Genomic DNA, 68,277 nt, shown 5'->3' on the forward strand with positions numbered 1-68,277 from the left:
TTTTCCCTGCATTTCCCACTGGTGCCTCTCCTCCACCCGGAGGAATGAGGCCGAAAACCAGCCTATCTTCCTTTAGACACGCCTTCCTGCCTCCACATGGTCAGTCTTCCCACTCTACCCCTGTACCTCACTCAGGCATTTGGTCCTTGGTAGAGTGAATGAATAAACAGAAGATCTCCCCAGCCACCAGCGCTCTGGCCCAGTGGCCCCTGATAGCACCAGCCTCCTTGCTGCTTTCCTGACCTCTGGGACTCCTCCTGTAGTACCCTCAACCCAGCGATCGTCAGATCACTTCCCTGCTCCAAGTTCAACACCTCCCCGGTGCTAGTAGATCAGCTCTGCCTACTCGTGCCAGGCAGTCAGCGTCCATCATAATCGGCCCCTACCTGTTGTCTTTCATTATTATAGAGACACATTGTACATGCCGGGCACACAGAACATGGGGCCACTGGGAATTCTCAGAATAAGTCAGGTCCTTTGTACCTCGGATGGGACTACACAATGCGTTCCCCACCGGGACTGGAACACTTCTCTTCCCGTCCTCTGTGCCCCAACACACACATACACTCTCCCTCTCTCTCCTGCCCCTCCCTTCCGTCTCTCCAAATGTTTGTTTGCTCCGAAAATGCCTCCTCACCCTCCAGGTTTCAGTCCAAAGGAAGCCAAAGTGCCTCCAGCACAGAGACTCTCCTGGTCCGGTGCTCCCTGCTAGTCTGTATATCTGGCCACTAAAGGGATGACCACGCTGTGTTCTTACCAGTTCCGGGTCAGTGTCCTCATCACACTGAGCTTCTCGTGGGCAGAGACAAGAGTGTTTTTGTCTCTGTCTTGGAGACCAGCCCAGGGCCTCAGCCCACAGTAGGTCCTCAGTAAACATAGGTCCGATGAAGGCATGCACAAACAAAGGAATGACTCCCTTGCCACGGCTTGTCCTGGTTCAGACAGAGATGGCACAGACCTGGGGGCCCAGGGCCACCACCAAATTGCAGGGTTATCCATCTCCAACTGTTACTCCATTGAGGATAACACCGTGAGGCTCCGAGAGGATGACGATGGCTCAAAGCCATACACATTAGGGACAGAGACAGAACTCAAGCCTGGGATTCCTGGCTCTTGACCTGGGACCCAAGAGATGTTTGAAGCCGCTCTAAGGAACTATCTGGGAGGCCCTACTGGCAGTTCCATCCCATCGCTCCTGACTTTTCTCCCTCCCAGATAAGAAAACAGCTGCCAACTCAGGAGCCTCCATTGCCACATCTGTGTAATGGGGAAGATCTGTGAAGATTCTCAGGGCTGCAAGCAGCTTGGAAGAGACCAGGAGGCACGGAGATGGGAGGGCTCTGCGGTCAAGGCGAACAGGGTCCGAATCTCGGCGCTGCCCCCGTGTGACCTAGAACAAACAGTCTCTCTCCTCACCGAGCTTCATGTTCTCATCTGTAAAGTAGACAGTGTGCACTGTACCTGGTGCTGAGGATTCCACGCGATCAGGCATGTCACATACGGAACACAGAGCTGAGCACAGAGGAGCCCAATACACGCTGGTTATCATCCCGCCCAGGGCTTGAAGGTCCCACCGTGCCCGGCTAACATGTTCATCTGATCACCAAAAGCCGCATAGAGGAAATCATGCAGTGGCTGGGAAAGGTAGTGTTTGGACACACCCCCCCCCCACCCCATCTCTGTGCATCCCGATCTCCCTGAGCTCTCTCTGCAGCCCTGAGAGTCGCTATCGACTTTTCCCCATTATGCAGATGTGGCCACTGAGGCTTGGGGTGGTTTGCGGCAAGCATCCTCTCATCTAGGAAGGAGGAAAATCAGCAACAGGCTGGCTCCTCTAAGCCCTAGCAACGCAACGCCAGCCAGTCAGCTTACCTCCGTGAGCCTCCGTGCCATCATCTGCAAAATGGGTGTCCTGTCCCTAACGTGCCCAGCCTAGTGCCAGACCCAGAGCCAACGAGAGTACAAGAGTCCGCCTGTCACTAAGAGAAGAGCGAGCCCTCGAGCCAGCCAGTGGCCCCTGGAGAGGCCAGGCCTCTTGCCTCTGCTGTGAAGGGGGCAGGAGGGAGCGGGTCACAGCTGCCTCCCCTCTCCGCCCTTGAGGAAACCCTGAACCAGAGGCCTGAGTGTTTACAGGCCTCTCAGGGCAGCGGGTAGCTTACGTAATGCCAGATGTTTGTGAAACGGGCTCAGGCCCAGGTCTGAGACACACTTTGCAATCCCAGAGCCCCCCGCAGGCCATCCCTCTCTCCCTTCCTCCCCCAGCCTGGTTCCCCTTGGCCCAGGTGCTGACTGGGAGCTTTTAGCCGTGTGTTCAATCCCGCCTCACCCCGAAAACCGAAAACGGCCCCGGTCCTGTCCAGGAAGCGGGAAATCCCAGTCACTTGCAGAGACCACGGGGCCCTTAGGACTCTGCTTCCATCTCTCCTTGCCCGTGTGGGAGCCCCCAATCCCCCCACCCCCTACTCTCCCTCTTTTGACACCAACGTCCTTCCTCCCCTCCCACTCTCTCCCACCCTCATCCCTCCCACCCCACTGGAGCCAGCCTACCCTTTGCCACCTGAGGACCCCCAGAGACAGCAGGAACGGATTGAACAGCGTGGGACGGTCCCCGGGCATCCGCCATGAGGTCACCAGTCGGCCCTTGAGTGGGCTCCCAGCCTTGCCCTCCGCTGGCCTCTTGTCTGCCTGTCAAACAGGGTCCAGTGTTGGCCCCCAGGTCCTTTTGGTGGGATGGGGGACGGGTCCCTGACTACAGTCTCCCCTGCCTATTCTGCCATGCCCACCTCAAAGGCCCAGGGCTCCCATCTTTCTCGTCTCACAGAGCTGCCAAGAAAAGAGCTTGTTAACTCATTCACACTACGGGGTGTTCGCCTGATAGGGTTTTTGGGGCTCAGCGCCTTTGGACACATGCCCTTCACCACCCTAAAGTCAGACCACCGGTGTCCAGTAGGAGGGGCGTGCAGACCCCTGCCGTGTGTTCAGCCTGCATAGGGTTTCAGATTATTTTGCGTTAGGTTCCAATGTTAAAGAATCAGGAGATTAACATATAATTGCATAGTTCCAGCTTCTCTTGAAATACCTAAAGACGTGGGAACTCCGGGTCCGTCTTCCCCACGGCAACAACTGGTCTGGCACCAAAAGGTCACACAAGTACCCCCTCCCATCTGCCTTCCTCTCCCCCATCCCATGAAAGGAATGAGTCACAGACTTTTGCAACCACCCCTGGCAGGCCCCCCAAATGCAGCCCCTTTGCAGACATCCTTGGGGAGACAGGCCCCAGCAAAGCAGAGGCATTTGCCCAAAGCTCCCTAGCAGCTTACTGGCAGAGAGGAAGGACAGAGTCCAGGTATCCCCACTTGTCAGAATCAAGAGATCATCTGGCAATGAAACCTAAAGCATCAGAGCACGGGCCCAGGATGGCTTTGGGGGAGGGAATGCTCCCCCACTTTGCCACCACATTCCCCCGGCACAGCCCTGGCCACTGGACCAGGAGCTCCATGCATCCAGTTGGCTCCTGGCCCACACCCAGGCATACAGAAGGTGCTGGCTAAGTGTACGTGGATGAATGAATAAATGGATGGATGAATGAATGAATGAACGAGCGAGCGAACAAGACAGGCATCAGCTCTGTCCAGTCTTGGTTGCCTGGGGCTATACTGAGAGGTTTCCACGTTGGTGGAGATTAGCGGAGGACCCCTAGATGGCTATTTCTTCCTTGTTCACCAAACTCTGGCCCCAGGAAGTATGAAGAAATAACCCAGAAAGAGGAAGAGCAAAGTTGCCAGAGCCCCTGTGAGAGCTAGAAGCGCCTTTAGTGACCAGTCCTCTGTCCCCTCCCGTGTCACAGACAGGGAGACGGGCCACCAAGCCATGAAAATCTTGCTGCCACGGGGGGAGGCCACGTGAGGAATCGGGACAGAACCAGGAATCAGCGTCCAGGCAGCAAAGGGACTGCAGGATGGGGGTCCCGAGCTCCAGGTTCTAGCTGGAGGTCAGCCTCTGCCTCGCTGTGTGACCTGGGATGACTCGTTCCCTCATCTGCACGGGGAGGGACAGAATCCGCCCCCGCCCAGCTCTGATGAGCGCCAGGGCCAGACCAGGGGGGTTCCAGGCTGCCAGAGGGATGCCTCCCTCTCCCTCTCCCACCACCACCAATCGGCTTCTCCGGCGGCGGCAGCGAGGCAACAGCGCAACGAGGGCAGGATAAGGAAAGCACAGCCCCAAGCAGCCCGTCTCCTGCGCCCTGCCTCCCGCTGCTCCAGGCTGTCCGCTCTGACCTCACCTCTCTGGAGGCCGAGGGTGATGAGAACAGTCTGTTTGGCAGGTTGTGGGAGGGGCGGGGCGCAGTGATGGGCTCCAGCCGCCTGCCAGGCCTCCCGGCAGGCTCGCTGAATCCCGCCCCCTGCACACATCTCTCCCAACCGCCCCGGGGCCCTGGAGACCATCCAGGCTCAGTGGACAGCAGCACCTCCTCAGCCCTCTTCAGTGGTTCTCTGGCTCTAGCTCTTGGAATCTCTACCCCTTCTCCCTGCCTGGCCAGCCCTCCAGAACCAGAAGGGCCTTGCCTTCAGACATCATCGGGGTCAAACTGCCATTTGCCCAGAAAAGAGGAGTGACTTTTCAGGGCATCCTTGCAAGTCAAAAGCAGAACCTCAGGCCCAAAGGTGGCTCTGCGACCCAGCACCTCTGGAGCCCCTCCTCTCAAGGCCCTACCAGGCACACAGATGACCCCGTGGAGGAGCCAACCCTGGTCTGGACAATCCCAGAGCTCATCACAGGGCCTCAGCCCACCTCCAGCCTGATTTCCCTTCCCTTTACCTCCCTATGTGCCCACACCCATGACCCAACTACCGAGTCTGCATGCTTCTGGTCGGTCAGTGAGTCTTGGCCTTTGCTTGGTTCTGACTCCTCGGGCTCCTCTGATTGGAACTGGAGATAAGAAAGAACACAGCTTAACCCAGGTTATTCCCCAGACTGTATCCATCTTCTTATCCATCCATTCGTCATCCATCCATCCAACACCCATCTAGCATCCAGCATCCATAGACCCATGTATAATCCATCCAACCAGCCAAAGTCTACTCCTATATTATCTACTCACTAACCTATTCAACATCCATCATCCTACTCATACATCCATCCTGCATCCATGTAGCCTTTTTCAACCCATCCAACATCCAACCGTCCATCATCTTCCAACATTCATTCATCGCCCATCATCCATATGCCACATTTCCCCTTCCACACACCATCCATCCGTCTATTTTCTACTCATATTCATCCCTCCATTAGTTCATCAACCCAGCTGTCATCTAGGCAACATCATCTATCCAACTCCCATTACCTGTTCCACCATCACCCACCTAACTTTCCACCCAACAGCCCTTTCTCATGTAGTATATTTACCTATTTATCCGTCCATCGCCCACTTACACAACGACCGTCCACCATTCATCCACCATCTACCCATAACCCACCCACCCTCCATTTGTTTCTTGCATGCACTCAAGATTCATGGATTCACTGATCAATCATCCATTGAGTTGAGCTCCTCCTTTGTGTCATGTCCTGGGCCAGGGGCCAGAAGGGCAGAGATAAAGTAGACGCAGCTCCCGTCCCCATGCAGCCCGTCTTTCTTATGGGGAAATGACAACTGAGTGTGGCCAGATGGAGGGGAGCAGAACCACTGAGCCTAGAAGGAGAACATTACCAACGTAGAGGCGGGGCGAGTACTCAGGAAAGGTATCTCAGAGCAACACACCCGGTCTAAGACTTGAACAATGAACGAGTGTTTGGTGACTGAAGAGGGAAGGGAAGAGCATTTTAAGCAATGGGAAAAGCCCGTGCAAAGGCAGGGAGATGCCCCCGCGGAGCTCTGCCACCAGCTCCACAAAGAGCGAGTGAATGTGGGGTGGAAGGAAGGCCAGGGGGAAGTCAGGCCAAGGATTTGCATAGAGGGGGACCAAACGCACCCCAGCAACCTGTTAAATACCTCTGCGGTGTCATTCATGAAATGCCCTTAAACACCTGTTGCTCCCACCCCTCCCTGGAGGCCATGGCTAACTTCCCGGCCTCACCACTGAGCAAATGCAGGTGAAGGATCTTTCCAGTAGAGCGGGCCAGGCAGCCGTGTCCCAGCATCCACTGCGACTGAGCACCCCTCCTCCCCGAGCTGCCTCGGGTCCATCTGCCTCCCTGATTAGCCTGACAGCTTCTTGGGGTGGGGGGCTCCAAATTCCCCGAACCCCCTCTGGCCAAGACAGCAGGACCAAGCTGGTTCATCCCTGCAACTCTTTTGTCCATGCACTGAGTCGATTGGAGAGCCAGCAGATAAAAGCTCCCAGGCGGGCCCTGTGCTCAGAGGATTTACAACATGGCAGTTAAAAACCGGGGCTTTGGACACTTTGGACAACTGATACATGCATGACCCCCAGTAAATGCTGGACGAGGCCAAGCCTTCTCTCAGGCCGAGGCATGGGAGGCATAAGGTGTGAAGCACCAGGCTCGGAACCGGGTACAGCGTGAACCCTCCCTGTCGTCCAGGAAGGAGGTGGCGTGGGGCGGGACATCAAGGAAGTGAGGGAGTTTGGGTGATCGGGCAGGAGCCTCCATATCATCCCTGCGAAGGCTAGATGGGAAGCAGCTGGTCCCATTTTATGGGGCAAGAGAAGCTCGGTGCCCCAAAGCATGTGCTGCATTTCCAGGGAGCTGAGGCCCCGCTCTGGCCTCCGGGACCCTACCCGGCCACCATCTTCAGGTAGAGGCTCCGGGCAATGGCAGAGGGTCCCTGACCCCGTGACCCTGCTGCTGGGGCGAAGGAGGCAGGGAAGGGACCTAGTGAGCTCCTACTCTGTGCCAGGCCCTGGGCCTACCTTGCACACATGCCCTGATTTAAACAGCCGGGCTTAGCTTCCGGCTCAACCCAATCAGCATTTGCACAACCTCTTCTCTGTGCCCAAGAGGAGCTGTAGGGGCCAGAGAGGGCTAAGTGAAGCTGTCTGGACTTTGAGGAACTTCGAATAGGGCAGTGGGGGAGGGGACTTGACCCACTGGTTGCGGTCCCAGCCAGGGTCAGGTGGGAGCCACCAGAGGCTACAGGAAGCAGGGCCTGGGCGGCATGGAAAGGGGCGTGCCCTGGGCAGATCACCTTGCTTGCCTTGGGTGGCCTGCCCCGAGCTGTCCCTTGGGTCCCACCTGCCCCAGCCCTCACTAGCTGTGTGCTCTCTGGGCCTCAGGTTCCTGATCTGTGAATACACGGTGCCTTTCTCATCAGGTTGCTATGGAGATTAAATGAGGAAAACATCCAGAAAACATTCAGACCCGGGCTTAGCTGGTAGTAAATGCCGGTCATCAAAGAGTGTGGGTCGTTATCACTGCTGCCCAGTTTGGGGGCTGGGAAAGTGCTGGTCGGGAGGGAAGGTTAGGGCTGAGCCTTGGAGGGTGTGCAGGAGCCGGAGGGAGGCCTTTTGAAGGATACTTGTCTGGGTGGGGCAGATTGTCAGGCTGCCCCTTGCACGGGAGATGAACTTACCTCCCACTCTGGCAAGCCGGGACCCTCTGCAGGGCTCCTGCTCCCCAGCTGGCCCATCTCCTCCAGACCAGCCATAGGTGAGGTCTCTGGTCCCCTCGTCACTCTGGTCTTTGGCCACTGGGTGGAGGTGCAGGCAGGGCTGGGCGTCTGGGCGGAGCTCCCGGGCCACTGCCCAGCACTCTGGCTCTGTCCATTGACCAGGGCGGACTCCTCCCAGCCATCAGGCTGGCCCTGTCGCTCTAGCTCCGGGGTGCCATTTGTGCCTGGGGAACACACCTCTGGCCCTGAAGCCGGGGCCGGGGGACCCCCTGAAGCTGGGGCCGGGGGACCCCAGTGTCCAGCTGGGTCCTTGCGGGGCAGCTGGGCCTGTAGGAGCTCCAGGAGGCCTTCCCAGTCCAACCTGGGAAGGTGGGAGGTGAGCATCGACTCCTCTATACGGCCCCAGGCCCCCTCTCTGGGCGCCCCGAGAAGGCCCACAAGGTCCTTCCAGTCGAGCTCGGATCGCCTCTCAGGACTGTGCAGGTGTGGGCACGTTCCCTCAGCCCCCCAGCCCATGGTAGTGGGGATCTCAGGCCTCTGGGATTTCAAGAACTCTGCTGGGCCTACCCTGGAGTTCTCTGGGGGGCTCGTAGTCTGGTGGGCACTGGGCAGCTCCTGCAGGCTGGCCCAGCCTCTGAGAGCTGGCCTGTCAGGGGCCTCCCGCAACCCATTCCCGGGGGGCTCCTCCCAGGCCTCTGCCTGCCCCCTGTGGCCGGTGGGGCCACTCTGCTGCTCCCAGCGCTCCTCGGACTCCCTGAGAGGGCCCCTCCAAGTTCCCTCTGGGGCTCTGGCAAGCCCCTGGCTGGGCTCCCCAAGTCCTTGCCAGCCCCCCAGGCCTGGGCCCTCCTGCCGGCTGCTGCACCCTCTCTCCAGACGTCTGTGAGGGCCCTGGGTTCCTGGAGGCCCCTCCTGACTCCGCCACCCCCCCAGAGGCTGTCTTGGGCCTGCCCGGCCACTTTCCAGAGGTCTCTCTGTCCGCCGCTCCCTCTCAGGCGTCCTGGCTGATGTCCTTGGGGGCAGCGAGGTCCCCTGGAGCCGCCGGTCCCCTTCAGGCCGCCTCTCGGGGCTCCTGGGACGAGAGGGCTCTGCTTGGCTCCGCCGGGCCGGTTCTGCCTGCTTCGCAAGGGGCTTGGTTACCTGAGGATGAGGTGAGGGGCTCGGTGAGGCTCCAGGACCCTGACAGGGCGGCCTCTCTCTAGGACAGGCTGGTCCTCACCAGGCCTGGGGAGAGGCAGTCTGTGTCTTCGCAGCAGCCTGGAGGACAGCAAGTCACAAAGCACCCAGGGTCCCTGATTTCCCTCCCTGGGTGGGGGGGGGGGTTCAGCTCTTTCCTTTTACCCAGTCTCCTCACTTTCAGAAAGAGATCTTTGAAATGCTGCTTACTTTCCTGCTCCCCCACACCCCCCCAGGCCAAGATACTGATTCCAACCTGTGCTATCAGGTTCCGGAATTTTCACCACCAATACCCCACTCCACTGGGTCGGCCTTGCTCTCTAAGAGTTTCTTTAAAAATACGACTCGCCACCTCGCAAGAGAAAGCCCTTAAAGCCGGAATGACGCATCCAGAGTTTTCCCTGAAAACGTCTCAACATAGCAGGTGCCTAAGGAAGGAAGGTGACGACACAGAAGGGCCATCTTCAAAGGACTAACGTGGGGTCCTTCTCAGTTTTGCCAAGAGCTGCTGGCTCTTTGGGAGAAGGGGAAGCCAGATGCCCATGATGGGAACTCTGACCCTTTCATAAAGGACCTCCCCTCCCAAGACCCCTGCCTGCCTGGTCCCTGGGGGAGAGGAGAAGCAGTGGCCCATGTCTCGGGGGTGCAGGGGCCCAGGGGCAGACTGGCAGTGCTCACCTCCCTGCTGAGGGCAGGGCTGGACTGTCTTCGGAGAAGTTGGTTCTGACCTTGGCTGGGCCTCTGCGACCGCCCCTCGTCCCGGGCCTGGAAGGCCCCCGGTGCCTCGGACTTCCTATGAGCAAATGCAGCCGCCCCTCTGAGGGACCTTGGGGCTGTCCCACTCCCAGCATCCCTGCTCCTCTACTCCCGCCCCCAATGGGAGGAGATGTGGGAGACTGGGGAGCCTTGCCATGACCACATTGAAGAGCCCCAAGTAAGGGATGATCCTCTCAGGTTCTCAGTTTCCCCTTCTGAAAAATGAGGATGGTTGACCGCTCTAATCTATCTATCTCGGAAGGCGATGAAGTGGGGAAAAGTTTAAGTACAGGTGTGGGGGGGGTGCTTAGCCTTGGCCTTGACTGCCTCCTGTCTCACTTAATACTTCCTGTTTCTGACCATCACCCCACGAGCAGCCCACCACTCAACCCTAGACAAAGTTTAGACTGGACCTCGTGGGGATTAAGATTTATTGAGCATCTACTGTGTGCCAGGCACTGTGCACACATGATCGTAACAGCAAACACTAACTGAGCACTTCCTATGTTCCAGGTACCAAGCCCTTGACCTTCCCAGTTTGTCTCATGCACCCCATGAGGTAGGAGGGGAGATGTAGAGAGTTATGTGCCCCCATATCCCCTTCTTACTGCCCTTTTCCTGTCCACATGGTGAGTTTGGGATTTCCCAGGCCTGCCTTTCCTCCCGCTCCCTAACTAAGAGTGCTCTAGCACTTAGCCTTGAACACCCCAGGCCACCGTAGCTGCCGATAAAAGAGCTCTGAGCAAGATCAGAAGGAAGAAACATCCTCTACATTCCTGGAAAGGCCAACGTAAACCGTCCACGCACATGTCACTTCTAAGACGCCTGGACTCCGGGCATTGTTGCCACAACCAATATCTAAGCTGTAAAAAGTCCCTCGTTCCAGTTCATTGTCTTGCTTAATGGGTAGCCGTGAATCAGACCCATAGGGGCACTGGGGTGGCTCAGTGGGTTAAGCATCTGCCTTTGGCTCAGGTCATGATCTTGGGGTCCTGGGATGGAGCCCCACGTCAGGCTCTGCGCTCAGCGGGGATTCCGCTTCTCCCTCTCCCTCTGCATCTCCCCCTGCTCATGCTCACTCACTCTCGATCTCATTTAAATAAATAAATAAAATATTTTTAAAAACATCATACCCATAGAGTAAGTCAAGTTTTTGTTTTGAGTTCTGAGCAGTAGACTCACAAGAAACCAAATTTCTCTCCCCCCGAGTTAGGGCTTCTGTGTTTGAGTGCTGCCTGATCCGCTTCCATTTTTAATCTATCTGAGATGAGGGGAGTTCCTTGCTCTGCGAGATCTGAGGCCTCAGAGGGAGTTTTCCCCAGAACCAGGTGTTGGAGGCTCCACAAAGTGAAAGCCGCAAACGTGACTCGGTTGGGGAGGAGAATAGAGAAAACCACTCGGTGCAGGGCAGACAGGAGAATGGAAGCACTCACCATATAAACTCCAGCTTGCCCGACCCTCATCCCTTCTGAGAAGTTTCCCCCATGTGGAATCGAGAGATAGGAAGAAAGGATTCAAGAACATTCTGAGAAGCCAAAGGACAGCCCGTCCCCTTGGGCTGCCTGTTCCTCAGTGTTGGTGTGGCAAAGGAAACGTGTTTCCTCTGGAGGTTTGGATGGGCTCTATTCTACTTAGAGGGGGTATTAAAGAACAAAAGGCAGGGTGCCTGGGTGGCTCAGTGGGTTAAAGCCTCTGCCTTCGGCTCAGGTCATGATCTCAGGGTCCTGGGATCGAGGCCTGCATCGGGCTCTCTGCTCAGCGGGGAGCCTGCTTCCCCCTCTTTCTCTATCTGCCTCTCTGCCTACTTGTGATTTCTGTCTGTCAAATAAATAAATAAAATCTTAAGAAAAAAAAAGAACAAAAGGCATCAAGTCTAGCAAATTCCATGAAGGCTCTGTTTTAAATTCAAGAGATTACAAAATATTTATATGATGCTAAGATAAGGGATTCCAAAGGCAACTAGGGGAGAAAAATGAAGCCATCAAGCCAAAACGCCTAATGCTTTAATGTGATAGCCTGTTAAGAGAAATTTTCCAGGCTCAGTTAGGCAATGCTTAGACAGAGTAGATGCTCAATAAACACATGTTGAATGAACATATGGGAGAACATAAAAGCATGGTCCTCTAGCCACCCACTCAAAACTTTCAATCAGTCCCTTACAGATATTTAAATAGGTTTTAAAATTTCATCTTCAGACAGCAAATGTTTTTCTATTTGGAAAAGTGCCATACAAGAGAAAAAAACTTTAAGTCCTCGGTAGAGTTATAAAACCTTGGTTAAAAAGTAGATAATTTACTTCACCAAAATGTAGACATGAAATGTATGCAATTTTTCTTGTCTATCAATTATACTGCCATAAAGCTTTAAAAAGGCAAACAACTTTAAAAAGAGTAAAATAAAATGAATATAAGTATTTATGGAAAAATAACTAAGCAGTTAACAAGATTATAAACATATTCCTGACTTCTATTATAAACGCTTTCTCTCTCTCAAAGTTATCCCCATAAGGAAAAAAAAAAAAAGAAGGAGAAGAAGAAAATATAACTGTGGTTTAAAGACCTTTAGTGTCCCTGCTGAATTATCAGATAAAATCGAAGGTAAACAAATTGATATTGGACCAAAAATAGTAATCATAAAAAGACCAAAGAAATGGGGGTTTTTAGGGCAGTTCAATATTCTGTGTAACAGCGTAACGGTGGATACATGTCATTATACATTTGTCCAAACACACAGAATGTGTCCTGTCAGAAGGGAGTCCTGCTGTAAAGTATGGACTGTGGGTAATAATGACGTGTCAATGTAGGTTCAGGGTTTATAACAAACGCTCCACTCTGGCAGGGACTGTTGTAGTCGGGGTTGTGGGGGGGGTTGGATGCTGCATGTATAGGTGGGACAGGGTCTGAATGGGAAATCTCTGTACTTTCGACTCAATTTTGCTATGAACCTAAAGCTGCCCTAAAAAAATTAAAATGTGTGTGTGTGCACGACAGCCAAACTATGGAAAGAACCCAGATGTCCATCAACAGATGAATGGATAAAGAAGATGTGGTAGATATATACAACGGAATACTACGTAGCCATCAAAAAACACGAAATCTTGCCATTTGCAACGACGTGCATGGAACGAGAGGGTATTGTGCTAAGCGAAGGAAGTCAATCAGAGAAAGACAATTATCATATGATCTCTCTGATATGAGGAATTTGAGAGGCAGGGTGGAGGGTCATGGCAGGTAGGGAGGGAAAAAAAGAAACAAGATGGAACAAGGGAGGGAGACAAACCATAAGAGACTCTTAATCTCAGGAAACAAACTGAGGGTTGCTGGAGGCGGGGCAGTAGGGAGAGGGTGGCTGGGTGATGGATATTGGGGAGGGTGTGTGCTATGGTGAGTGCTGTGAAATGTGTAAGCCTGATGATTCACAGACCTGTACCCCCGAAGCAAATAACACAGTATATATTAATAAAAAAATTTTTTTTAAATGTGTGTGTATGTGTGTGGTTTTTTTTAAGGCCAAAGAGAGAATTACATTAATGATGGAGACCCCACAGGTTGTCACCTGGGTAGTAGTAAATGGATAAAACTTACTGGAGAAGGAAATTTGAAGAATCAGAGGTAAGGTTGCTCTAGTAGATTCAAATCTAAGAGAAAACATTGCCCCAAGGCAAACAAAGAAAAATTCTGGAATGCAAAATATGACCCGCTCCTGGGGTGGTGGAAAGTTCTCAAATGAGGTTTTGCGTGGCTACAAAACTGTCTCAGTCAACACACTATAATGCACTGAATTATACACTCTAAGTTTTGAGACTTCCAGACCTACTTTTTTGGGTTCTCTTAACCTTAACTCATGGAATTCCAGCCCCGGTTCTTGAAAACTCTTGAGGCTGCAACTGCCAGAGAAAGGAATCTCAGCCAGATCGGGAGAAAATGTTTTCCCTCCCCACGGCTGTGCCAAAGCCAACGCTCTGGGTCATCAACCACCTCTGTGTCCCTCCTGACCAAGGACACTGCGGTATACATGGAAAGGACTTCCGACACTGTTGCCATGTCCCATGAAACTGACATGTAACTTCTACAAAATTTGTAATTCTGGGAGTTCTCTTATTTAAAATATGTGGCTTTGGCCATTCATTTTAAACTGACATCTCTGTTTTCTGAAGTTCAAGGTGACCCATGAGTTTTCTTGGTTAAAGCAGAAAAAAAAAAGAAAAGAAAAGAATTTTTAAAAAAATTTTTTAAAGCGGAAAAAAAAATCATAAGTACTTTCTTTTCCCTCATGTAAGAAGGAAAAAAAAAATAAACCTATGATTCTGGATCAAAGAAAGGGTTTGAGAATTTAACCTTATTGAAATTACTGTACTAATATTCTCCCCATTTTACAGATGAGGAAACTGAGGCTCAGGGAGGTTAAATCACTTCGCGAGGTCACATAGTTTGGGGAATGGGTTTGACCCAGGATTTGAACTCAGCCCGCCTGACCCTTGTCTTTGCTCTTAACCACTAGGCTACACACAGTATCACTCAGTTGTCCAAAAAAAACCTCCTAAAATGTGGAAACAGAGATGAAGTGACTTGCCCAAGGTCACACAGCCAGTCAGTGGCAGGGTGGGGGTCCGAACCCTTTCCATCTGCCAACCTAAGCCTGTGAAGCTTCCACCTGTCCTGCCACTCAGCCTCTTCCCCAGCCCACCTGGCTGGCCCCGCCCTGAGCTCACCTGCGCTCTTGCCCGAAGAGGCGCTCCACCTCCGCGCGGCCAGGGCTGCGGGTGCGGCCGCCGTTGCTGCACTGGGGCCCTGGCTCCCTCTGCGCCAGCCTCCTGGGCGGGGGCAGGTCTGCCAGCATGGTGTACTCCTCCCTCTCCAGGTTGTGCCTGGTCTCCCCAGGGGCTGCTGAGCCCCGGGAGCCCCCTGAGCTGCCTGGTGGAGGTGACGGTGCCAGGAATGCTAGGTCACTGGGGGGGTGGCGGGGTGGGGAGGAGGCTCGGGGTGCATCCCGGTGCCCGATGCACACTTGGGGAGGCAGCACTGGGGAGCCATGCAGAGAGTCAGTGGAGGGGGCCAGGCTCTCCATACTAGTCCCTGGGAGATCCTGAAAGAAGAGGGAGGGCTCAGGGGCCTGGCGTGGTGGGGACGAGAAAGAGGGCGCATCCCGGTGCCCAATGCACACGGGGGTGGGCATGTGGGGGGGCTCGTGCAGAGAGTCTGTGGAGGGGACGAGGCTCTCAGTGCTGGCCCTGGGAAGATCCTGGAATGACAGGAAGGGCTCTGGGGGCTGGCGCGGTGGAGAGGAGGCCCGGGGTGCGTCACGGTACCCAATACACACAGGTGGGGGGAACTGAGGAGGGTCGTGCTGGGTGGACTGAGTCTCGGTATCGGATGTGTCTGGGAGGAAGGGGAAGGGGTCAAACTGGGTGTGGCGGGGGGGTGAGGAAGCCCGGGGGGCATCCCGGTGTCCAATGCACACGGCTGGAGGTATGTAGGGGGGGTTGTGGTGGGGCAACTCACTCTCAGATGCATGGGGGTCTGGGAAGAAGGGGAAGGGGTCATGTTGCAAGTAGCGAGGAGGTGAGGAAGCTCGAGGGGCATCCCGATGCCCGATACAGACAGAGCATGGAGGCTGGGAGGGCTCCGAAGAGGTCTGGGGTGCCCCGCGGGTAGCAGGGTACAGAGCTGAAGAAGTCCGCGAGGCACTGTGGGGGCCCGGGTTATGGAAGGAGGACGCAGCCTGAGATGGCGAGCTGCGCTGGGCAGATCCGGAGGAGGACAGAGGTGGGTCGCGCTGGGCTGGCCTAGTGGGAGATGAGGTCTGAGGAGGCCTGTCCCCTTGGGTTGGCCGAAGGGCAATGGAGGCCCAGGGAACCTCGCTTTGCTTGGAGCGAGATGGGGAAGAGGTTCGGGGGCCTTCACTCTGGGTTGGTCGGAGGGGAAAGGAGGCCCAGGGAATGTCTTTGTTAGTACGATGGGGAGAAGAATTCCTGGGATTGTTCCGTTGAGTGGAGCGATGGGGAGATGACGGTCCAGGGTGGTCCCGTTTTGTGCAGCATCGAGGGGAGGATGTTCCAGGGTTGTCCCGTTGAGAGGAAGACTGTGGATTGTCTCGTTGACTATAAGAGGTTCTAGGGTTGTTCTGTTGAATACAAGAAGCTTTGGGGTTGTCCCGCTGGGTGGTTCGGTTGGGAGAGGAGCCTCTGGGATTGTCCCGCTGGGGACAGGATGCCTGGGAGTTGTCCCGCTGGGTGCTTCTGTTGGGAGAGGAGCCTCTGGGATTGTCCCGCTGGGGATAGGATGCCCGGGAGTTGTCCCTCGGGACGGTTCTGTTGGGAGAGGAGCCTCTGGGATTGTCCCGTTGGAGACAGGATGCCCGGGAGTTGTCCCGCAGGGTGGTTCTGTTGGGAGAGGAGCCTCTGGGATTGTCCCGTTGGGGACAGGATGCCCGGGAGTTGTCCCGCAGGGTGGTTCTGTTGGGAGAGGAGCCTCTGGGATTGTCCCGTTGGGGACAGGATGTCCGGGAGTTGTCCCGTGGGGTGGTTCTGTTGGGAGAGGAGCCTCTGGGATTGTCCCGTTGGGGACAGGATGTCTGGGAGTTGTCCCTCGGGGTGGTTCTGTTGGGAGAGGAGCCTCTGGGATTGTCCCGTTGGGGACAGGATGCCCGGGAGTTGTCCCTCGGGGTGGTTCTGTTGGGAGAGGAGCCTCTGGGATTGTCCCGTTGGGGACAGGATGCCCGGGAGTTGTCCCGTGGGGTGGTTCTGTTGGGAGAGGAGCCTCTGGGATTGTCCCGCTGGGGACAGGATGCCCGGGAGTTGTCCCTCGGGGTGGTTCTGTTGGGAGAGGAGCCTCTGGGATTGTCCCTCTGAGGAGTACACGTGGGAAAAGAAGTCTGAGTGTTGTCGTGTTGGACAGAAGAGGTTCTAGAGTTGTCTTGTCTGGTGGTTCTGGTGGGAGAGGAAACTCGAGGATTGCTTCGTTGGACGGAGGAGGTTCTGGGGTCATCTCGTTGGGTGATTCTTGAGGGAGAGGAGGTTCTGGGGGTGTTGTGCTGTGTGAAGGTGGTCCTGGGGATGTCCTGTTGGGTGGATGAGGTCCTGGGCTTGTCCCGTTGGGCGATTTGTGTGGGAGAGGAGGCTCGGGGGGTATCGACCTGTGTGGAAGCAGTCTGGGCAGCGTCCTTCTGGGCAGAACGATGAAGAGAGGAAGCCTGGGGGGTGGCACTGCGGGGTCCGCCCGGCAGTGTTGCACGGGAAGCCTGGGTTAGCGCCGACCGGTGCCGCTCCAGGAAGTGCCCACTTTCTCCCCGGAGCTTCGCCCAGTGCTGTCCGGCACTTCTGCTCCCACTGCAGGGGTCTGGAGAGAGGAGAGGCTGGTTCAAGGTACGGGGAGGGGTCTCACACATGACCTTTCTTTGTCCCCTGGGACAGATGAGGAAGGCAGAGCCCAGAGCCCCTTCTTAGAGGATCCAGGCCAAGTGACTCCACCCCTTGGAGCGAGTTCGATCGGAGAAAGCTCCAAGGCCTCTCTCAAGCTGAGACTCAGAATTGGAGATGGAAATCCCGCCTGACTGGTCACTGGGAGGTAGGCTCCCAGAGCTGGAAGGGCACATAGACTGGGGGTCCCCGGAGCGGTTTGGACAATCGCCCACATGACCCAAGAGCGGGAGAGGTGGGTCTGGCGGCAGCTACCTAGCAACTTCCCTTTCCCTATCCTACTTCCTGCAAAGGGGTTCTGAGACACTCCCCCCCATATCTCTTCTAATGAGGTTCCATCATGTGTGATAGCTCTAGAAAACTCCCATTCCTTAAACCCAGACAGGCTCCTGGCTCAGATGCTCTTGGGGCTGCCATGAGCCTGGGATAGGCTTTTGTGAACCTGTAATGTGGGCCTCACCTGGGAGTTTGCTAGAAATGCAGACTCTCAGGGCCCACCCTGGGGAGCACTGCGGAGAATCTACATTTTAATAAGATTCCCTGGTGATTTGCAAGCACATTACAGTGTAAGCAGCCCTGGTCAGAGAGATTACTGCAACTGCCCTAAACAGGGACCCCTTCACAACTCCCATCCCCAGGGACGGACCACCATGACCTCAGTCCCCCTCCAGCCCCTTTGGCCTTTGGTCACCCAGCATGGGGTGGCCCCCAGCTGTGTGCATGTCCCTGGGCCAGAGCTTCAGGCGAGGAGTAAAGAGTACGGTGGCCTCCTCCAGAAGGAGCCACGACTGCTTTCATTAAAGGTCTTGCTTAAGGGGCGCCCGGGGGGGCTCAGTGGGTTAAACGTCTGCCTTCGGCTCAGATCATGATCTCGGGGTCCTGGGATCAAGCCCCGTGTTGGGATCCCTGCTTAGCGAGGAGTTTGCCTCTCCCCTTCCCTCTACCCTCCCCGCCCCCCGCCCCCTCAGCTTGGGCTAGCTCTCTCGCACGCTCTCTCTCCCTCGGATAAGTAAATAAAATCTTAAAAAATAAAATAAAATAAAGGCCATGCTTAAGATGGCCTCCCCTCCTGCTTGGAAAGCTCTGCTTCCTCTCAACTTTCTGAGCTGCTGTCCCTGAAGTCTGAATTTCCAGCACCTCGCAAGGAACCAGAACCAAGCACAGAGCAGCACTTCAAGTTTTCATTGTTGCCTGATGAACTGACGCCCCATGTTGTTCCAAATCCTGTTCCCCTAGCCCCCCAACCCCATCAACCACCCACATCCCTTGCCTAGATGGTTGCTCTGGGGGCCCTGGGTCGTCGTCCCGTTAAGGGAGATCCTTTCCAAAAGCAAACCCGGCTAGATCACCCCTGCTTACAGGGAAGGACCAGAAAGCTATCAGATTGGAGGAGACTGGGAGACACGGTGTGTCCACTCAGTGGGGGTCCTGGATGGGAGCTCAGGACCACAGAGGGGCATTAGTGGGAAAGATGGGCGAACCCACATAAAGTCTATAGTCTAGACAGTGGTGCTATATCGACGCTAATTTCTTAATTTTGATAGCCGGACTTCGCTTTTGTAAGATGTCAACATTAGGCGAACCGGGCAAAGGGTATCATGGAAACTCTCTCGACTCTTCGCCACTCTGCTCTGCTATAAATCCAAAATTATCTCTAAATCAAAGATGGCAAAAACATCAGGACCTCCCAGCTGCATTTCGAAGAAAATCCAGGGATTTCCCATGGCTGGTGAGGCTCTGGCCACCCCTACGGGCATCCCTGCTCCATCTGGGGAGGGGTCCCCGCCTTCTAGTTTTCCACGGTGTCTCCCAGCCGAGCAAAGAGCTGAGCGCACTGGAAAGGCTCCTTCCTCCTGTAGCGCCTGCCTCGCCCCTTGAGGCAGGGCTGACTGAGCTGGGCTTCCACAACTCCCAGGGCCTCACTGCTGCGTCACCATCCCCCCACCAGGCTTCTTCCTTGCCCGCCCATCTCGAGCAACCCTTTTGGCCTGGCCACCGCACCCCAACCCCAGAATCTGACTTTTATCCCACAGCGCCCCTATGTACACACAGGGCAGGGTCTACAGATGTCCTGGGGCATCGTGTCCTGTCCCCCGGCCGGCGGGGCTCTGTGTAGCCTGTCCCTCCGAGACTGCCTTTGATCAAGCAGGGCTCAGAGTGATGGTCCCCCTCCACCCCACTGCCCTGCATGAGAAGCAAGAACGCAGGTATTTCGTACAAAATCCCAACTGCCTATTAGCCGCTCTCACTCCAGGGAGACATCTGGCTCCCTCTTTCCTCTGTGATCTTACTTCTTCCCACGCACCCTCTCCCCAGGGCCTGAGAGGGCCAGGCAGTGGGCGTGGGGCAGTGATAAAATCTGATTCATGCTTTTGTTTGTTTTTTTTTAGAGAGAGAGAGAGGGAGCACACATGCATGTGAGCGGGGAAGGCACAGAGGGAGAGAGAGAACCTCAGGCAGGCTCCATACTCAGCACGAAGCCTAATGCAGGGCTCGATCTCATGACCCTGAGAACATGACCTGAGCCGAAATCAAAACTCAGATGCATAACCGATTGAGCCCCCCAAGCGCCCCTCATGTTTTTAAAGGCTCCAGCTGCTGTGGGGAATGGACCGAGAGGGCCGGGCAGAACCCGGAGGCTTGGAGGGGACTCTGGTGATAATCCCAGCAGGGGCACTGGTGGCTTGGCCAGGGAGTACTTGTACAGATGGCAAAAAGGGGACAGATGTGAGGTGTGCTCTGCAGGTGAAGCTAACCAGAACCGTGGATTGAATACAAAGGTGAAGAAATAGTGAAATCAGGAGAACACAAGATTTGGGGCCTAAGTCGTCAGAATGGTGGTGACATGGAACAGACAGCAGGAAAAACAGGTTTGGAGGGAGGGTCAGAGTGTGGGTGCCCCCCTACATCAGCCTTCTCTCTCCCCTGGACTCCCATGTTCCACGTGCTCCCATCACCCATACCGGGCTCACATTATGAGATGCTCACCGAGGTCATGGGCATCTGGGGGCTTGGCCTGCCCAGTGGCCTTTTCCTTGTCTCTGCAAACAATCCCCCTGATTTCCTATAGGCAATCTCCATCCCCACTCTCAGGCCATGAGGTGTGCACTGGGGCCTGACCCCATCCCTGATCACCAGGTTGGGCACAGGACCCACACTGGGTCCCAGGGAAAACCCTATTGGGAAGACTGTACCCTCTTTCCTGGGAGCTGATCTGTAGGTACGATATGGCCTGGTCCTGCTGGGGCTCATCATGCCACGACCAGGGGAAGGTCTGGCTGAGAATGAAGCCAAAGCAGAAGAAAACACAGCAGAGACCAGATTTCTCATACTATTTGAACACCTGGATCCAGCCATACCTGAAGTCACAGCCGCCTAATTTTTTTTTACTTCTGTGAGTTATTCCATTTATGTTCAGTTGGTTTCTGTCAATTGCAACCTGATCCTAACCAACGAGTTGTGAGATGATGTATTTAAAGCAGGTCACATGGCACACTGTGGCTGCTCCACAATTATACGGGGATTGTACTGTTGTTACTCAGGTCACCCAAGTAAGAAGTGCCGGGGGACCCAGATGGCCAGGGAGATCTGGCCAGGCCCCAGGCCATCACCACACCTGTGGTCACAGTGACCAAGCTGGCCTAGCCAGGACTCACCTTCCTTTCTCTGGCCTGCAGTGTCCCCTCCCACAGGAGACCGGGTGAGGAGAGATGGAGCCCTTCGGGCACTGTCGGCTCTTGGCCCTTCCTGGGGCTTCCTCGGGATCATCACGGTGAGCTCGTCCCAGCTGGGGGCCTCCTCCTGCCTTCCAACAGTGTTCCAGTCCTGCGGGAGGGGGAAGGGAGGAGAAAGCGTGTTTGGAGCCCCTAGGACCTGCGCTCCCAGCAGGAGATAGGTAGATAAAGGGGAAGGCTTTGACACTGAAGAGCACCTGCTGTATACTCAGGACCCCGAGGGGCTCTTTGCTGAACTTAGCTAATCTTCCATCAACCCTTGAGGCAGGCATGTAGGTCAGAGCTAAGAACTTGCCCAAAGTCACGCAGCTGGGAAACGGTTTAGGCGGGAGGGGACTTGAGCCCAGGGCATTTGGACTCCCGCGGTAGAAAGGCGTCCCCAGAGACATCCCCAGGGCGCACACAGAAGTGGGTTCAAAGCCTTGCTCCTCTGCTTCCCAGACACGTGGCCTCGGGTAAGCTGCTTCCCTTCTCTGAGCCTCAGTTTTCTTGTCCTGGAATGGGGCCATGAAAGTCTCTACCTCAGAGTGGGTGGTCAGCCTTCTTGAGCCCACGCCTGCCATCCCATCACTTCCCCTCGGTGGTCTCACAGATAACCTGCCTCTCCTGCCCTGCGACAGCCCTTGGAGGGGCGAATACCCCAGGAAGTTCCCGAGTCTTCTCTTCTCCCAGCCAAATGGCCCCCAGCCTAGGCTCCCCAGCCTGCTCCCTCTCCTCTGTCCCCCAGAGATCTATGCCAGGGCTGGTCATGGAGCTCAGAGGGGTGTGGCCAGGACAAAGCCCAGAACCAGTCCCATCCTCGCTCTGGACAGCATGCCCAACATCCCGGCCCGCTGTATTTGACACCCTGACCCCATTGGTGATTGACCTGGATCTCCCTGCCCATTGAAACTCCTTCTGTCTTTTCATGGAAGAGACCCCTGGCCCTCCCAGGCGGTTGGTCCAGGCGGCCCAAGGAGCCAGATAAGTCTTCAAGGGCCGTGGCCCAGTTCCCTGGTGTAAGAGGATTGTCTGGAGGTTTGGGTGGGACCCCAGGGCTGGCACGGAGGGGCGATCTTGCCCTCCCCAGCTCACCACGGAGGACGAGTCGCTGGTATCATCAGGGGTGTCGTGGTCAGGGCTGGAGCTGGCGCCAGAGTCAAGGCCTTCGTCAAAGCTGCCACCCAGGCAGGAGGCCAGACCCTCCAGAGAGGGTCCTGCCTCCAATTCCTGGCTCTGGCTCCCGGAGGTGGTAGTGGGGACCTCTGCTGAGGACCCTGCTGACAGACCCCTGGGGGAAGAGACAGACCTATGACTTCTTCCCCCAAAAGTCATGGGAATTAGGGAGCAATACCCCCAGCCAGGTACACACACACCTCACACTAGACCAAAGGAGGGAGCAAACACTCAGGCCTCGCTGTGCTGGACTCTTCATACGGACGGCCTCATTCAGTTGTAACAGTGTCCCTTTGAAATATGTGTCATGGCACCCATTTTACAGATGAAGACACTGAGGCTCAGAGAGCTCAAGGGACTGGCCAAGGTCACAGAGCTAGGAAGGGGGAGAGCTGCATGGTGAACCATGCCTGTGATCCCAGAGCCAATCCTCTGTCACTGGAGCAGGAGTGGGACCCCCCCCCCCACCCCAAGCTCAGTAAAAGTGAGATGACAGGTGTACTGGGCTGCAGGCGGCTTCAAGAGGTTGCAGAGCTCCAGGGGTAATGACAGGGTCACCAGTCTGGATGCCAAGGGAGGGAGTGGCGAGAGAAAGCCCTGCTTTATTTTTTTTTAAAAATATTTTATTTATTCATTTGGCAGACAGAGATCATGAGCAGGGAGAGAGGCAGGCAGAGAAAGAGGAAGGGAAGCAGGCTCCCCGCCGAGCAGAGAGCCCGACGCGGGGCTCGATCCCAGGACCCCGGGATCATGACCCGAGCCAAAGGCAGAGGCTCAACCCACTGAGCCACCCAGGCGCCCCCGAGAAAGCCCTGCTTTAGAGAAGGCAGTCAGGATGGCCACAGGCCCAGGTAGGCTTACAGATGGCAGTGTCCCCAAAGAGTGACCCACGGGTCAACCTACGAAATGGAAAGGGATGACGGCCCTCAAAAAGAGGTCTGTGGTCAGATGAGTTTGGGACGTATGGCACACTTCTACCTCCCTACCCAAAAGCACAAGGCCTGCTAGCAAACTAAAGGTTCTGACAAGTCCTGCAAGAAAGATATTCAAATTCGTTTATCCTGGACTTTCTGAAACATACTCGATAGCAGAGCTGGTTTTGGTTTTTTTAAGTAATACCTGTCTGTGAGGCATACATGTTCCCAAAGCAAAGCTGATTTGATTCAATACCTCCTATTTGTTAAACAGGGAAACCGAGGCATTAAGGAGGGAACGACTTATTCCCTTAGGCCATCAGGGATGGAGCTGAGGATGGAACCCAGGTTTGTGGGCCCTCGGCCATGCCCTCCCAAGGCACCGTGGCCTCCGAGAGGGACTTCAGCTCGGCTCAGTCCTGGAGTGGAGGAAATCCCAGAGCCCAGAGCACCTCGCGGTCAAGCGCTCGCCTGTTTGATCTTTTAAAGCTGTACCAAAGACACCAGGAAACGTGAGCGGGCCGGGGGGCCTTGCCCCCTGAAGGGTGGGTGCTGGGCTGCTCCATTCCCTGGAGCAAACTCAGCTAGGGCCTAAGGACCATGCCCACTGCTGGCCTATGCCCAGGCTGCGTGACCCGCCCATGTGACCCATGCCCGCGGCCGCCACCATCGCAAAGGGGTGAAGGGTGGTGTGGGTGAGGGCATCCTCCCCTAGGAAGCCCCTCCCCAAGCCCTGTGGCTCTACCTACCTCTGCAGCCCTGGTCCAAGGCCCGGGCCCACCACAGACGGGCAGCCGGAGGTTGAGGAACAGGGAGGGTCCTCAGAGGCAGGTGGGCGGCGAGGCAGGTCACAGTAAGGCGGCTCAGCACTGGGAGGGCTCCCCGGCTCCTGGGGCAGAGTTGGAGAGAGGAGGCAGCTCCTGGCCCACGTGGGGGTTCCCCTCCCCCTGCGCAGCCCCTCCCCCCAGCAGGCCACAGAGAAGAGTGTCCGGGCATCTCCTCCTGGGATCTCAGGCTTCTCAAGGAGAGCTGTCCATCAGGCCGGCAGCGCCTCTGGGGACCCAAGCCGGGGGCTGGCAGAGGCACAGAGTGTGTGCAAGCACACGTGTGTGTACAGGTAGGTGTGCGTAGAAAGGCCTGTGGGTGTGCAAACGTGCACACGTGCATGTGTCTGCAAGGCGGCGGGGGAGCACCCTAATGCACGTGAGCTTATTTCTACATGTGTGTCGGTGCATGTGCGTGTGTGCCAGAGGGTGTGAAGGAAACAAAGGGGCTCAAACGGGTCTTCTGCACCTGGAAGACAAGGTCAAGGGCAGAGCATGAGGAGGAGGGGCGAAGCCCACCTGGAGAGCTCAGGAAAGGGTCTGAGGGAGAAAGAGGAAGTCTGAGGGGATGGGAAAGGAAGACCTCAGAAGGGGAGGTTGGCCCTGCTCCAGGGGACGCAGGGGACACAGGGGGCTCAGGGCAGGAGGGTCCAGGCCCTGGGGGTGGAGGTGGGGCCCTGAGTCGGTGGCCCTTCTCTCCCCTGCCCGCCCTCGGCCAGGCCACACCTGCAGAGGCACCTGCCGGGCTCACCCGGGGGGAACGGCGGTAGCTCACCTGCGGGAGGGCCCCCCCATTCCTCCCCACGTCGCTGGGGTGGCAGGCCCTCCCTGGTGGTGGGAGCCGGTGGCCGAGGCACCCTGCACCCCGCCTCCTCTCAGGTTACCTGGGCGGCGGGCTCCGGCGGTGGCGGCTGGCGGCTGTCAGCACCCTCGTCCCCGGGGGGCTCCGGCTCAGGCCCCCACGCTGCCGCCCTCCCAGGCCCCGACTCTGGGCCGTGGCGGCGGCAGCCGAGGCAGCGGAAACCTTAGAGGGGGCCGGCTGCGAGCAGGGGCCCCTCATTACTCTTTCATAAGCCGGGGCCCAGCCAAGAACAATGCGGGACATGAAACCGCAGGAACATGATCCCCGCCGCTCACCTGAGAGCCCGGCGTGGGGTGGGGGGGGGAGCCTGGGCGCGGGCTCCCCAGGGACCCCGGAGCTCAGCGCTCAGGGCTGAGGCTACAGCCCGGCCACGGGGTAGGGTGGGCACCGGCGCCCCGAGTTCCGAGAAAGCCCCTGTGAGTGGACCCCTGGACGGTGCCAAGGAGTGGGCCCAGGGCGTCTGCAGGGCCATCCAAGCCAGAGGAGGCCCGTGCGGGTTCAGTTTCGCCCCCTGCCCTGGAGCCAGATTCTGATCACAACTCGACAGTGGGAGGTGTCAGATCCACAGCCCAGCCTGGCGCCTTGGCCGCCCTGGGGACCTTGCCACATGAGCGAGGAAGCAGCTAGCTGGGTACCACCAAGGGGTCCGGCCCAGCTGGGCCCAAGCAGGACCCCCAGCCTGTCACGGCACCTCCACCCTGCTTCCACCCCCAGCCCCCATTGCTGCCCACTGCCCGCCTGAGCGGGCCCCACTGCCAGTCCCTGGCTCTGATTTCCCGTCTGGCGGGTCAGCACGGGCTCTGGCCTCAGACAGACATCAGGCCCAATCCTGGCGCCTCCACTTCCCAGCTGGGTGACCTCAGCCTGGTGGTTTCCCTCTCTGAGCCTGGTTTTCTCATTTCCAAAACTGGAATGATAAGATCCCTCCTAGGGATGTCAGGAGGATTAAATGGGTCAGTATTTGTAAAGGACGGAGAACAGTGCCTGGTCTGCACATCTCCAATATAATAAATAATATGAAGACATTAAATAGAATTTTATTAGTGTTAAATCTATAGAATGTTAAAATACAGTGAAAGGGCTCCTGGGTGGTTCGGTCCGTTGAGCATATCCACCTCTTGGTTTGGGCTCAGGTCAGGATCTCAGGGTCCTGGGATCGAACCCCCGGAAGAACCCCATGACAAGCCCCTTGTCGGGCTACCAGCTCAGCGGGGAGTCTGCTTGGGATTCTCTCTCCCCCTCTCTCTCTCTGCCCCTCCCCCAGCTCATGCTCTCTCTCTCTCTCTCAAATTAATAAATAAATCTTAAAAAAAAAAAGAATAGGGCGCCTGGGTGGCTCAGTGGGTTAAGCCGCTGCCTTCGGCTCAGGTCATGATCTCAGGGTCCTGGGATCGAGTCCCACATCGGGCTCTCTGCTCAGCAGGGAGCCCGCTTCCCTCTCTCTCTCTCTGCCTGCCTCTCTGTCTACTGTGATCTCTCTCTGTCAAATAAATAAATAAAATCTTTAAAAAAAAAAAAAAGAATAAATACATTCAAAAGGGATGTGTGGTGCCTGGTAGACAGCAGGACCCTCCCACCTAGACCATCCTCCCTCTACAGATCCTGTCTGTGGTCTGGTCCAGGCTTCCTGATTTCCAGGGGTAACCACTCACCACCCTGGCCTGGGGGAGGCTCAGCTGAGAGCAGAGAAGGGAGGCATCCAGCACCCAGACTCCTAAGGGAGCTAGAGCAAGCCTCAGGGAGAGGGCTGCCCTGGGACCTGGGCCCACATCTGCATATTCCTGGGTAGCATAACGCCTGGCACATTTTAGGCACCTGGTCTTTATGTGCGAACACAGAAGCTGGCCTGAAGTCTCAGCCCGGACTGACCCTAGAACTCAGACCTGTCTGAATCCAAGTTTCTCCCAGTTCCACACTTGGCGTCTCCCCACCTGCTGCAGAAGGGCACGGGCGTCAGAGACGGACTGGCGGGGCATGTTTCTCTGAACTTGGCACTGAGGGGAGAGAGCTATTCTTGGAGGTATCAGGACGTGTAGAAAATTCTCTCCCAGGTTTATTTTTTGGGTCGGGAAGGAGGAAGAGAGGAAACTAACATGTATTGAATTAGCCACATGTCCTTGGACTAAACGGTGCCACAGTGAGAAGGCTCTGTTGCCCCACTTCCCCTGTTAGGAGAGGGAAGCCAGAGACAGTAAGAACCAGGTCACAAGGCTGGTAAATGGCAAACCTAGGACTGGGACTCTGGCTTGCCTGGCCCTGAAGCTAACAGGAACTTCCTTACGAAGGCCACCTCGTGGAGCCTAACGCCCCGCGTGGAGCTGCCTGCCAGGCTCAGGAGGAGCCTCAGGACCCGCTGGGAATGAGGGAGCCATGGGAGGGAGGGGGGTCAAGCCTGAAGGGGTCCATGGAGACTCACACTCCCATGCTTCTCGTAGCTTCTGTACCAGGAGTTCTGGGTTTACACACAGCGGGGCTTGGCATAAGACCACGAAGACGGCAAAGTGAGAAAACACCTCCCCTTTCACTCTTTCAGTATCTCTAGGGACAAAGTCTCCTGTAGATGCTGGGGTACCTTTAATGCCTCCCTAACACCTACCAATCTCTCTTTTTATTTTTTTAAAGATTTTATTTATTTATTTGATAGAGAGACAGTGAGAGAGAGCATGAGAGAGGAGAAGGTCAGAGGGAGAAGCAGACTCCCCGTGGAACCGCGAGCCCGATGAGGGACTCGATTCCAGGACTCCGGGACCATAACCCGAACTGAAGGCAGCTGCTTAACCAACTGAGCCACCCAGGTGCCCCCAATCTCTCTTTTTAAAGAGAGACAGTGGGGCGCCTGGGTGGCTCAGTGGGTTAAAGCTTCTGCCTTTGGCTCAGGTCATGATCCCAGGATCCTGGGATCGAGCCCCAAATCGGGCTCTCTGCTCAGCAGGGAGCCTGCTTCCCTTCCTCTCTCTCTGCCTACTTGTGATCTCTGTCTGTCAAATAAATAAATAAAATCTTAAAAACAAATAAAGAAAGACAGCAAGACTCAGGCTTAAAGCCTTCAGCTGACAACACTCTCTAGTTAGAATTTAATGACATTTCTGATTTTCTTCCTTTTCTTTCTTCCCTTTTCACCTTCTATACAAAGGATATGCTCCTGGTCTCCTATTTGTGGTGATGACATAAAGTTTTGTTTTAGTATAAATTTTTTTAAGAAGGGTGTTTATTGGGGCGCATGGGTGGCTCAGTGGGTTAAAGCCTCTACCTTCAGCTCAGGTCATGATCCCAGGGTCCTGGGATCGAGCCCCGCATTGGGATCTCTGCTCACTGGGGAGCCTGCTTCCCACCCCCCCTCCCTGCCTCTCTGCCTACTTGTGGTCTCTGTCAAATAAATTGATAAAATCTTAAAAAAAAAAAAAAAAGGAGTGGTGTTTATTTTAAGAATAATGAAATAAGGGGCGCCTGGGTGACTCAGTTGGTTAAACAATGGCCTTCAGCTCAGGTCATGACCCTGGAGTCCTGAGATCAAGTCCCACATCAGGCTCCCTGCTCAGCAGTGAGTCTGCTTCTCCCTCTGATCTTTCCCCTCTCATGCTCTCTCCCTCTCTCTCATTCTCTCTCTCTCAAATAAACAAATAAAAATAAAATCTAAAAAAAAAAAGAAGAATAAAATAAGTACTAGATTACATGAGGCCTTGGCAAAAAATCGCAAAAGCAGAAGGAGAATGACTTGCACTTGGGAAACACGACGTGGTCTTACCAGCTCATCGTACAGAGGGCAGAACCTCTCGGTTCGGTGTCTGTGTTCCGCGACAAGTTAGTGGCCCACCAGGCGCAGCCTGTCACGGATACCCCCATCCCAGACCACCACAACCACTCAGGAAAGCCGGGCCTACCTCCTGCCTTGGTCTGTGGGCCTCCTCGGGGTAGAAGCAGCTTTGACAGCCGCTCTGGGCAAGCACGTTGGCCTCAGAGTGTTCACACGGGGCATTCCCAGTGTCTTCCTGCATATTGGTTAAGTCAGGCTTAAGTAGCTCCTGCGATGCTATGGGGGGACCTGGGAAGAATGGGGCGGGGGGAGAGGGCAAGGCCCAGGTAATTGGCTGGCAGCGCCCCCAGAACCCAGCCTTAGCTGCCCTCAGACAGATAAGGACTAAGGAAATAAGGTTATCCATCCACTCATGTAGCTGTTCATCCATTCACTCGGTAAACACTCATTAAGCACCTACTATGCACCAGGCACTCTGCCAAGCACTTGCCCCGAGATTTCTAGTCATCATTGCAGTGCTGCTCAGAGTGTGTTCCAAGGACACTGCATTAGACTCAGCTGAGCTGCTCATAAAATGCTCGTTCCTAGAGCTCCTGGCGGGCTCAGTCGTTGGAGCAGCGACTCTTGAACTGGGGGTTGTGAGTTTGAGCCCCACGTTGGGCAAAGAGATTACTTTAAAAAATAAATAAATAAATAAATAAAAACATATTCCCAATTCCCTCCCCAGAGCCACCCAGTGAGAATCTCTTGGAGGTGAGGCCTGGGGTTGTGCATTTACAACAAGTTTCCCAGGCGATGTAATGCAACCCAAAGTTTGAGGACCCTGGCCTCACAGTTACCCCACATTGTAGATAAAGTCAATGCCAATCTCAGACGAAGCAACTAAGTCTCACCGAGGGTCCACACCTTGCTCTAGGTCCCAGGGGCTGATCTGGATTCCAGCCCAGGTCTGTGTCCCTCCCCACCCTCTCGGAGGGGGAAATGAGGGGCGCTGGATCACAGCACCAGTTCACACAGGTTCCTTGGGCAACGCTGGGAGTAAAGCAAAAGGCCAGCAGGTATTTTCAGAGTTGAGGACAAAGTCATGGACAAACGTGAACAACCTCAGGTCACACAGCACGGCTTAGCCAAAAAGAATCCCCGGTGCTCTGGCTTGAGCACAGGGCCCTCCCATCTGGGTGAGGCCACTGAAGGCTCCAGGGGCATGTCCTGGGATGGGGGAGAAGGGGTAGACCCCAATAAAAGAGTGACTTGAAGATGCCTTCCTTGCTCACAGAGAGCCCCAGGAGGCGAGTGGCACAGATGAATCCATATCCCCAAACCCTAAGCACCCTGCGGTGCCCCCAGGTCATCTGCCCACACACCGGTCCTCACCTGGTGAGTTTCCTCCAACATAAGGCCTTGGTGGCCAATCTCAGCTGAGACCTGCGGAATTTCACATCCACCCATGGGGCAGCCAGGGCGAAGGTTCCCGGCTTCTCCACCATCAGACCTGGGGAGGTGGCAGGAGCCAGTGTGTGTGTGTGTGAGAGGGGTACCCACTGGCCCCTGGATCCTCCCTGGGCCATCATCTCCCCACGCCGACCCTGCCCCAGCGGCGGAGGGGGCCCGCACCGGTCCCGCCCAGCTTGGGCGGTTCTTTCCTGCTCTGACCACATAAAGGACCATCGCCTGAGACAGAGAGGGCGGCTCATTTCCCTGGGGGCTGTTGGGGGCTCTGTTTCACGTGCCCCTCACTGCTCCCGCTTCCTCCTCCTCCTTATCCCCAACCGATTGGCAGAATCCTCTAAAATGCACATTAGGTGTGGCTGTAACAATGAAAAACCTTCGGCGGACACTCATGCCCCACCCGGAGAATGGACTCCTGGACCTCTCCAGCGGGTCACCCAGTCCCTCTCCGTATGCCTCGCCCCTCTACCTTACCCCAGTAGCGTCTTCTCTCCGCCCCCGTCCCCCCTTTCTGCGGCGCAGTACTACTGACCTCGGCTCCGGTTTCCACGCACAGGGGGTGCCGGGGTGGGGTGCTGGGGTCACAGCTTCTATTTTAACAATGAATCAGAACGTTGCCCGGGAGGTGGACGAAGACCACTCCCCTGCCGTTCTTGCATAGGCTCGATCTAGGCGCCTCATTTACATAAAGGCTGCAGGATTGGGCAACCCGAGGGCAAGGGGCGGGGCGGAGGCGGGCGGTGCCCAGATGCCTCTGAGCGCGGGACCGGCCGCACGTCTAGCCTGAGCCGCTGCTGGGTCAAGGCTCCCAGGGGACCCTTTAGAGGGCTGGCACTAATGGGCCTGGCTCCCTCTGATCTCTTTCCCGCCGGTGCATTCTCGATACGGTTCCCTGGACTGACCTTACTCCAGATGTTGGGCTAGAGACTTAAATTTTCTGTGCCTCAGTTTTCCTATCTGTAAAATGGGAAGAGTAGTAGTACCTGCCGGGATGAAACGAAATGCCCAGGGGTTTTCAGCCTCCATTCGCTCGCTTCCACTGATGCAGAACTCACTCACAAAATGCGCAACTCTCCTTTTTTTTTTTTTTTTTGTTTTAAATCTGCGCCCCCCCCCTTTAAAAGATTTTATTTATTTATTTGACAGACAGAGATCACTAGTAGGCAGAGAGGCAGGCAGAGAGAGGGGAGGAAGCAGGCTCCCCGCCAAGCAGAGAGCCCGATGTGGGGCTCGATCCCAGGACCCTGAGATCATGACCTGAGCCGAAAGCAGAGGCTTAACCCACTGAGCCACCCAGGCACCCCTGCCCCCTTTTTAAGATAATATTTATTCTGTACTATGTACTGGCCCCTGTTCCAAAGTCTTCACATTCATTAGGATACAGTAACCCAAAGAGTTAACTACCAAGATCTTCATTTCACAGCAACTAAGGACAATTAATTTGCCAGGGTCACACAGCTAGTACAAGGCAAAGCCAAGACTAAAACCCTGGTGTGTCTGACTCCACTAGCCCCACAGAACATCTTCATTCACAAATTCACTCAGACTTTCACACGTATGTCTGCTGGGCACTGGGGAAATGGCAACATGGATAAAATGTGCCTCCTGAGATGAGAACCCCGCTGACCAGTGGAAGAGATAGCCCCTGAACAGGTCATCCTGGCCCAGGATGGAATGGGTGGAGACCCAGTTTAGTGGTGAGGATAATGAGCTTTCAGCTTGGTCCCAGTTACCGTTAGCAAAACAGGAAGTAGTGAGACCGAGGTTTGGCATCTGGATCTAGCACTTCTTGGCTGTGTGATCTTGAGAAAGTTACTTGACCTCTCTGAGCCTAGTGTGGGTTAGATGTTTGGTTTGAATTTGAGGGTCAGGACATGGCTGGGGCACTTTAGTCACATCCCGCCACCCTCTCGCCCCCACCAATCAGTAAAACCTGGAGCTAACCCAGGGTGGCCCTCCTGACGTTTCAATTCATTAAATAGTTACGAAGCCCCTACTTAGTTGTGTACTGAGGATACTTAGTGAACAAAAGATTGAATCTCGTGATTCCTTGGTGCTTACATTCTAGCGGAGACAAACAGACCCCCCAAAAGATAAAGATTTATTTATTTATTAGAGAGAGGGAGGGGGAGGAGGGGCTGAGGGAGAGAGAGAATCCCAAGCAGACTCCCCGCTGAGCAGGGAGCCCAGTACAATGTGAGGCTCTTCTCGGGGCTCCATCCCATGACCCTGAGATCAGGGCCTGAGCCGAGATCAAGACTCAGGAGGCTCAACCCACTGAGTCGCCCAGGCGCCCTGATGCCAAACAAGATAAATAAGCAAGATATGGAGTATGAGGGCTGGGGAGAGGTGCCAAGGAGAACAATGAAGCCAGGAAGTGGGTGGACGTGGCTGGTGTGGGGAGGGTATTGCTCTTGAAATAAGGTGGGCAGGGTACGCCGCCTCGCTGAGATGGTGACATCCGAGCAAAGCCCTGGGGGAGAGGGAGTGATGCTGCCAGCCGCAGGGGATAAGCAGTCTGGCGGAGGGGGACAGAGTGGTGAGGCTGGGGAGGGGGAGGGGAAGGGAAAAGTCAGGGGCAAGACAGGGGTTGTCCCAAGGGCTGTCCCTAGCTCTGGAGCTGCCTGGCTGGGCCCTGAGGGCAGAAGGGGACAGCAGGCAGATGGGCAGTAGCCAGCAGACTGGAGGAGAGATGACTGGAAGGAGGCAGGAGGAAGGGGGCCAGGGAATTCCGGGGACTGTTGGAAGAGGTCACCCTCTTGGGGGGGTGGGAGAACAGTGGCTCTAAGAGTGGTTGAGGATAACAGTCCCTCCTTTTCCCGAGGGGGCAAAGCCGGCCTCTCTGCGTACACAGTCGCGTTCCTCCCAACACCTCCCTGCGATGAGAAGGACGGCCGTCACCATCCGCGTCATGTAGCAGTGAAACTCAGGCCGAAGCAAGTTGCCCAAAGCCACTCAGTTACTTGTTGACAGAGCCTGGTCTAAAAAACACACTCCCGGAGTCCTGTGGGGTGGCTCAGATGACTCAGGGTTAAGGACGCAAGGCAGCCAGGGCAGCGCGCGTCACCCTTGTCACCATTTATTCTGATGACACCATCCCCCTTCTGTTCCCTGCAGGGTCTGCGCCTGCTCACCTCCACCTTTTCTCATGCTCTTCCCCGTGGCCAGGATTAGCAGGTGGGATGGTCGTGGCTGAACCATCACGGACGCTTCTAGCCCCACTGCATCCCTCTGACCTCAGTTTCCTCCCAGCCCACCCTGTCCACAGGCCTGTCGGAGGATCCCGGCGCTGTGTGCGGGCCAGGTAGACATGCCAGGGGGCGGTGGCCCCACGGAGCAGAAGCAGGAAGCAGGAAGGCCCAGGTGTCCCACAGGGTCACCAGGGCTGACTCCAGTCCACGGCGACCCTGGGAAGTGGTGATCGGGTGCAGCCAGGCCTGCTTTTACTGAAGAAGCCAGAAACCCGAACTTCCACATGAAATCGCAACATCTGAAAATACGGCGAAGTCAACCTATTTTGGTTTTGGTTTTCGCCTCAAAAAATTGGGTAAACATTCAGAATCGTTTCCTTCCACAGAATTCTTCTTCCTCTTCTTTTTTTTTTTTTTTTAGATTTTTTTTTTTATATATTTGAGGAGAAATGGAGAGAGAGAGAACATGAGTAGGGGAAGGGGCAGAGGGAGAGGGAGAAGCAGGCTCTCTCCATTGAGCAGGCAGCCCGACATGGGGCTTGATCCCAGGACCCCGAGATCATGATCTGAGCTGAAGCCAGATGCTCAATGGACTGAGCCACCCAGGCGCCCCGAGTCAAGCTGTTTTTAAATACTCTGTGGGTCAAACCAAACTAACGTTCAGGCCTTCTATCCTATGCAGTGTCTCTGAAATGGTAAATCACAGATTTTTCATTCCCTTAGTGATAACGTAAATGGCACCCCCTCCAGGAAGCCGTCCCTGGCTTCCCCAGCCTTAAGCAAGGTCTCACTGCACTGAGCGGAGATCCTGTGTAGGACCCACATGGGTCCTGGGGTGTCTTTCCCATTCTGGACCTTGTGAGGGCGCCCCTCAAAGGTAAGACTCAGCTTGTTCTGCCGGTCAGACAGTATTAATGTCTGTGGAGTGAGTGCTTCCTGAGGGGGCCACCTCCATGTACCTCAACTGCAAAATGGGCTTAATGGAGTTGCCTAGCCTGTGGGGTTACTGTGAGAATTCAGTGAGTTAAACCCTGTAAAGAGTGGCTGGTAAACTGGGATGCCTGGGTGGCTCAGCTGGTTAAGCTGCTGCCTTTGGCTCAGGTCATGATCCCAGGGTCCTGGGATCGAGTCCCGCATTGGGTTCCTTGCTCAGCATGGAGCCTACTTCTTTCTCTGCCTCTGCCTGTCACTCTGCTTGCTTGTGTGCGTGTTCTCTCTCTCTCTCTCTCTCTCTCTCTCTCTCTCTCTCTCTCCACCCAACAAATAAATAAAATCTTAAAAAAAAAAAAAGAGTGGCTGGTATACAGTAAGTGCTCAATAAACGCTACCATTATCCTCTCTCCTCCACTGAGTCCCTACAGCTACAGCTCATGAAATGTAAGTCGTTGGAGGGCAGGGACCACCCTTTCTTGCTCATCAATGTACCCCAGTGACTGGACTTCAAGAGGTGCTCAATAAATGCTTGGCGAGAGAGTGAATGGCTACCTGCATGAAAGGAGGGCTTCCCAGCCTCTCCCAGAATAACTACAACAGGGTCTTGGAGACTCCACACTGCCACCAGGGAGATCTCTCTAAATCAATCACCGACCCTGACTTGCCCCTGGCGACTCCCCAGCCCCACCTTCAGGGGCTCCCACCGCCCACAGGATAAGGGTCTAGGTCCTCAGCTCAAGTTTGACGCCTTTCAGGGTCTGAGGCTCATGGGCCTCTGCAGCTGCTTCCCCTCTGGCCGCTCCCCACCTTTGCTCACCGGGGCCCTCTACCCGCCCATCCCCTCCCTCAGCTGCCTGGCTAACCCAGATCATCTTTCAAGATTCAGATCAAGGATCACCTCCTCTCGGAAGCCTTCTTGGATGCCTTCCTCTCAGCCTCTGGGCTGTAAGGATGCCTGCTCTCTGACACTTTGTTGAACCCCTGACCTCCAGAGGGACGTCCATGTGTCTGTCCCTCCGTGGGATGCAAGGACCATGTCTTATTAGCTGTGACAGATAACTTCTGACATTATGTAAGTGGAGACTCAGTTTTCTCACCTGTCAAATGGAGGTAATTTCTACTTTGCGATGCTTCTGAGTTAACAATGTGACTGACACATGAGAAGTGCTTGATAAATTACTTTCCCATCAGCTTTCTTTTGGTTATTATTTGGCAATTGTGCTAACTAGGGTGCAAGGGAGAGGGCAAAGTTTGCCCAGGAGGGATGGATGTGGTGAAGAGAAGGGGAAAAACAAAAAGAAAAAACAGATTCAGAAGCTTGCAGACAGGCAAACAGGGCAGTGTGGCCAAGAAAATTCTATAACAGATTATTCTAAGGGTTATTGGGAGCACTAGTGGGGTGGGGGATTGGGTCCCATGTCACTCAGCCAGGACTGGCTCAGGACCTATGGGGAGACGGGCCCTGTGCCAGGAGGAGACACAGCAACTTCAGAGAGACCCAACTTCTCACTCAGAAGGCTCATGGTCTGCTACTGGGGACAGATATAAGCGGGTTACAATGTGTTCAGTGTTTATAAGAAGGAAACACAGTGTCACTGGAGCCCATGTGGGGAGGGGGTGGGGAGGATCGATTCCCAGGGCTGGAGGAGGATCAGGGAAGGCTTCTCTGAGGAGGTGGCTCACAGGCAGAGCGAGAAAGGCGTGAGCAGCCTGTGAACATCTAAAGGGTATCTCCGGGGCGCCTGGGTGGCTCAGTGGGTTAAAGCCTCTGCCTTCGGCTCAGGTCATGATCCCAGGGTCCTGGGATCGAGCCCCACATCGGGCTCTCTGCTCAGCAGGGAGCCTGCTTCCCTTCCTCTCTCTCTGCCTGCCTCTCTGCCTACTTGTGATCTCTGTCTGTCAAATAAATAAACAAAATCTTTTAAAAAAAAAAAAAAAAAGGGTATCTCCGACATCTGCAACGTGTCAACTCGAGACCTGGAAGACATTTGTCATGCTGGCGCCGCTCACAACGGAACAGGCAGTGAGGTCTCCAGCTCAGGACAAACTGGGAACCCCAGGCCAGAGCCACTGAGGTCGACAGTTCAAACCTGGGGGCTCCCAGCCTCTGAGGTCCGGGGGACTTCGGAGAGGAGGAAAGGCTCAGCTTCCCTGGCATGGAACCTTCTTCTCTATAGCTCCGGGCCCAGGTGGGCAGGGCCAGCAGGGTCCCCACTCATCCCCCTGCGGAGGACTCAGCCGCCCGAAAATACATCCTACCAGGAGGGTCTTTCCTCTACCGAGCTGAGAGGCCCTGCTCCTTCTGGTAGCATCGGGGAAGTTCACCGCAGTAACCAAGGAACAGAAAAGTAAGTGTCTGCTGTGGCTTTGGTTCTGTATAGCTGGGTCATGACAGTCCTCTCCTTATATATCTGGCTTCTGTAGGAGACTCTGCTGCTTGTACCCAAGATTTTTATTTGAGAGACAGAGAGAGATAGAGTGCCAGTGAGAGAGAGAGCACGGGCAGCGGGGAAGGGCAGAGGGAGAGGGAGTCCTCCATTCCAGGACTCAGGGGATCATGACCAGAGCCACCCAGGCGCCCCACACAACCCTCAATTCTTATTTGGGAACATGGGTCCCCAGAATGAACCACAGGACCCAGCCTTCCCCACAGCCAGGAGCTCCCTCTTCCTCCTACCCCTTGTCTTTGCCTTCTGCCCAACCAATGGCACAAGACAAGCATCAAATGTTCTTAAAAGAAGGGAGGAACATGTTCTTCAACCCTTCCTCCTTCCTGCTGGCTGAAAGGTAAGTATGACGGCTGGAGCTCAAGCAGCCATCTTGGACCATGAGGTGGAAGCCATGGGTTGAAAATGGCACAAAACAAAGAGCTAAAAGCCTGCCATCCCAGCACCCAAGCCCCCGTGCCCCCGGCTCCAGGCTAGTTATCTCCCTGTTAACCTCTTATATAAGCCAGTTGTTTTTAAAATGTGGTTTCTATTGTATACAGCTAAACCGAATCCTTCTTTTACACTGCTCCTAGAAGCCCCAGGCCCAGGAGGCCCACGAGATGGAAGAGCGGCAAGGAAAGAATCCTGGGGTGGAGCACGGAGAGAGGGGCTCTGGGGAGAAAAGGCAAGTCCTCCAGAGGGTTCTGATTCCGCCACTTCCGATCCCAAGATGGACAAAATCGCTGACTCAGTCTCCTTGGTCTGCTGTGAGAACTGATGGTGCACACAGAAGAGAACGAATGAGAATTTAATACTTGTAAACATCACAATGTGTAGATCTAAATGGTAAATGACCCCGTGGCACTGGGGACGGGAGAAGAGACGTGGGTCAGCCGTCGCAGGGGCCAGGAGAGGCCAGGAGCACACGCCGCAGGTGCTCCTGCGGGATGCCAGGGGCTGCGGGAGGTGGCCTTTGCTCAGGGCTCCTATCAGCCTCAGGGAAGCCCCAGGAGGGGGTTGTCTTGACTTCTTACTTGTGGGGATATGCCCAGAGAGATCAGCACAGCAAAGTGCCCACACGGAGGCCAAGTGGCAGAGTAAGGATTCAAACCCACGCCCGCCCCTGTGCACTAATCCCTTGGGCCCAGGATGTGTTCTGCTCCTGGGGGGTGGGCGAGGGCAAGGCTCACACTCCCCGCCCCGGGTTGAGCACCAGAAGCACCGGGCGAGCTTGCTAGCAGGCCCCTCCCTCTGCCCAGGATGGATGCAGCCCAGCAGAGCGAGTCACCCCACCCCGAGAACAGGGAGGCTAGCCGGAAGAGCCGGTGGAAGGAGCCAAAGCGCCAGGTCACTGTGCCTCCCACCCATAAGCCCCAAGCTTCGCGTTCCCACGTCCAGGTGCGGCCTTCACACAGGCACCAGATGGCAGGTCTGGGTGGTGACATGGGAGAGTGCCAGTCCCCCTGAGACACAGCCTACGGAGCCCCTGTCCCTGAGCCTCCCGAACGGCAGCCCTCCCTGGGCTGAGCAGAAAGAAGACCTGCTTGGGACTTCGGCTCCCCTCCTGCCAGCACCCCCACCCCCACCGCGGGGCCAGGTGGGACTTGTAGCTTCTCCTGTCACCTTCCCCGTGACTGGATTCTACCACTTTCTCACACCCACATGGACACCGCTAGACCATGATGGTGGACCCCCTCGCCTGACCGTTTCATCCACCTCGGAAGCCGGCCCCTGGCATGTGGCGTCAGGGTCAGGGACAAACAGACCACGAGCGCGCTCAGTTTCACAAATCTGATGACAGCTCCGTAGGGACACAGGTGGGAAGATGCCCCCGATTCGGCTCTGAAGGCTCCTCCCACCGGGAGCCACCTCTCAGCTGCTTGCCCCCTCCCGAGTCCCAGCTCCGGGCCACAGGTGCTGGCCTCCCAGGCCTGGGCCCCAGAGTCACCCCCTCAGGGCTGGGTTCCTGGGACAGCCAAGCTTTCAGCCCGGGCTGGGCACGGCCTGGTTCTCGGGGCTCACTCTGCGCTGTGCCGGGCCGTGCCCGTCAGCCGGCGGCGCTGGGTCTTGCTTGTACGGGTGGCACTTGGGGGCTTCTTGGTGGAGTCCAGGGCCCGTCGGGGACGTTTCCTCTTGGTCTTTTTGCGGCTGTGTGCGTGCAGTGATGCCGTGAGAGCGGAGATCCTGTAGGAGGGTGCAAGGCTGGTGAGGCTGGGGCCGCATTTACTCTATGGAGACCGGGGAGTGCATGGAAGGTTGGGTCGGGGGAGGACTGACTGACTGCCTGACTCTAGGAGGAAGTCAGTACAGGCCTTGAATGCCGGGAGTACCAAATCCATGCCAAAGGCAGCCGCTCTGATCCCAGAGGGCCTGCCAGTTTCTCGACTCATAAAAAGGGCCCTTACCACAGGCACTAAGGGCACCCAGGGATGGCCACTGTTGGGGAATAGGGAGGAGGGACACTCGACAGGCAGAGCAGAGTCGCTGCCCCATGCCACCCGCCACAGGCCAGCCAGAGGTGGCTCCACCGGCCCCGTCACCACTGTCAGTCACAAGGAAGCAGCAGCCTAGGGGAGGACAGGCCAGGGCTCACCGCTGGGACAGGAGGGGATCTCTGGATTTCCGGGGTAAGGCTCTGGTCGGCTTTTCCGTGGAGGACACCTCTTCCTCGGGCCTGTGGCCAGTCCCTTGCTAAAGAAGCAGAGAACAAGGACTGTCATGCAGAGCGGCAGATCGCGGGGCCTGACACCAGCTGTCCCGGCTCTGCCGGGGAGGGGCAAGGCACGGCCTGCTGCCTGGAGGCCCGGCTCAGGGCTCGGAGGAGGCCGCTGGGGACAAGCCACACACAGCCCTGCAGCAGAGATGAGGCAGGAAGAGCCGAGCTTCCCAGCCTCGTGCCCCTCTTCCTCCAGCTGTGAGCGTCCGCACGTCAGCTGCAGGCGGAGGCCGGGAGGACTCAGAAGAATGAGCGAGAGATGGAGGAGGAGCGGGAGCGCAGGAAGGACGCCAGAAGCGCTGGCTCCGGGCTCTCCCGTGACGGGACACGTGCTTTGCCGTGGACTGGGGATGGACGGGGACTGAAATGCCCACCGCACGCAGACGGACGCGGCTGCGATGGAAACAACCATTTCGAGAGATGGTACTTCACTGGGAGGCTTTTCGATTCTTTTAGTGACATTCTGCTCTATTTCGTTCCTTTTTTCTTTTTAACTTTTAAGACCTTTTAATTTTGTTTTTGTTGTTGTTGCTGTTTTGAGAGCTTATTAGGCGGTGCTGACCGTGTTAACATTTCCCTCACGCTTCCAAAGCCTCTCCCTCGCTCACGCTCCCCAGCAGCTCGTCCCTGCCACCGAGGGGGACCACCGGGTCGCACCAACTCAAGCAAAACAACACAACACGCTGCTGCTTCACCTGAAAGCAGTGCTTTCCTCTGCCCTTTCTGGAAGGCTCCGTGGCTCCCGAGTCAGGGCCCACCGAGTGCTTTTAAAAAGGGGATCCTGGAGGGGCACCTGGGTGGCTCAGTGGGTTAAAGCCTCTGCCTTCGGCTCAGGTCATGATCCCAGGGTCCTGGGATCGAGCCCCGCATCGGGCTCTCTGCTCAGCGGGGAGCCTGGTTCCTCCTCTCTCTCTCTCTGCCTGCCTCTCTGCCTACTTGTGATCTCTGTCTGTCAAATAAATTTAAAAAATCTTTAAAAAAACAAAAAAAGGGGGATCCTGGAGCACCTGGGTGGCATAGTCAGTTAAGCGTCTGCCTTCGGCGCAGGTCATGATCCCAGGGTCCTGGGATTGAGCCCCGCATTGGGCTCCCTGCTTGCCAGGAAGCCTGCTTTCTCCTCTCCCACTCTGCCTGCTGTATTCCCTCTCTCAATGTGTTTCTCCCTATCAAATAAATAAGTAAAATGTTAAAAATAAATAAATAAAAGGGGGATCCTTTTTTTTTTTTAAATGTTGGTTGCAGGGGCGCCTGGGTGGCTCAGTGGGTTAAAGCCTCTGGTTTCGACTCAGGTCATGATCTCGGGGTCCTGGGATCGAGCCCCACATCGGGCTCTCTGCTCGGCGGGGAGCCTGATTCCTCCCTCTCTCTCTGCCTGCCTCTCTGCCTACCTGTGATTTCTGTCTGTCAAATAAATAAATAAAATCTTTAAATAAATAAATAAATAAATAAATAAATGTTGGTTGCGATCTGCGAGTATCTCCCCACTCACAGCTTGCAACTCACCCTTCGTGCGCGTGGTCGTGTTACTGCTGTGCCCACGTACTGGAGTGACCACCACACACCACTATCACCAGTGCTTCCCTTGGATGAACCACTTTTACACTCTCAGCGATCCCACGAGACAGGTGTTATCAGCCAGGACTCCCCCGCCGCGCCCCCTCCCAACTTACTGGCAAAGACACCTGCCCACGTTCCCACAGCTACTGAGTCATGGAACCGGCTTCGACAAGCCCCAGGGTCAGGGATTTTGTCCAGGCCGGAAAGAGTGCCCAGGAGGGAAAGAGCCCCTTGCACTGGAATCCCCGTAATAGGGAGCAGCACTCAGCACCGCCGACAGGCCCGTCTGCACCTGGGACCCGTCTTCCCTAGGGCTGGAAGTTATACCCACCTCCGGTGAAGGCAGTCCCAGCAGCCGGGCCCCCGAGAGGTCTAGGTCGCTGATGGTGGTCACAGTGACCGTGTGGTTGGGGTGGTCATACTGCACCGACTCTGTCTTTGCCGTCACCAGCCTGTCCAGTTCATCTGCCTCCTCTGCGCAAGGTGGGCACAGAACCGGGTCTTAGCCTCAGAGCGTACGTAACAAGACTCTCACCCCCTGCCCAGCCCTAGAGTGCAGTGGCCCCTCTCCTCTATGGGAGACTGTCCAGGAAGTCACCAGCTCCAGAGTCCGGCCCGCAGACAAATGTAAACGATTCCACTCCTCCCTTGATGCTCCGGGGAGACCTCAGACCATCTGGTTCTCATCTAGGACGAACCCGGTGTGACCCCAGCAGCTGCTGCTGCCCCCTCCCCTCTATCCCTAGTCCATCAGGCCTCAGGAACTGGGCTTTCTGTTCAGGGTCACTTCACCAAGAGGCTGGTCCTCCCTGTGTCTGAACCACTCACTTTTAGAGGTCACTGAAGACCACCCCTGGCCCTTGCCTCACCACCAAGACCCCTAGAGCTAGGGAAGTTAGCCTCTGACCAGCACCCACATCTCTCCGATTCCACCCACCAAAGGATAAATAAGCCTAGGCCTGTTGGCCTGACACCCAAGGTCAGGGCAAAGATGGGACTTACCCAGAGCCTCCTCTCTCTCTGCCAGCATCTTCAAGTATTCCTGGTGCCGCTGAAACCAAAAGGGAAGGGAACACAGTGAGTGTGGCCTCTCCTGCCAACCCAAGGCAGGAGCGAGGCTCGTCTCCAGGGTGAGTGAGACCATGAATGACTGACTCCTGGTGAAACACCAGAAGATTCTATCCTCAACCTTCCCCAGACCAGGGCCCACCACGATTCTACCTGTATAGACTGCTCCCCACGCCTTCCCTCATTCCTGCAGACGTCCCTATTAAGGCCATCCAAGGATGTAAATCCCTTAAGAGTCAGATTTTATACACACACACTCTCTCTCCCTCCCTACCCCCTTCCTGCACCCTTCCCCGCCCTTTGCACCTCCTCCCGGAGCTTCTTCTGCTCCTCCTTGAGCCGATGCTTGATCTCCTCAATGGCTGCCTTCTTCCGCTCTACCTTCCTCTTATGGAAGCCAGTCAGGTACTCCCTGCAGGAGAGAGGCATGGAAGAGTCAGGGGGAGACACAAGGAAAGAAAGGCGAATGCCAGGAAGAGAAAAACCACTAATACTGCACCGCTACAAAAATGTACACAGGGGCGCCTGGGTGCCTCAGTCGGTTAAGCGTCTGCCTTTGGGCAGGTCATGGTCCCAGGGTCCTGGGATTGAGCCCCACATCAGGCTCCCTGCTCAGCGAGGAGCTGGCTTCTCTCTCTCCCTCTGCTCGTCCTCACCCCCACCTGTGCTGCTTCTGTGTGCTCGCTCTCTCTCAAATAAATTTTTTTTTTAGATTTTTATTTATTTATTGACAGAGAGGCAGTGAGAGAGAGCATGAGTGAGGAGAAGGTCAGAGGGAGAAGCAGACTCCCCGTGGAGCTGGGAGCCCGATGCGGGACTCGATCCCGGGACTCCGGGATCATGACCTGAGCCAAAGGCAGTCGTCCAACCAACTGAGCCACCCAGGCGTCCCTCAAATAAATTTTTAATAAGTGTATGTGTTACCTCACGTATTCCTCACAACAACCTATGTGGTAGGTACCGATCCCCGTTTTATGGATGGGGACACTGAGGCACAGAGAAGCGAGGCTATTTGCCGAAAGTCATAGAGAGTATAAGGTCAGGAGAAAGAGGGAGATGCTGCCTCTTCCACCCACCTCCCTCCAGGGCTCTCAGCCTCAGGTAACAGGGCCAGGTACGTGGGCAGGACAGGTGGGGCCCCTTCTATGTTGCCAGATTCCTTGACCCAGTCAATTAAACCACTTCTAGTAGGCTCTTAAGGACACCCTCACACGGGGCACCTGGGTGGCTCAGTGGGTTAAAGCCTCTGCCTTCGGCTCGGGTCATGATCTCAGGGTCCTGGGAGAGGGCCCCGCATGGGGCTCTCTGCTCAGCGGGAGCCCGCTTCCCCCTCTATCTCTACCTGCCTCTCTGCCTACTTGTGATCTCTGTCAAATAAATTAATTAAAAAAAAAAAAGGACACCCTCACCCCGACGTCCACAAACTTTCCACTGGACTGGCACCCCATTTCCCCAGGACACCTGCCCCCCGACCCATCTGTAGGGCCCATGGGTGCCCCCGCAACCCACATTCCCCTCCCCTATCTGATCTGGACTCCTCCTCATCTCTCTAGTGCTGGCTGCACCATTTCCAAAGGTTCCAGGGCCCCAACACTAGGCTTTTCGCGGACCCACTACGACATGGCAAAGTGGCGCTCTGCGCGGGAAACATCTGATGGACCGGACGCTGAGGCTTAGGGGTGCAGCTCGGGGGTCCTGAGATCTGGCACCCACACATCGAAGGAACTCAGGACACTCAGATGGCATAAATCAACTTAAGCGACGCTCATCTCACTCCCTCCTCATTCATCAACAACAGCTGAGTCTACCGCGTGGGGGGCCGCCGGGCTAGGCCCTGGGCTTCGAAGCCTCAGCTCCGGATCCCCAAACCCGCCCTCTCGCTGCGCACACAGCAGGAGCCAGGCCAGCCGGGGAAGGGAGGAGCGAAGGGAGGGCGGGGCGGGCGATTCCATCCCCCGGGCGCGGGGGCCGAGAGCGGCCGCTTCCATTCCGCAGGGAAGGGGGATGTCGGAGGGGAGCCGGGCCACGCCGGGAGGGCGGGGCCGGAAGGGACCTCTGCGTGAGCATCAGCCGCCCGCCCCGGCCGGCGGCCCCAAGGAAATCCGCTCCAGCCTTGACACTCACCGCCGCTTCTCTTCATCAAAGCTGAGAACGAGCCGCGGCCGCCGGTCGTCGCCATCTCGCTTCTTCTTCTTGTTGCGGCCCATAGCGGCGAGGCCTCGGGCGGCGCGGCTCCAGCACGCCTCAGAGACTTCCGGGTGTATCGTTCTTAGCCTCTCGGGCACGTCTCGCACTTACGCTCCTCAGTTCCGTTGCTCAGGCCCCGCCTTTTAAAGAGGCCGCGGAGCCCGCCTCCCGGTGCCTGCCTTTTGAGTGCACCAATCAGATACCTACCCCCGCTTCGGTGATTCCTAACCCCAGTACCTCTCCTAGACCAGCAACGGCGAAAGAGACGTCCCAGAGTTTAGCACGGTGCCTGGGCACGGAGTAGCCGCTCCATACGGAATTATTAGCAAATGGCCAAATATTGCTGATCGTACTTCTGATTCTGATGTCAAATCGTTAGTGGTCTCCAAGAACCCATTTCTCGCGCCACACTCCCTGGATTAGAATCCTGGTACCCCCAATTACAGCTGTGGTTCTGCACCGATTGCCTTCGCTTGGCCACAATTACCCTATTTGTAAAATAGGGGTAATTATAGTGACTTTGGTAGGGTTGTGCAAGACAATGGTTTTCTTTTTTCTTTTTTTTTAAGATTTTATTTACTTATTTGGCAGAGAGAGATCACAAGTAGGCAGAGAGGCAGGCAGAGAGAGAGGAGGAAGCAGGCTCCCTGCTGAGCAGAGAGCCCAATGCAGGGCTCCATCCCAACACCCTGAGATCATGACCCGAGCTGAGGGCAGAACTTTAACCCACTGAGCCATCCAGGCGCCCCAAGACAATGGTTTTCAAACTTTGGCGTTTATCAGGATCCCCTGGAGGGCTTGCTGAAACCCAGACCGCTCAGCCCCACCCTAGAGTTTCTGATTCGGGGGGTCTACAGTGAACCCCATAATCTGCAACGCTAACAAGTTCTCAGGGGATGTTGGTACTGCTGGTCCACGGACCACACTGTGAGAACCACGATGAGGAGGACACGTGAGTTGTGTAACATTGCGTGGAAGTAACACATGCCACACTTGTGTTTGCTACACAAGGCATCTCCCCTCTCTGTGCCTCCGTTTCCCCAGGTGTGGCCTGGGGGTGTCATAATAACACAACCTTTACGGAAGATGAGCGCGGGCGTGTGAAGGCATTCAGTAAAACACCATCTGAAGGGGAATCTTAGTAACTGGGATCGTATGCCTGAACCCCCCACTCTCATTTCATCCCTGCAGCAGCGCTGCGGAGGGACAGCTGCCCTCGCTTTGAAGGACTGGCCAGTCTGGCAGGGCTGGTGATCATTACAGCACAGGGGATGGTACCTCTCCCGCTGCGAGCCCAGGAGGCTGTGGGAGCGCCACCAGGGGAGGTGACCCCAGAACGGGCTGAGAGTGGGGATATCTGAGGAATATCAGACTCTTAAAGCCCGCCCCCCCCCACTTCTCCTTGGGCAAGTGACTGGAGCCCGGAGATAAGTAAGCATACATGTATTGAGCACCTACTGTGTGCCAAGCACCCAGAGAAGGGACCTACCTGTTCTCTGAGAGAGTGGATGCAACTTGTCAGGGGTTACGGGGCTAGTCTGTCTCCTCCTGTGCTGAGGAATGTTCTCAGGGTCTCCTGTGGATTATTCCAATGAATCCTCACAAGGGCCCTGTGAGGTCGGTGCGTGTGCCTTCCCTCCTTCCCTTCCTTCCTTCCTCCCTCTCTTTTTATTTTTTTTAAAGGTATTTATTTATTTATTTATTTGAGAAAGAGTGAGCAAGAAAGAAAGAGGGAGTGTGCAGGCAGGAGCGGGGGGAGGGGCAGAGGGAGAGGGAGAAGCAGGATCACCGCTGAGCGGGGAGTCCCATGCAAGGCTCTATCCTAGGAACCTGAGATCATGACCTGAGCCGAAGGCAGATGCTTAACCAACTGTGCCACCCAGGTGGCCCTCTTTCTTTCGTTTTAAAGATTTTATTTTTTAAAGTTATCTCTATACCCAACGTGGGGCTTGAACTTACCATCCCGAGATCAAGAGTGTCATGCTGCCCCGAGCCAGCCAACTGGCCCTCTTGGTTGCTGTTTCCAAGCCCATTATAGGGGTGAGAAAGGGAGGCTCAGGCGGGGAAGTCGCCCAGTAGGTAAGTGGTGTACGGAGCCATTCCCTGGCTGCTGCCCTCGCTGAGCTTCCAGGCTAAGGAGAGCGGGGAGCCCTGGCCGGTTGGTTGGCCCTTGTAGCCCACCTAGCACTCACTGCCTGCCTCCCCCCCCGGGGGTGGGGGTTGCAGAGCACTCCGGGAGGCCTCCTGTACAAAAGCCCCCACCCAGTGCGGCGTGAAGCCCTCCACCTCAGGCATGGACCGTTGCTTCACACTTCCCAGGGGATTTCAGATCCCCTTGCCCCACGAGAGGAGCCAAGGGACCGGGACCCCACCCAGACTCCAGACTCCAGAATGACACTGCAGCTCATGGTCTGAAACACCCACCACTCTTTGGGGGCGCCGGGGTGGCTCAGTCTGTCGAGTGTCTGACTCTTGGTTTGGGCTCAGGTCGTGATCTCAGGGTCATGAGAGGGAGCCCCAGTTGAGCCCTGGGTCAGGTCCCTGCTCAGGGAGGAGTCTGCTTCTGTCCCTCGCTCTCTGCCCCTCCCCTGACTTGGGCACTCGGGCATCTCTCTCAAATAAATTAATGAATCTTAATAATAATTCTTTGGATTGGTTTCACCTTGAATCACTTTTTTGTTTATTGAGCACCTACTTGATATGGGAAATAAAGGCACAAGAAAAAAATTACTAAATTTCCTGACTAGGTACAGCCCATTGACAAGTCCTTGGAACAGGCAGAGTGACAGTTCCCTAGGGACTCAATGTTAATACTTTGCTAAGGGCAAAGGCAATCTTAGCCCGACACCCCCCCACCACCACCTATAAGTCTGCTTTAAGATATAAAAATTCCTTTAGAAATTTCTTTTATCTCTAAACCCCCAAGATATGTGTTGGCAATCATCCCCAAGCATATGGCCCACTGGTATACATCTGAAGGGTGTCATGACTAAAGTTTTACTAAACAGTAAAATGACCTTTTCCCAATAATAGCTAGCTCCCTCAAGGTCCTGGAAACCTTGCTTCCAAGTTCCTTAGAGACTTAACTTTTCCCTAACCCCCTTCCAACTAGAAAGTATATAATGGGCCACTTTTTATGACCCCAGTGCAGCTCTTTCTGCCCACAGGTCCTGTCGCCGTGCTTTAATAAAACCACCTTTTGGGGGGCACCTGGGTGAGTTAAGCCTCTGCCTTTGGCTCAGGTCATGATCCCAGGGGAGCCTGCTTCCCCCCCTCTCTCTGCCTGCCTCTCTGCCTACTTGTGATCTCTGTCTGTCAAATAAATACATAAAATCTTTAAAAAAAAAACACAAAAACACCTTTTTTTTGCACCAAAGACGTCTCAAGAATTCTTTCTTGCCCGTTGGCTTCAAACTCTAACGTCTTTCCTACATTGCCACTGTGTTCCAGGAACTAGGCATTTCTCCACCTTATCTCAGTTAATCCTTGCAACACCCCCATGGAGTAGATAAGAGTATTCATGCAACAGTGATGATGAGGCAACTGAGGTTCAGAGAGATCTAGTAACTGATCCGGGGCACACAGGGATGGAGCTGGGGTTTGAACACAAGATTGTTCGACTCGGAGCCCAGTGTCCTTCCTGCAGACGCAGTGGTCTCATTCCCTGTCTACCCCAGGACTTTCCTCTGCCGGTTGTAGTCCCTCCCAGTCCCGGGGCATTGTGGGAGTTCACTGGGTCTCTCCAGAATCTGTGGCGCTGAACCAAGAGGACCCGAGAAAGGCGGTCCAAGAGACACTTTCTCCGATGTCCAGCAGAGGGCGCTCCGTCACAGCCAGACTTCCAAAGCCGTTTCTCTCTGGGCGGCCACTTGGGTGCCCTGGGAGAGCCTGGAGATTGCGTGTGGCTCATGGCAGCCCCCAGCATGTACACTCCATCCTCCTGGGCCCTCTTGTAGAGATATGCTTCCCACTGAGATAGGGATTATCCACCCATCCACCCAAAAGGGCCCAGGTGCAAATAATGACCCCCATTTTACAGATGAGGAAACTAAGGCTGGGGGGTAGAGGAGGGCCACCCTGGGTCCCACATGTCCCACACTAGGTCCCACCTAGTGCTGGCTCACCTGGAGACCGAAATTGGCCAGGCTCCCACCCTCCACCACACCTCAGATGACAGTGCCCTGGGGTTTGGGGGGAGCCCGTGGGAGGTTTTCATACTAAGTCATCCTGAACATTGGCTCAGGTCTAGGGGCTGCTTCCCAGGGAGGTAGGGGGCCTGGAACAGGGAGCACGAAGCAAAAGGAGCCAGGGAATGGTCAGTCTGCAGGGTTGCCTGGCCCTCAGCTCAGGTCCCATCACTTATGACAAGTGAGTACAATGGACTGGGCTAAACATTGCCCTGGGGGGCGCCTGGGTGGATCGGTTGTTGAGCGTCTGCCTTTGGCTCAGGTCAGTCTGCCTTTGGCTCAGGTCATGATCCCAGGGTCGAGGGATCAAGCCCTGAGTCTGGCTCCTTGCTCTTCAGGGAGACTGCTTCTCCTTCTCCCTCTGCCCCTGCTCGTGTTCCCTCTCTTGTCTCTCTCTCTGTGTCAAATAAATAAATAAAAATCTTTTAAAAAATAAAATAATAATCAACGCCCTCTTGGGGGGGTAGAGCCTGGTGGGTCTTGGAAGGCATGTCCTCTTTGGAAACCAAGAGAGGAGGGGCTCCTGGAGACCTCCTCCCAGGCCACTGAGTTTCCCCGAACTCCTCTGCTGTGCTCGAAAGGGACCTCTGGGAGCAGGGAGATGGCCTGCCTCTACCCAGTTCCTTGCGGGGGGGGGGGGGTTGGCATGTCCTCCCCACACCCCACGCCCCAGTTCCTCCCATACAGAACCTGGCCAACAGGGGTGCCCAGCTGGCTTAGTCCGCAGAGCATGTGACTCTAGATCTTGGGGTCATGAGTTCAAGCCCCAGGTTGGGTGCAGCGATTATAAATAAATGAACAAACTTCTGGGCGGGGGGTTGGGGTGGGGAGAGAAACGGGCCAGGAGTTGAGCCAGCATCATTGCCTGAGCCCTTCTCCCCAGTGTCGGGATGAGGGTTCTGCCCATGGTCACAGAACCAGCAGCTTCCAGACCTGGTTGCCCTTGGGCTCCAGCGTGGTGGCATGTGGTCTGGAACCACAAAGCTGGGCTGCCTGGGCCTCCCCGCAGCGCTCAGCGGGGGGCTGGTGCAGACCAGGGAGTCATGTCACCCTGCAAAGCGGTTTTCCTTCCCTTCAAATTGGGCTGATCATGATGAGGGAGCCCAAGGCTGGCTGAAGATGCACGAGCTGACACTCTACAACCTTCCCCCCAACTCCCACTCCTGGGTGGGACTCATGTGACATTCCTCCAGGAAGTTCCCAACTATCTTAATGTTAATACCTTTGTAGAGGGGTAAACAATCTTAACTTGACAGTGGCAAGGCCTCTTTAGCAATGTCTTGTAGCTTCCCTTTAGCGTTATCTTGTAGGTCCTCTTTGATGTAGGGAACAAAGGCAGAAGAAAAATTATTAAATTTCCTTACTACTGGGGTGCCTGGGTGGCTCAGTGGGTTAAAGCCTCTGCCTTTGGCTCTGGTCATGGTTTCAGGGTCCTGGGATCGAGCCCTGCATCGGGCTCTCTGCTCAGTGGGGAGCCTGCTTCCCCCTCCCCCTCTGCCTGCCTCTCCGCCTCCTTGTGATCTCTGTCAAATAAATAAATAAAATCTTAAAAAAAAAATTCCTTACTAACTATAGCCCATTGACAAGTCCTTGAAATAGGCGGGGTGACATTCCTCCAGGGACTCAACTGCCTCAATGTTAAAACTTTGCTAAGGGCAAAAGGCAATCCTAGCCTGACCCCTGACACACATCCCATCCCCAGGATCCTGTAAGTCTACTTTAACATATAAAAATTCCTTTGGAAACTTCCTTTATCTCTTACCCTCCCCCCCCAAGATACATGTTGACAATCATCCCCAAGCATATGGCCCACTGATATACATCTGAAGGGTCTTATGACTAAGACTTTATTAGACGGTAATAAGTGACCTTTAGCCAACAAGAGCTAGCCCCCTCAAGGTCCTGGAAACCTCACTTCCAAAATTCCTTAGAGACTTACGCTATCCCTAACCCCCTCCCAACTTGAAAGGATATCATGGGCCACTCCTCACGACCCCAGGGCAGCTCCTTCTGCTCAAGGGACCGTGTTTTTTCACACCAAATACGTCTCTAGAATTCTTTCTTGGCGGCCAGCTCCATGCCCCACCCCACCCAACCTCACTTATATTCTAAAACCACATCGATAACATCTCATGTGCTAATGCAGCAAGGACAGGAAGCCAACGTCCAGTCCATCGTCCGTCAGGCGTTTGCCCTGTGCCTGGCGTTGAACTTGAATTGCTTCTCAGGTTTCATGTAATCTTCTCCACCGCCCTCTGATAGGCTCCGTGCTCTCACCCCTGCCTTGCGTAGGTACGTAAACCATGGCTCAGAGAGGTCAGTTAACACGCACCAGGCCACACAGCTCTGAACCCCATCTCTTTCTAGCTCCTGAAAGCCATTGAGGAGCTCATGATTCTTCCTCCACCTCCCTCTCTGCCGCCAGCTACCACGGTACCCATCAGTCCCTCCTTGCCTCTTTCCCCCTAGTTTCATTGATTTCTCCTCTTCTGAGTACCTAGTGTGTGCTGGGGCTCCCTGCGTTGGGAGCCGTCGGGAGGGCTGTGATTGGGTTTCTTTCATCAGTCCCCAGCTCCCTCCCATGCACTGAGTTCCCTGTGTGGCCCTGGCACTTAGACACTGTGCACTGAGGAAGCAAATGGAAGGGAAGGAAGGGGGAGCCTGGGGGAGTTGGTGGCAACCTCCTCTTCCACCCCCGCCCCTCCCCCCCAACACACACACAGGAGGCTGGTCCAGAGGGATCAGAGGCAGCTGCCTTTATTTATTTATTTTTTAAAAAAAATGTTTTTTTAAGATTTTATTTATTTGTCAGAGAGAGAGAGAGAGAGAGCGCGGATCACAGGCAGACGGAGTGGCAGGCAGAGGCTGAGGGAGAAGCAGGCTCCCCGCTGAGCAAGGAGCCCGATGTGGGACTCGATCCCTGGACGCTGGGATCATGACCTGAGCCGAAGGCAGCTGTTTAACCAACTGAGCCACCCAGGCGTCCCGGCAGCTGCCTTTATTAGGGGCCACGTCCCGGCTGCCCTTAGTCAAAGGCCAGACACTTAATCTTCATGTCCCCATCGGCCGCCAGGTACTCGATGGCCTCCAGGTTGAGGCGGTTGGGGAACTTGAAGGAGTATCCATCTGGCAGCCTGATGGTCAGGTCGGCATCGTCGAAGGAGATGCACACCTGGAGGATGGAGAGGGGCAGGGGGTGGCAGGGGCCCGGGCTCTGCGGTCACAGCTGGCCTGCAGGTCCCGGGCCCTTTCAGAGCCCCTTCCTTCACGGCAGCCCGCTCCAGGGCACAGGCTCCCTGGGAGAGGGGGTTGGTGCTCACCGGCCTGATCACAGCAGGGGAGGGGAGAGAGGGGGCAGGGGATGGGAGGGAGGGCAGGGTGGGACCTAGGTCTGTAGCTGCTAAGGCCTGCTCTGCCAGCCACCCCTGGCCCCTGGCCCCAGGCCCCAGCCCACCTCCATGGAGCTCCCAGGCAGGAAGGGGAAGTTAGACTCTCGAAACTCCTCGCCCCAGGACCCTTCGCTTCTGCTGTTACACACGATGGTGTTGACGTCCCCGTGCGCTTCGAAGCGGGGGTTGAAGTGCAGGCACAGGTTGTCGCCATCTTTACCCAGGTTCAGGGCGAAGCTGTGGGGAGCAGGGGGCACTGAGATCTTCACAGCCGACTGCAGTCCCCCCTCGGACTGCCCAGTCCAGGCCACCAGCTGGGGGACTCACTGAGCAGGGAGGCTCTAGTTCTGGCCCTGCCGCCTCCTGGCTGTGTGACCTTGAGCAAGTCCCCGCTCTTCTCTGGGCCTCAGTCTCCTCATCTGCCCAATGGGGGCTGCCCAGGAGGGATCGCTAAGGGTCTGGCTGTGCTGACAGCCAAGCCCAGACTCTCACAGACGTGACTTTGTGTCCCTCTGGTCAGACCGACAGACCTCCTCCGCACGGTGACCTCTGGGAGGGCACGTGTCCTGTCTGCCTTGTGTATCTCTGTGCTCCTGGTGCCCAGCAGGACGGCTCGAGGTAGGTGCTCAACAGCCATGGGGCTAGCAAACCCCTCCTCCTCCTCATCATCCAAAATGCATTTGCTAAGTGGAGAGAAGAGCGGCATGTCCCTCGGGGGGTTTGGTAGGCATGAAAAGCATAAAGCACACGACGTGTGCGGCTCTTTCTAAGATCAGCTGGTCAGCGTCATGGTCACTGAGGGACCCAGCATCTCACTTTCTCCACACAACCACCTCCCCAAGCAGGGAACTGACAACTGACTGGAGCTCAGTGCGGTGGGTTGACTGGTCCAAGGTCACATGGCTGCGGAGAGACTAGGCAGCTTGGAAGAAGGGCCGAAGGAGTCAAAGTTTGAGTGAGTGAAGAGGGCGGGGCGAGAGGACCTCCGAGGACCAGCAGGGGAGCGGCGCCCCCATTCCCTCTCCCAGGCCCCCAGGGACCTCGGCTCCCGCCCACGGTGGGGGCGGGGCAGGCAAGGTAGAGGCCGAGGCCGCAGCTGGTTTAGCTTAGGAGGCTCCAGCGGGGAGGGATGGGGGCGACTGTAGTGGGGGCATCCAGACCCCGCGCGGAGGAAGTGACTCACCCAGAGGACGCGGTGCCGTTAACCCCCTCGCCGCGGGAGGGAGGGGCGGGCCTTCGTCACACAGCCAGGAGGCTGCAGGGCCAGAACTAGAGTCTCCCGGCTCAGGGAGTCCCCCAGCTGGTGGCCCGGACTGGGCAGTGTGACGGGGGACTCCACGCCCCTCCCAGAGCGGGGCCCGCTCCGCCCGGCTCCGCAGCCCGGGCCCCTGCGGCCTGCCGCCCCATCCTTCACCCCCTCACCTCTTGGCTTCGGGGGCCACCTCGCCCTGCACTCTGAGGCACTGCCCAGGTTTGAGATTCAGGTTGCTGGCGATCAGACCCTGCAAGGAGGAGACCCACCCAGCAGGGTTAGAGGACAGTGGCGGGGGAGGGGCAAGGGGGGGGCGTGCCCTCCCCGGATCCTCTGACCCCGCCCGCGGGAAGCCTGGGGAATCTGGGGCAAGTTCTAGACTCTCTCCGTGTGGTCCCGGATAAGTCCCTGCTCCCAACCGGGTCCATTTCCTGTCTGTTTTCACTACCGAGGTTGTGGAAGGCAAGATCTAGAAGTTTTTGAAATTCAGCTTGGGGATTTTAGATTCAGGGCGGCTTGGGAGGTGAGATGATATGTTCCGTCCCTTCATTTAATAGATGGATGGAGAGAATCGGACTCAGAGTGAGTGACACTGCGACTCGGTGGCAAAGAAAGGCACCTGGGTCGGCCCCTCTGCTGGAGAGGAGGCATCCCGGGGCTGGGAGATCCCCCACCATCCCCTTCAAGCCCCTCCGTACAGAGAGGCGCAGGGGCTGGAGAGGAGACCCCCTAAGGGGTGCAGCCAGGCCCCTGTGCGGAAGGAAGAGTGAGTGGCCAAGGACCACACTCAGCAGCCTGGCCAGCTCAGCATTACAAGACTGACCGCGGGGGCATAACTGCTGTGAGTGGTTCCTTCTGCCAGAAACTTGAACCCCTTTCCTTGGGGCCTGCAGAAGATTCTAGCCTCCTTCTCTTCCCCTTAGCACCCCATCTGCAGGCATGGGGGAATGTGTGTGGGGGGGGATGGGAATTACCCAGCCTCCACCTGACTACCCTGCACAGAACCACCCTCCACCCACTAACCCAAGCAGGCGCCCTCTCGGGCAGCCAGTCTCAAATCTTGGCGACTTTTCAGAGCTCTCTAGAGCAGAGGATGACTCTGCCCTGGCCCAGTGACTGGGGACAGCTGCAGGGGGGGAAGGGACAGGAGGCTCTCTGGGGCGAAGGAGGGGGGAAGGGACAGCAGGCTGGGTGTCATCAAAGTCAACACCCCACCAGTTTGCCACACCATTCTCGGTATCGGAGTGCTGCAGAATGTCAAACCTTGGCGGAAATAACTGTGCTGTCAGACCCCGGAGGAACTCAGATAATTCTTAAGCCGGAGAGGGCCTTTAGGGGTCATGGCGCCCACCCCCATTTTACAGACGCGGCCACTGAGGCACAGCAAAGAGAAGGCACTTGTTCAAAGCCACACCCCAGGGTCTAAAACCCAGATCTTCATTTACCTCCACTCTCCCCCAGCTGTCTGCCCCTACGCCATCCCTGGGCATTGGGGCGGGATCCCCACACTCACACAAGCCATGACTGAGGACCAGAGGATGTTCCCGCGGAATGCCTGTCGCACCAGCTGTCTCAAGACTCAACGGGAGAGATGGGCTCCTGGGCCGCTCCCACGCTTTTAACGGGACCGGGCTCCGGTAAGTCCCGCCCCCTAGAATCCCAGCCAATTGTAAGGCAGGACAGGGATGGGGGCCCACTGGAGGCGGGGTCAATGGAATTTTGAAGCCTTTCTGGAGCAGAGGTGACCAATCAGAGTGGCAACCTCCCTGCTTCCTTAACCACTCCCCCAGGGGCCAGGCTCCACCTCCCACTCCCCTTCATCCCTCCCCACCCCCACCAAAAAAATTGTGCTGTGGCAGGGATTGGGGGTGGGGGGAGCCAGTGGAAAATAGTTTGAGGATGAGTTAGGCACAAGAGTTGGCGGGAAGGGGGCCTCGGGCCAGCAGGCCGAGCTCAGGGGCTACCCAGAGAAGATGGCTGAGGGGATCCAGGATCCCTCAGGGGATTAGAACTGGGGTTCATCTGGCTGCTCCCTGCAGGGACCAGGGCGTGGCCTGCACCGCAGGCCTCTGCAGAGGGCCCAGGACCTTGAACCACAAGGCCCTGGCCCCACCCGGGCCTCCCCGGAAGCTGGGATTGTGGCTGCTGCTGGCGCTCCTCATTTAGCGCTAAAGAAAGCCTGGGCCGGGTGCCAGGCCCCAGGCTTCATGCCTCAGCCCTCCTGAGGGGCCTGCTGCGGAGCCTCCAAGGGCTCCTGCCTGACAGTGTCAGGCCTGAGTCAGGCCTGAGAGGGGGCCCGGGGTGGGCCAGGCCAGGAGGGGTTGGGGTTCTGGCTCTTGCCCCCTTCCCTTCCACTCTTCTTCACATCTCTCTCTCCAAGGCTAGGCCCGGCCTTTCCCTTCTCTGTTCATTTTTTTTTTTTAAGATTTTTTATTTATTTAGCTGACAGACAGAGATCACAAATAGGGACAGAGGCAGGCAGAGAGAGAGGAGGAAGCAGGCTCCCCGCTGAGCAGAGCACCCGACGCGGGGCTCGATCCCGCGACCCTGGGATCATGACCTGCCGCTGAAGGCAGAGGCTTTAACCCACTGAGCCACCCAGGTGCCCCTCCCTTCTCTGTTCATTTAGCAGATATTTTACTGGGCCTCTAGAAGGTGCCTGCCCTGAGTTAGCCTGTAAGGATTCAAAGAGGAACCCCACCTGGTCCCCACTCTTAGGTAGCCCACCGCTGGGGCAGGACCTGGCTGACTGAGTAGCATGATGCTGGTTCTAAGGCAAGTCATGAGCACGCCCCGTGGTGCAAGGGAGACTTTCCCGACGGGGAGCCTTTGTGTTTTTGTTTGTTTGTTTGTTTTTTAAGTTTTTATTTATTTACAGGGTGAGGGGGGCTGAGTGGGGGTGGGGCAGAGGGAGAGACAGAAGCAGACCCCCTGCTGAGCAGGGAACCCCACACTGGGCTCTGTCCCAGGACCCTGGGATCATGACCAGAGCTGAAGTCAGACACTCAACCAACTGAGCCACTCAGGTGCCCCAGAGGTGGGTCTTGAAGGGTGGGTGAAGAAGGAGGGCTGGCATTCCAGCGTGAGCAAAGGCTCAGACTTGAGAAAGTGCACGTCCAGGGAACAGGGAGCATCTGGGCACGGCTGGAGTTTCGGGAATGCTGGGGGAGTCGGAGCATGAGATGGGAGGCCAGACAACATCTGGATCGGGAAGGGCCTCATTCCAGGGGCTGGGCCATTATTTTAACGGGGGGTGCTGGGGAGCCATGTGTAACTGTCCCTCAGAACAATGTATTACTTAAAATATGACCCATGAGAAATTACACTAGTTACGAGCATGTTTAGATATGGCCTTAAGAAAACCACGGACAGGCAACAGGCCTTTGGGGGAGAGGACAATATCCATCCTTGAAGCCGAGCGGCTGGGGATGCCCGACCGGCTCAGGGCAGAACGCCACCAGCTTCATTTTTCCGTTAGAGCACCTGTGGCTAATCAGATGCTCCCTCTGAATGTGCTGCTCAAATATAAACTTTATACTGCCTGGTCAGATATATTTTGCCTTCCTTCTTGTTTATCGACGAGGCAGATGATCAACGTACAGCCTTCTTAGGCTCCTTTGTGGATTATTGCCTATGTCTAATAATTACGGGACTGAGGAGTTGTTCGGGGCGACAATCTTTTCTCCTGTTGCCCCTGCTCCCTTTTTCTCTCTCTCTCTCTTTTTTTTTAAGATTTATTTATTTATTTATTTGACAGACAGAGATCACAAGTAGGCAGAGAGGCAGGCAGAGAGAAAGGGGAGGGGGGAAGCAGGCTCCCCGCCGGGCAGAGAGCCCGATGCGGGGCTCGATCCCAGGACCCCAGGACCATGACCTGAGCTGAAGGCAGAGGCTTTAACCCACTGAGCTACCCAGGTGCCCCCCTCTCTCTTGTACCTGACTTGTTCATGCCTCATTCTTCTCCCCTGCGCCGTCAGGAAGCGGCAGCCATGGAAGGTTGTAGGGAAGGTGAGTACTGAGAGCAGACATGGGCTGCGGGGAAGATCACTGGAGCAACAGAATTGAGGGTGGGTGGGTTAGAGGGGTGCTCACCTCATAGCCAGGAACTAGGAGAGAGGGGGGTGGGGAGCACTGGGCAAGGTGGGGCGCTTACTAGGAGACTTGTCACCGGGACCTCCTTCTGCACATTGCCGTCTCCCTTCCGGGAAACTGCAGCACTGAAGAGGGAGGAAGATGTGGACCAGGAGGGACTCACATCTGGAAGCCAGGTCCTCCACTGTCCTCTCCCCTGGCCCCCACCCCCCACTCCCCCACAGATGACTAATCCCCACCCTGGCACAGGAGGAGTGGTGGGGAGTGCCCTGGGCCTTGAGGCAGGCTCTCATCCCTCCTCCAAGACCAAGCCTCAGAAACCAAGCCCAGCTCTTTCATTTTTTCCTCCGGGGCCTCCCCTCAACCTCAACACAGGGAGGGGTGCGTGGAGCCGAGCTGCTTGGCTGCTTTTCCTCTGTGTTTCCCCTCCAAGTGGCACAGGCACTCTCTGCCTGAATCAGGGAATGCGGGCATCTGGGGAGTTCTGACCGAGGAGCGGAGGTGGCGTGGGCACGGTCCTAGCCCCGCTGCTGTGACGTGGGGCTGGCAGGCTGCTCCGGTCCGGGTCCAGTCGTGAGCTCTCAGGGCCTCGGGAGCTGCTCCCATGCCTCCCCCAATCTGGAGGACGGGCCCAGCGTCAGGAAGTGTGCGCTGCTGGACGAGGGGCAGTTTCTGCTGGCTGCGGGCCAGTAGAGGGGTGCCGGGCCGGTAGAGGGGTGCTGTGGCACGAATAGGCCTCCAGAAAGGCCCCTTGGGGAGTCCCAAGAGTTGGATTCGCGTCCTAGCCCTGCCACGCAGTCCCCAAGGTGGCCTCCCTGTCTGGAAACTTGGGGAGGCGAAACCCTGCTCCCCTGCACAAGGCTAGTCCAGGGTGGAATTCATGGCTGTTGAACTAAATAGTGATTTTTTTTTTTTTTCACAGTCTCAGAAGGGTTTGGCTTCCTTCTTGTCTCTTTTCCTAGACTGAGGTTACCTTCCTGGGGTCCGCACTGCTGGGAGGTCTCCCTCTCACCCCTCGCTACCTCATCCCCGACAGTCCCCTCCTGCCTACTCTGGGGCAGCAAGTCTCCCCAGCTTCCCGTGTCCCCTGTAACAGAGACCATGGTTTTCCTGGGTGACAAGGGTCCCCGTGTGCACCCCACCCCCACCCAGTCCTCAGGGTCTCTTAGAGGTGGCACCCACTTAATCTGCCAGGCCCTGTGCGGGTAAATGGGCACCTTATCTCCTTGCTTTCAAACATTACCTCTTTCCATCTATGCCTCCCCCCGCCACCACCACCCTAGGCCTTGTGCCTGCCAACTGGAATGGACAGCACAGAGAAGCTGCTCTGGGCCCTGAAATGAACCTGAAATGAATCAGAAAGGAAGGCAAGTCCTAATTTGGGGGTTGCCTGGCTGTGATGGTGGCCAAGGTCCTTGAACTCTTTGAACCTGTTTCCAGGCCCAGAAAGTGGGAACATTACCATTCACTAATGGTTGGATTACAGAGGTGATGTGTGGGGGGCTCAGCATTTGTCCTCTCTTGTGCTCCCCTAAGGCCAAGGGCCTCCTGTCCTGGGACTCTCCTCCTCCCTCGTTGCCCTGCAGCGGAGGCAGAGAACTCTCTGGAATTCCTCCATCCTACAGGCTGGACTTTGGCCGCTGTGGTGAGACTCGAGCTCCGTACCCGTGGACAGGGGATCCAGGCCAGCACGGCCCTTCCCAGCCTGCCCACTCCCACCTCCCCTGCCCACGGGAAGACTGTGCCTCCTCCTCCAGCGGGCAGTGGCTGGGAGGGCTGCCAGGCCCACGGAAACACCATCCACACCCCTCAGCCAACCTGGCTGGCCCAGCCAGGGATGGTGGGGGTGATCAGAGCCAGCTCCAGAGTCCTACAAGTCAGAGCGGGAAGGGACCCCAGAGATTCTGCACCTGACCCGCTCCCTCATTTAATGATGCAGAAACTACCCTAAGAGGCTGGCCACTTGGCCAAGGTCACACAGGGAGCCAGGGCTAACCTGCTTTCCATCTGCTGAGCTAAGGAAAGAAGAACAGTGTGGTCCTGGGATATCTGGACCTCAAAAAAAAAAAAAAAATTTTTTTTTCCACTTGCTGCATGAAGTATAGAAAGAACTGGGATGAGGGGGCGGAGATGACCCCCCAACCTCAGGGGCTTTTCCAACCCCCACTTACCTTGAGTGTCCGTTTTTACCTCCTGGCCTTTGCCGTCCTGTTCCACCTGCCCACACAGCCGTCTCCCCAAACACAGTGGCGTTCTTTGGCCTTCCCACCTGCTGTCTGTCCCCCTTCTGATTACAGACCCTCACTCATCTTCGGGGAGCCACCCCTTCTCTCATACGAGGTCTGGGTGGGGTCCTGCCATTCGTCAGCCCACTAGGGCTCTGGCGGGAGTCGTTTAATTTTTTTCATGTTTTTCTTTTGACATAATTATAGACTCACGGGAAGCTGAGAGCTTTTTGAGAGCTTATAAAATATTTGAGACCTGAAGAAAAAAAAAATATATTGGCTCCAAAAGGCTAAAACTGCAAAGCTGAAGCCGTCAGCATTTACGGTGCTTAGACTTAAATCCTGCTGCTTCATAAAAGTGGAAACATTTGAGAACGGTTCTCCAGGGTTGAATTTTCTTATTTCTAAAGTGTGTCCAAGTTTTCCTAGAGGTTGGGCATGCCTACCTTAGATTCCCCAAGTCACATAATGTCTAAAACAAACATATAAGCACGTCGGGGTGGCTCAGTCAGTTAAGCGAGCGGCTCTCAAGCTCAGCTCAGGTCTCGATCTCAGGGTCGTGAGTTCAAGCCCTGTGTTGGGCTCCTCGCTGGGCGTGGAGCCTACTTTAAAAAATAAATAACTAAAATAAAAAATAAACATTGAAAAATGCTTCGAAACTGTATAGCCCAAAAAGCCCACATATATTTAACGTGGGACTTTCCGGGAAGTGGGTGCATTTTCCTGTTTTCTATAAGGTGCCCGGGGCCTGCATATCAGGAGAGTTTTGGGCAGCAAGCCACAGAAAATGCAAAAGAAATTGCTTTAAAATGAACAAATCTGGAAGGAGGAGGTTTCCACGGCTGTTTATTTGACAGACAGAGATCACAAGCAGGCAGAGAAGCAGGCAGAGAGAGAGGAGGAAGCAGGCTCCCTGCTGAGAAGAGAGCCCAATGCAGGGGAGCCCGATGCGGGGCTCAATCCCAGGACCCTGGGATCATGACCTGAGCCAAAGACAGAGGCTTTAACCCACTGAGCCACCCAGGCGCCCCTCCACAGCTCTTAATTCAGTGGCTCTGATGCTGAGCAGGGGCTGAAGATTGAGCTATGATTGATCATGTCTGTGTGATGAAGCCTCCAAAAAAAAAAAACCTCCCTAAACTATAGGGTTTGGAGCTTCTGGGCTGGTGAACCTATGTCCATGCTGGGAGGGCGACACACCCTAACTCCATGGGGACAGATATTCCTGCTCTTGGCACCCTTCCGGAACTTGCTCTATGCGTCTCTGCATTCAGCTCTTCATCTGTATCCTTCCATATCATTTGTTACATAATAAACCAGTAAACACAAATGTTTCCCTGAATTTCCTGAGCTGTTACAGCAAATGACTGAATCTGAGAAGGGGGCTTTGGGAATCTCCAATTTATAGCTAGTCGGTCAGAGGCACAAGTGATGCCTGGGGACTTAGGGGTGGCATCTGAAGGGGGGCGGCAGGGAGTCTTGTGGGACTGAACCCTGAAGCTGGGGGGCCTGTATGAACTTGACTTAGTGCCAGAGTTGAATTGAATTCTAGGATGCCTCGCTGGGGTCTGCCTAAAACTACAGACTTGCTTAGTGCAGAAAACCCACACCTTTGGTGGCAGAAGGGTTCTGTGGGTAGAGGAAAGTTTTCCGTTTTAGTTGGTGTCAGAAGAGTGGGATTTGCTAGAACTGCCCAGGCTCATGGAAACATGTGGTTTGGGAAGAGAAAGGCAGGGCAGGGCAGGGGAACCTCTGATTCCTGGGTGGCCGCGTGGCATCGGTGCTGAACTGTTACTCATGGTAAAAATGACCAATGGAATTTAGAGATGGCTCCGACTCCCCACTCAGTGTACCGGACATGTAAGGAAATGTGAAAAAAAGCCACATAGATCATCCCCTCGTCATGGTTATCTGTAGTAGCTAAAATGAAATCAAGAGAGTGCTGGGTGGGACGCTGGTGCTCGGCCAAACTGATTTCAATGAATCTGCATTTCAGCCGCTAGCCTCAAAGCCACCTCCATAGGAAAAAAGTATGCAGTCGATAGACATTCCCTCTAAGGCCTCTGGTCACCAAGAGGCCAGTCAATAGGGGGGATGGCAAAACCAGGAAAACTACTGAAACCAGGGAGTAGAGTGGGAAGGAGTTGTTTCCTTTTGTGGATTGGTGTCATCAGCTTCCTGAAATATTAACTGGGAATCCGGGGGAAGAGCATATGGGTGTTGTGCTGTTCTGCACTTTTTCTACCCGTTTGAAGTTTTCTGAATTAAAAGTTGGGGAAGGGCCGCTGGCTGGCTCACTGGGTAGAGCATACGACTCTTGCCCTTGGGCTTGTGAGTTGGAGCTCCGTATCGGGTGTAGAGATTCCCTAAAAATAAAATCTTGTAAAAGCATTTAAAAAGTTTTGGTCCCCAACATGCTCTTCCAATCTTCCTGCTCTGCCGCCTGAAGCAGAAGCGTGAGGGGAGAAGTATATGGGGTTGGCCTCATGATCACAGAATGGCTGCAACAACTTCCACACCCAGAGCCCAGAAGAATGCTTCCTTCCTCCATCCGGAGACTTCTTTAAAAGTGAGGGAAGCATTTCCAGAATCATTCCCCTTCAGTCGAGGCAGAGTGGGAGCCGCCACTTCATGGATCAGCCGGCTCCAGTTCAAATCCTGCCTCAGGAGATCACGCTTTCTAGATGTGTGCCACTGTGTAAGTTAAGCCCACATTCCTAGAGTATCCTCATCATTTTTAAGTAGCAGGGCTTGAACTCACAACCCTGAGATCAAGACGGGAGCCTAGATCATGGACCCCTTAACCGACTGAGCCTCCCAGGCGCCCCCTAACGCCGCCATTTCTAATCCTCGTTCCCCAAGTGGTAAAATGAGCTGAGTAAGACAAGCTCGCTGTCTTCTGAAGGCCTGAAACACATTGGTATCAAAAGCCCCCGTGAGGCCCAGAGCGCCGTGGGGTTAGGGCAGTAAGTACTACACACAGAAAATGCTCTGGGCCTGTGGTGGGTCATTTCCCACAGGGGAAAGGAGCACTGGGCCAGGTCTGTGCAGACCGGGAGTGGGCACGGGGTCCTCCTCCCACCGTGCTACCCACACACACGGGATCCCACACAGACATTCCGCTCGCACTTTATTAAGTACGGGAGGATGGGTTACAACAGGGGTGGAAGCAGTGGGAAGGCCCAGCCCCCACTCCCACCATCACTGGCACACGATAATAAACAAATAAATAAATAAATAGGGGGGTGGGCTTGGGGGGCAGGTGGCACAGCAAACACGGATGGCACAGGGAGGGACACGAAAGCCCCTCCCTCCGGAGCCGTGGCCACCGTCTACGCTGGACCAGTACCATCGTCACGGAAGGGCGGGGCGCTCCACTACAGACCCCCGCAGAGCCACTGTGTGGCCCCCAGGATCACCGCCTTTGCGGAGGGGTGTCTTCAGCCTTTGGACCCTTACAGAGGGACATCTGGACCCCTAGCTGGTCCAGTGAGATCCGGATCGTCAAGGGACCACGGTGTCTCCGTTTCTGGATGGTTCTCTTCAGGATCTAAGAGACCAACGGGTCATTATTACCTGGTGTTCTGCTTGGTCTAACTCAGGACCAGGGACATGAAAGGCGCATTGTCACTTAGCCTTCTGACTGGTCCGCTCTGGCTCCAGAACATCAAAGGGTCATTGTCACTTGGGTTCCCAATGAAACCCTTCAGGACAGACCCATCAATGAGTCACTCTCACTTAGCCTTCTGATTGGTCATTCAGGGCGCAGGTTGGTTACCTAGGCCTCTGATTGGTCGACAGGAACCCAAGGCCTCTGGAGGGGCAGGTACAGCTCTAGAGGCAAGCCCCGCCCCCCTCACCCCAGTCTGGGCGGGCGTAGGGGGTTAAGTGCTCAGGGTTGGGGGAAATCTTCAGAGAGCATCAAGGCCCAGATTTCCAAGAGGGGAGGTCACAGGGGAGGAAATAAGGCCACCTGGCTGGGTCAGGCCAGTGCGAACTGGTGGAGGATGGGGCAGACAGCTTCTGGATTAGCAGAGTGCCCAGCCACCACGGGGAGCGGATGCGAGGGCCCTAACACCTTCCCTGGGTCCCGACCCCACCAGGCTGCAGAAGACGGGGCCCGGGAGTCGGCAGCTCTTGGCCCCTTGCCTCCATCTACAGGATCAGGGTCCCATGGGCTCAGTCCTCCAACCCCTCCATCAAGTCCGCGATGCTCTCCACATAGTAATGCGGCACGAGATCGTGCTGGCCGGACGCCAGGTAGGCCTGGGCCTCTTCCAGGCGGGAGACGCCTGTGAGCGTGAGCAGGGTGGTCATGCCACAGCGGTGGCCGAAGAGGATGTCGGTCTCGAGGCGGTCGCCCACCATGAGCGTGCGGGCGGGGTCCACGCTGAAGTGCTCGGTGATACACTCGAACATGTAAGGGCTGGGCTTGCCCACCACCAGGGCCTGGCGGCCCGAGGCCGTCTCCACTGCAGCAGCCAGGCTCCCGGTGCCTGCAGGGAGATGGAGACGTGGTCAGTGCCCAGTGGCAGCGGGGGCGGGGGGGGGGAGGGGCAGCCAGGCTCGGACGCTGGACTTCCAGGGAGGCGGCTTGGCATGGGGGGTTAGAGGAGGCACCGAAATGAGTCAAAAGTCTTCCAAGGCTTAGCATGGCGCTAAGTACAGGTACAGACCCTGCAACGAATTGCCTGCGTTCAGACCCCGTCATCTCCACCCTTCTTAGGCCAGCCATTGTGCCTCTCCGTGCCTCAGTTTCCCCATCTCTAATATGGCCCTGCAGGGGCTGAATGAGCCACACGGTGTGTAACTGGGCTTGGCTCAGTCCATCCTTGCTTGGAACAGGGGGATCCAAGTCAGGCCTACGTTCAAAGAGGTGCTGTGGGCAAGTGCTTGGGCAACAGGAGCTGTGGTTTGTGCTGCAAGAATGTGGGCTCCTGGCTGCAGAGAAGGGCACAGCCCTTTTAGAACACGGCAGGGCACAGGAATGCTCATGCCCTGGCCCTAGTCAGCTTCGGTGGCCAGGAAAGTGATCACAGGGAGAGAATTCAAGCTGGAGACAAAAAGCGACATGCTTGAGGATGTCCGTGGCCCCAGTAGCTATAATAAGCAAAATTGTGAATGCGCCCAAGTGTTTAACAATAGGAAGACTGTTTAGAAAAGGACAGTCCTGACTCTCAGCCCAGGACCATGCGGCTCCCTGCACAATAAGTCCACTGTGTCCGTCCCACAGGCCCGTCCTTGTGCCGCAAGTTTCAGCCTTCACATTAATGTCCCTGAACAAATGATGATGATGATCACAATTTACTGAGCACATTCTAATGAGCCAGGGGCTGTGCTGGCTGCTCATAGAAGCCCATTTTACAGATGGGAAAGCTGACCGCTCAGTGCCATTAAGTAACTTATCCAGGGTCGCACAGCCTCAAAATGGGAGAGACAGGGTATATGCTCAGGTGCGTCCGACCCAGTCATGTACCGGGCCAGCTTGTCCTGGCTTGGGAGCTCCGAATGTTTCATTTTCAGGGATTTCGTGAGCTTGCTGTGAAAGCCACTATGAAAAGTCAACTTATATAAACTGATGGTCTAATCATGTTTAAAATAAAGATAATCACGTCTCAAAGCTCATTACTTCCTAAGTATTTTGCCATTATCTACGCTCTGGAGATTCTTTACATCTATAATGATGGAAATACTATGTAATGCTGTGCACAGATCTTCCCAACTCCACATTCAGTGACTTAATGTTGCGAACTTGAACCTGGCTATCACCACAGAGATTGGGAAATGGTGTAGATCAAGCTCCCCTCCCCCCCCACCCCAGTTATCAAACGCTCATCAGTACGACACTGGCAGACCCCCCCGAACGCTCCAGGTCTTGTCTCCCTTCACAGGGGAGGACATTCTGTGGCCTTAAGTCAAAGCTACAGAACAGAAGAGTGGGCACAGATAGCGAGAATCCTCGGCCTGCCCAGCCCCGATGCGAGGAGGGGGAAATTCCCCAGAGTGTCACGAGATCAGGTCAGAGCTGACCCAGGGCAACTCTGCTGGAAGGTTCTGCTTGACATCTGACCTAGAGCTTGCTTGTTTGTTTTCTCGATAAGTGGGTAGGGAAGAAAAGCCATTTGCCCTGTTGGTTAGAAATTCCTTCCAGGATGGGTAGGGCTCAAGTGAGTCACCCCAAAGTGTTTTTCTCACCTCCAGAATGGTCTCAGCTGCGTCAGCAACTCCCTCTCCCACCACCATGGAGCTGATCACCCTGGCCCCCCCCCCGCCCCACGTCCCACTTTATCCACTCGACTAATATTTACTGAGGCCCAACTACACACCAGGCACTTTGCTAGGCACTGGGCACAGAGCAGTGCGAGGGACATGGTGTCTACCCTAGGGGAGTGAGCGTCCTAGCAGGAGCATCTAAGAACATAGCTCTGTCCTCAGACCACCATTATGCCACTTCACTGAACATGCTGTAATGTGGGGCGCCTGCGTGGCTCCCTTAAGTGTCTGACTCTTGGTTTCAGCTCAGGTCATGATCTCAGGTTTGTGAGATCAAGCCCCATGTCCAGCTCTGTGCTCAACCGAGAGTCTGGTCTCCCTTTCCCCCTGCTTCTGCCCCTCCCCCTCTGCCCCATTCCCTGCTCTTATGCTGTCTCTAAAATAAAATCTTTTTTTTTTTTCTTAAGATTTTCTTTATTTATTTGGCAGCGAGAGAGAGAGAGAAATCACAAGTAGGCAGAGAGGCAGGCGGGAGGTGGGGGGGAAGGAAGCAGGCTCCCTGCTGAGCAGAAAGCCTGATGCAGGGCTCGATCCCAGGACCCTGAGATCATGACCCGAGCCGAAGGCAGAGACTTAACCCACTGAGCCACCCAGGCGCCCCTAATATATAATCTTTAAACAACAACAACAACATCCTGTAATCCAAGGCCGACACGTTTTGGCGGTGACATCTTCCTAAAGCAGCAGGCACTTCTATTTGCCAGTTCAAGTGGCTGCTATGCGGCAAGAGGGTAAACACACAATTTAGGAGACCCACAGGGGAAGGGGATGGAGGCATTGGGCTGAGAGACTTGCATTCTTTTTATGCATATCGGGGCCTTTATTAATATTTTTATACCACTGTTTCAAAGCCACATCACTCAGCTATGTACAAACAGGACATCCGCGTTATAGCTAAGCTTCTACCACCCCCTCTAGGTCGTGGGAAAGATCAACAGGGCCTGTGCGACACAGCAGGTGGGGACCGAGAAGAAAGGGGCGGAGGCATATGGGCAGGGCCTGGCCGGTCCCCAGCTCCTCCAACCCACCTTTCCTGACTCCTAGGGGGGCCTCTTAACCCACAGTCTTAACCCGAACTTTGAAGCCTTCAGGGAGAAACTCGCTTTTCACAGCATGGCCCAGGACAGGCAGCAGCTGCGACAGCAGGAAGCCCTGACCAGAGCCTTCAGCTTGGATTTTTGGGGAGACCGGAATATGCAGCAAGTAGGTCTGCAACAAAGCGAGGACAGAACTAGCCTAGAATTATAGATTCTCGGCCTGGAATCGGTTCTGCCATGGCCCACGCCTGGCTCCACATTTCATCCCCTACTGCCCTGCCCTGTGGGATGTCTCCTCCAGGAACCCTTCCCAGATCCGCCTGACTCTAGGCCCTCATTGCCACCCCATCACAATACCATGTCTATTCCTCTGTCAATACCAGACCCGCTCCCCCAGGATTTGTTATCAGTGACAGTCTAAATCAGTGGCCAGCAAGGAGGGCGTGATGGAGATCGTCCCCACCCTCAGCCTACTGGCTGGGGCACTGACTTGTCCACACATACTTACCCCTGGCAGTTAGCTGTTGCTACCATCCATTCTTGACTAACTCAAACCCTCCAAAATGCAGGAGCCTCCGCCTGCTCTTGCCTCCTCTGAAGGCCTAAATACCCAGATGACAGCAGTAAAGGGTGCCTTGGACGGGGGTGGGGTGGCCACAAGAGCCAAGTTCAGGTCCTCCTGTTTTGGGGCAGCTCAATTCCCCGCTCTTGGCCTTAGTTTCTTTAACTGAGAAATGGAACACCTCCAGAGTAATTTGGAACTAAGAACAAACCGCAAGGTACTTCACAAAACTCTGTAATAATAGGAGAGGGGTACAACCCACACCTACTATGTGCCTGGCAGTCACCCTGATCACTCTCCTCTGGGAGGAAACTGGCACGGTGAGCCATCCCATTTTACACCCAGGACAGCGATGCTCCGAGGTTATGTAACTTCAGATTCCTGAGCCCTGGAGCTGGAACTGGAACTCAGGTCAAACTCCATCCACCTCCCATGCTCATCACACACCCGCCTACAATTGGCGGCTGCCAGTAGTGTTCCAACAGCTCAACGGGGTGGGGGACACAGTCCTTTTAGGCTGTTTCCAACCCTCCGGCCTCAGCCCCTGATAGGTGAGGGGGACAAAATGACAGGGGTCCCTGAGACGGGTTCAGGAAGGCAAGGGCTGGGTATCCGCCTGCAACCCCTTGAACCACAACGGGCCTCAGTTTTCTCAGCTGCCACATAGGGGCCCTCCTGCTGCTCCTCCAGTGGTGTCAGTTTCAAGAATTACCAGACGTGGCCATGACAAAGCTCGCCCGGGCTCTTGCAGGGTGGGAACGGCCCTCGCGTCTCTCCGGGTCCCCACCTGTCACCTGTAGACACCCCTTCCTCGCCCCTCTCCCCTAGGCGTGGAGGGGAGAGCGCACGTCGCCACCCCACCTCGGTTTCCCCGCCAGCCCCGCGCTCACCGGGGGTCCGGCTGCCATCGCTGAGCGGGTGCCACGGGTCGCGGTCGGTGGCCACGAGGAGGCAGTCGGGGTCACGCAGGTGCGCACACGCCTCGCTCAGCTTGGCGAAGGTGAAGTGCTCGTCGTAGCCCACGAGCACGGCGCGCACGCGCGGGGCCGCGCCCGGGTCGTCGCGGGGGTCCCCCGCCAGACGCAGCCCCGCGGCGCGCAGCTCGGCGCGGAGCCCCTCGCCGCCCAGCACGAACACGGCGCCCCGCGCGCTCGGCGGCCCGAGCAGGCGCTGGCGCAGCAAGCGCGCGGCGCACAGCGCGGAACTGAACACCTGCTCGGCGCGCAGCCCCCCGAAGCCGAGGCGCGCGAAGCGGAGGGCCAGCTCGGGCCGCGCGCGCCGGCTGTTGTTGCTCACGAACAGCGCCGCCTTGCCGGCCCGCGCCAGCCGCTCCAGCAGCTCCGGGGCGCCCGGCACGGCGCGCTCGCCGTTCCACAGCACCCCGTCGCAGTCGAACAGGACCCCCTGCGTCCGGCCCAGCACGTCGCGCAGGGCCGCGCCGCTCAGCCGCTCGCAGCGCGCCATGCAGCCGGCTGGCCGCCCGCACGCCCGCGCCGCGCCGCTCTCCCTCCGCGGGCACGGCGCGCCGGCCCGCCGCCCGCGCCGTGCCCCGCGGCGGCCAATCGGCGCGC

The 68,277-nt window shown here is 55.9% G+C and overlaps 4 protein-coding genes across 5 annotated transcripts; all 4 read right to left on the reverse strand.

Moving 5' to 3' along the window:
- Positions 1–14,206: 14,206 nt before the first annotated feature.
- Positions 14,207–29,646, reverse strand: LOC308347013 (TRIO and F-actin-binding protein-like; the record flags this gene model as incomplete). The annotated part of the gene is made up of 7 exons (XM_080810193.1): positions 14,207–15,712; positions 15,899–16,836; positions 20,573–20,741; positions 21,725–21,920; positions 23,469–23,608; positions 28,287–28,447; positions 29,553–29,646. The coding sequence occupies 7 exons, from the start codon at positions 29,644–29,646 to the stop codon at positions 14,207–14,209; spliced, it is 3,204 nt and encodes a 1,067-aa protein (XP_080666319.1).
- A 7,309-nt stretch (positions 29,647–36,955) lies between these two features.
- On the reverse strand, positions 36,956–43,758 carry NOL12 (nucleolar protein 12). The gene is made up of 6 exons (XM_080811325.1): positions 43,627–43,758; positions 41,809–41,914; positions 41,437–41,485; positions 40,766–40,908; positions 38,755–38,852; positions 36,956–38,345 (listed from the first exon to the last, which is right to left on the reverse strand). Exons 1-6 carry the CDS (start codon positions 43,707–43,709, stop codon positions 38,180–38,182), a joined length of 645 nt encoding a protein of 214 aa, XP_080667451.1. The 5' UTR covers positions 43,710–43,758; the 3' UTR covers positions 36,956–38,179.
- A 6,850-nt stretch (positions 43,759–50,608) lies between these two features.
- LGALS1 (galectin 1) lies at positions 50,609–54,177 on the reverse strand. 2 transcript variants are annotated; one of them, XM_080811780.1, is made up of 4 exons: positions 54,031–54,177; positions 52,688–52,767; positions 51,331–51,502; positions 50,609–51,048 (listed from the first exon to the last, which is right to left on the reverse strand). In XM_080811780.1, exons 1-4 carry the CDS (start codon positions 54,037–54,039, stop codon positions 50,902–50,904), a joined length of 408 nt encoding a protein of 135 aa, XP_080667906.1. In that variant the 5' UTR covers positions 54,040–54,177; the 3' UTR covers positions 50,609–50,901. The 2 variants fall into 2 exon arrangements, with proteins under 2 accessions (XP_080667906.1, XP_080667905.1); XM_080811779.1 differs by having other exon boundaries at positions 53,963–54,085.
- A 7,770-nt stretch (positions 54,178–61,947) lies between these two features.
- On the reverse strand, positions 61,948–68,208 carry PDXP (pyridoxal phosphatase). The gene is made up of 2 exons (XM_080810593.1): positions 67,597–68,208; positions 61,948–63,330 (listed from the first exon to the last, which is right to left on the reverse strand). The coding sequence occupies exons 1-2, from the start codon at positions 68,168–68,170 to the stop codon at positions 63,014–63,016; spliced, it is 891 nt and encodes a 296-aa protein (XP_080666719.1). The 5' UTR covers positions 68,171–68,208; the 3' UTR covers positions 61,948–63,013.
- Positions 68,209–68,277: the final 69 nt, after the last annotated feature.

Source organism: Martes martes (assembly GCF_963455335.1).
Source record: "Martes martes genome assembly, chromosome: 8".
NCBI classification, from domain to species: domain Eukaryota; kingdom Metazoa; phylum Chordata; class Mammalia; order Carnivora; family Mustelidae; genus Martes; species Martes martes.

Bases quoted from the DNA above. Each gene is read 5' to 3' on its own strand.
- NOL12 (XM_080811325.1), bottom strand. From the start codon at position 43,709: ATGGGCCGCAACAAGAAGAAGAAGCGAGATGGCGACGACCGGCGGCCG. The intron at 41,915-43,626 runs GTGAGTGTCAAG...TCTCTCCTGCAG, and splicing joins TTTGATGAAGAGAAGCGGCG to GGAGTACCTGACTGGCTTCC. The intron at 40,909-41,436 runs GTAAGTCCCATC...CACCTTGCGCAG, and splicing joins AGAGAGAGAGGAGGCTCTGG to AGGAGGCAGATGAACTGGAC.
- PDXP (XM_080810593.1), bottom strand. From the start codon at position 68,170: ATGGCGCGCTGCGAGCGGCTGAGCGGCGCGGCCCTGCGCGACGTGCTG. The intron at 63,331-67,596 runs GTGAGCGCGGGG...ATCTCCCTGCAG, and splicing joins CGATGGCAGCCGGACCCCCG to GCACCGGGAGCCTGGCTGCT.
- LGALS1 (XM_080811779.1), bottom strand. From the start codon at position 54,007: ATGCCCAGGGATGGCGTAGGGGCAGACAGCTGGGGGAGAGTGGAG. The intron at 52,768-53,962 runs GTAAATGAAGAT...TCCTCCTTGCAG, and splicing joins ACAGCTGGGGGAGAGTGGAG to GGTCTGATCGCCAGCAACCT. The intron at 51,503-52,687 runs GTGAGGGGGTGA...TGCTCCCCACAG, and splicing joins GTGGCCCCCGAAGCCAAGAG to CTTCGCCCTGAACCTGGGTA.